Consider the following 72089-nt stretch of genomic DNA (forward strand, 5'->3'; position numbering starts at 1 on the left):
CATTGCCTGTTTGGGCTGCTGAAAATAACTGTTTCGCACTGAACTGAAAACAGTATTTTGGAGGTGTTCTAGGTCAGCACTTAACCATCCAGGTTAACCACAAAAACAGGAATGCATAAAAGAACATAAGAGCAGCCATACTGGGTCAGAACAATGGTCCATCTAGTCCAGTATCCTGGCCAATCCAGATCATAAGTACCTGGCAGAAGCCCAATTAGTAGCAACATTCCATGCTTCCAATCCCAGGGCAAGCAGTGGCTTCCTCATGTCCATCTCAATAACAGAATATAGACTTTTCCTCCAGAAACTTGTTCAAACCTTTTTTTTTTAAACCCAGATGTGCTAACCACCATTACCACATCCTCTGGCAATGAAGTTTTGCGCTTAATTATTCTTTATGTGAAAAAATATTTCCTCCTATTTGTTTTAAAAGTATTTCCATACAATTTCATCGAGTGTCCCTGGTCTTTGTTCTTTTTGAAAAAGTGAGAAATGAATTCACATAAGCACCGCCATACTGGGAAAAGACCAAGGGTCCATCAAGCCTAGCATCCTGTCTCCGACAGCAGCCAATCCAGGCTTCAAGAACCCGGCAACCCCCCACCCCTAAAAAAAATTAATTATGTTTAATGGACTTTTCCTTCAGAAATCTGTCCAAACCCCCCTTAAACTCCGTCAGGCCAGCTGCTGTCACTACATTCTCCAGCAACGAGTTCCAGAGTCCAACTACACGCTGAGTAAAGAAAAACTTTTTCCTATTTGTTTTAAATCTACCATAACCTAGCTTCATCTTGTGTCCCCTGGTTCTATTATTGTTTGAAAGAGTAAACAAATGCTTCACATCTGTCCACTCTACTCTGCTCATCATCTTGTAGATTTCTATCATATCACCCGTCAGCCGCCTTTTCTCCAAGCTGAAGAGCCCTAACCATCTTAGCCTTTCCTCATAGGGAAGTTGTTCCATCCCTTTTATCATTTTCGTCACCCTTCTCTGCAATTCCTTTATATCTTTTTTGAGATGCGGCGACCAGAATTGGACACAATATTTGAGGTGCGGTCGCACCATGGAGCGATACAACGGCATTATAACATCCTCGTGTTTGTTTTCCATCTCTTTCTTAATAATACTCAACATTCTGTGCACTTTCTTAGCCGCTGCAGCACACTGAGCAAACATTTTTCAACGTCTTATCAACGATGACTCCCAGATCCCTTTCTAGGTCCGTAACTCCTAACGCGGAACCTTGCATGACATAGCTGTAATTCGGGTTCCTGTTACCCACATGCATCACTTTGCACTTGTCAACATTGAACTTCATCTGCCACTTGGACGCCCAATCCCCCATTCTTGCGAGGTCCTCCTGTAATCTTTCACACTCCTCCTGCGACTTGACGACCCTGAATAACTTTGTGTCATCTGCGAATTTAATTACCTCACTAGTTACTCCCATCTCTAGGTCATTTATAAATATGTTAAAAAGCAGCGGTCCCAGCACAGACCCCTGAGGGACTGCACTAACTAACCTTCTCCATTGAGAATACTGACCATTCAGTCCTACTCTCTGCTTCCTATCCTTCAACCAGCTCTTAATCCATAGTAATACCCTACCTCCGATCCCATGACTCTCCAGTTTCCTCTGGAGTCTTTCATGAGGCACTTTGTCAAACGCCTTCTGAAAATCCAGATACACAATATCCACCGGCTCCCCATTGTCCACATGTTTGTTCACCCCCTCAAAAAAATGCAGTAGATTGGTGAGGCAAGACTTCCCTTCACTAAATCCGTGCTGACTTTGTCTCATCAGACCATGTTTTTGTATGTGCTCTGTAATTTTATTCCTAATAATAGCCTCTACCATTTTGCCCGGTACCGACGTCAAGACTCACCGGTCTATAATTTCCTGGATCTCCTCACTTCCACACACTCCACACCACTCAGGATTTTGTATACCTCAGTCATATCCTCCCACAGCCATTTCTTTTCCAAGCTGAAGAGCCCTAATCTCTTTAACTTTTCCATATATATGAGCAGTTCCATCTCCTGTACACTGCCTTGAGTGAATTCCTTCAAAATGGCGGTAAATAAATCCTAATAAATAAATAAATTGTGGTTGCTCTTCTTTGAACCTTTTCTAATTCTGCTATATCTTTTTTGAGATACAGTGACCAGAATTGAACACAGTACTCAAGATGAGGTCACACCATGGAGCGACAGAGGCATTATAATATTTTTGGTCATATCTTGTATCCCTTTCCTAATAATTCCTAGCATCCTGTTTGCTTTTTTTGGCTGCTGCTACACACTGAGCAGAAGATTTCAGTGTATTATCTACAATGACCCCTCTGTCTTTTTCTTGAGTGCTGATTCCTAAAGTGGACACTAGCATCAGTTAACTGGTTCGGATTATTTTTCCCAATGTGCATCATTTTTGCATTTCTCTACATTAAATTTCATCTGCCATTTAGATGCCCAGTCTTCCAGTTTCCTAAGGTCTTCCTTCAATTTTTTACAATCCACATGTGTTTTGACAACTTTGAATAGTTTCATGTCATCTGCAAAATTAATCACCTCACTCATCATTCCAATTTCCATATTATTTATGTTAAAATAGCATCAGTCCCAGTATAGATCCTTGCGGCACTCCACTGTTCACCCTCCTCCATTGAGAAAAATGGCCATTCAACTCTACCCTCTGTTTTCTGTCCAATAACTAATTCCTAATCCACAGAAGGACATTTCCCCCTGCTCAATGGCTCCTTGATTTTCTCAGGAGTCTCTCATAAGGTAATTTGTCAAAAGCTTTCTGAAAATTTAGATACACTACATCAACTGGCTCACCTTTATGCACATGTTTATTCATGCCTTCAAAGAAATTAAACAAATTGTTGAGACAAGACCTCCCTTTGCTGAATCCATGCTGACTCTGTTTCATTAAACCATGTTTGTTTACATGTTCTGTAGTTTTATTTTTTTATAATAGTTTTCACTATTTTGCCCAGTGCTAAAGTCAGGCTTACTGGTCTGTAATTTCCCAGATCACCCGTTGAACTCTTTTTAAAAGTTGGCATCACATTGGCCACCCTCCAGTGTTCAGGTACTATGGATGATTTTAATAACAGGTTACAGATCTCTAGCAGCATCCGGTCTAGATGATTTATCAGTCTTACCTATCAGTTTGGCTCAGTACATCTTCTTCGAGATTTCTTTCAGTTCCTCCGCAGTTTCACCCCTGAAAACCAATTCCGGCATATGTAGATCTCTTACATCTTCTTCTGTAAAGACCGAAGCGTATAACTCATTCAATTTCTCCATTATGGCCTTGTCCTCACTGAGTGCTCTTTTTGCTCCTTCCTGATCTAATGGTCCCACAGATTCCCTTGCAGGCTACCTGCTTAAGATATACCTTAAAAATGTGTTACTATGAGTTTTTGTCTCTACGGTAAGTTTTTCTTCATATTCTTTTTTCACCTTCTTTATCAATGCTTTGCATTTGGCTTGAAAGTCATATGTTGCTTCTTATTTTCTTCATTCGGATCCTTTTTCTATTTTTTGAAGGATCTTCTTTTAGCTCTAATAGCCTGTTTCACCTCACCTTTTCACCATTCTGGCTGTCATTTGCTCTTCTATCCACCTTTGTTAATACATTGAATTCATCTGGTCTGCGCTTCTATGATGGTATTTTTAAACAATGTTTCTGCCTGATTTAAAGTCCTAACCTTTGTGGCTGTTCATTTCAGCTTCTTTTTAACCATGTTCCTCATTTTGTCATAGTTGCCCTTTCAAAAATGAAAAGTTTCTATAGTAGATTTCCTTAGAGACTTCACTCCAGATATCAGCTCAAATTTGATGATGTTATAATCACTGTTTCTCAGTGGATCCAACAACATTACCTCTCCTACTATGGCCCGCAAAATGGTTCTTGGACTGGTTGCTTCAAGAAGCAGTCATTTATTACATCTAAAAAATATACCCCCCTAGCACTCCCTGATTTAACATTTATCCAATCAATATTAGGATAATTAAAATCACCCATTATTATAATGTTGCCCAATTTGCCAGCTTTCCTAATTTCTATAAACATATTTTCATCTGTTTGTTGTGTCCTGGTATATGGTAGTACAGCCCTACCAGTATACTCCTTCCCTTCACACCTGGAATTTCTATCCATAAGGATTCCACATTGCTCCCTGAAATGCCTATTATATCTACCTCTTCATTTAGTACTATATACTCTAATTCTTCTAACTTATTTTTAAGGCTTCTAGCATTTGTATATAGACACTTTAAATTATCTTTATTCATTGCATTTACAGGCTGCTTTGAAGTTTATGGGGATAGTTTGCATTCTTTACTCTGTTGTCCCACTGAAAAATCTGGGCTTTCTTTCACCATTATTGAAACCTCTCTACCAGGATTCCCTAAAGATCCTCTTTCTATAGTATCTTTCAAGGATACTCCACACGGAACCATGTACTACTGGGTGACTGTTGGCTTCCCCCCCCCCCCCCCCCCCCACCCCCAAATTTTAATTTAAAAACTACTCTCCTTTTTATGTTTAAAAGTGGAGGAGTGGCCTAGTGGTTAGTGCAGTGTCCCACTGCAGCTCCTTCTGACTCTGGGCAAGTCACTTAACCCTCCATTGCCCCTGGTATAATTAAGTACCTGAATATACTATGTAAACTGCTTTGAATGTAGTTCCAAAACCACAGAAAAGCGGTATATCAAGTCCCATTTCCCTTTCCCTAAATATATTTTATTCAGTCTTCAACAATCTTTTAAACATACAAAACTGAAAATAGTCATAAGGGAAAATTATGGACCTTCCAAATTAATTTTTTAAAAGGCTTGGTAGGTGTTTTTACGGCTTAATGCCTCCATAATGTTTTGGATTGAAGGTTGCTGTACTTCCTCTTAAAACATATAACAATGATTTCTATAAAGTGTGAGAATCTTGATTCTCTGCCTCCTGCAAAACTTCAAGGGCATTTTAGCTAGCTGCACTGTGGCATTCCTTCTCGGGCCACTGTTGACATAACCTAACCTGAAATAAAGAGAGTGCATGAAAGCTGAAATGAACATATTTGTCTCTATGTCCATCATTCCCTCACCCACATTCCTACCATTGGGGGTGGGGTAGCATTATCCTGGTTTCTGGATTCCCAGAGGACTCGCCTGTCCCTTTCATTTCATCTCTCCTATTTTTATTCCATTTTCTTCATAAATGTCAGATTTCAACATTGCTTACATAAATTCTCTATAAAAGTATATAACTCTAACCTAAGATCAGGGTTCTGAGGAGTGAACTCCAAGCTTAAAGGAGCAGAAGAAAACTACTGGGTCAACAATTATTCATGCCATGTTCCTAATAAGTTCCACTTTCAAGTTACTCCCTATAATTCTCTGAAACTCCCTCATCTTCTCCTGGAAGTAGCTGTGGTTACCTCTCACCTTTTGGAACAGTCTCCCCCTTCCCCAGAATGTTGCCCAGTTCGTAACCAATCTAATTCCCTCATCCTCCCCAACCTGGGCAATGACCTAGAGGATAGGGAAGCCGAGATTGGGCTGGGGTATGAGGCCCTGGTCCTCTGCACTTCACTGGGACGTAGAGAGGGGTGAGCAATTGGTCAGAGCGGTTGGTGACAGCCATGCATAAGAAGACAGGGAAGCTGATATTGAGCTAAGGTGCAAGGCCCAGGACCTCTGCAAGAAAACCCCTTACCTGTGGATAGTGGTATATCCTGGCCAGATAAATCACCTGTTCAGGGCTAACTAGTCATTTTCAGCAGCACTTAACCGGTTCGTTAAGCATCCAGTTTCTCCTATATAAGCATACAACTTTGGAACGCATTGCCAAAAGCTGTGAAAATGACCTACGACCACCTAAACTTCATGAAATCACTAAAAACCTACCTATTCAAAAAGGCATACCCCACCGACCCAACATAAATACCTATACTCTGCAACACAGCAAAACCAAAGCTATTAATGGACACTCTATAACCTTTCCTCTCCTCAACCCCCACTGTACCTGAAACACATGTTCCTTTATTCGACCACAATATCACCTTCTATTTGTTTCTCTACCGGACTTGGCGAATGCCTTTACGGTACTATGTAAGCCACATTGAGCCTGCAAATAGGTATGAAAATGTGGGATACAAATGTAACAAATAAAATAAATAATTAAACATAAGAATAACCATACTGGGTCAGACCAATGGTCCTTCTACCCCAGTATCCTGTTTTTGAAACAGTGGCCAAGCCATGTCACATGTACCTCGCAGAAACCCAAATCGTGGCAACATTCCAGAACCCAAAGAGTATCAAGATTCTAGAACCCTAAAGAGTAGCGACATTCCATGCTACAAATCCCAGGGCAAGAAGTTGCTTCCCATGTCAGTAGTGTGTTTTTAGCAAGCAGCAGGCCCACATTAGGCCTACTGCACCTTAGCAAAAAGGCCCCTAAATGTCCTCACCTTTTCAAAACAGAACTGGTGTTTGTATTTTGGCTGGTTTGTGACTAAAACAGATCAAAACAACTCCCCAAACCTATCCATAGAGTGCCTGCAATTTAAGTAAAAAAACAATAATAATCATAACAAGTATACGCTATGAGCCTCATTTTCCACACATTTATTTTTTTTTGCTAATGAACTTTAACAATGGCAAAAAAATACATTTAAGGAAAAATATCCAAAGACTAAACCTTAATTTAAACAATGCATTTATCTGGTCCCCTCACTGGTGTTTATGAACAGTTTTCTATGTTATATTATATGAAGAGCATTTCTTATATATATATATATATATATATATATATATATATATATATATATATATACTGTATATACACACACACACACTATTAAAGCACTTTATATTGAGTTTTAAAGCTATTTAGTACAACCATTTTAATCTTTATCAAATGCATAATGTATACAAGTCAAAAAATTTAATTAACCCCCCCAAAAAAAAAATTTATTGTGTTAAAATGTTTTTTTTTTTGTTTGTTTTTCTTTGCTTATCATCAAAATACTGTAGCTCTTGGATGTTATGTGTAGATGACAGTTTGATAATTGTCTTATATGTAATTCTTTTTTATTGTAGTTTTGATCTGTAATTAATAGGCATGTTTTATATCATATTGAGTTATCTTTCGTTCATGTGCAATTTGTTTGTCAGTTGGATTATGACAGTTTTATATTTTAACATAGACATCATTTTCCTATAATTAATTTGATATCACAACATTGTGACTGTGGTACTATGACAGGAAGCTTTATGTTTGTGTTTATTTTGGTGTTTATAAACCCCTGATGCAGGCATTCGCAGAAACACAGGCCATGTTGGGTCCTTAAATAAATTCTGCTTCCTCTGATCCTTGGCTCCATCTTGTTGTTCCATCTGTGCCCAACTATACTGTTGTTGTTCTATGCCATGATATGACATGGCAAAGGGCACTTAAACAACAAACCAAGTAGTAAGGTAAAAGTTGACACTTCCAAAAGCCACAGGGGAGATGTGTCAGTTCAATTCAAATGGTGCTTATTAGAAGCACATTGAAAGACTCAACACAGCAGCTGTGTTTTGGCACTCAAGGCACCCGCCTCAGGAGTCTTAAAGTAGATGTGTTGAAATATAATTCTACACAAACAGGTGCTTAAAATGTCCAAGGTGTACTTGTGATTTCGCTCACATGCAATCTCAAAAAGAGCATCCGACAAAGCCAACATGTAAAAGGGCATTTGAGCCACTGTGTAATTAAACTCTGAAATTTGTTGCCAAAGAATGTGGCAAAAGCAGTTAGCTTAGCAGGGTTTTAAAACGTTTTGGATAATTTCCTAAAACACAAGTCCATAAGCCATTATTATTAAGATGGCATTAGGAAAATCCACTGCTTATTTCTAGGATAAGCAGCATAAAATCTGTTTTACTGTTCAGGCACCCTACCAAGTATTTGTGACTTGGAATGGCCACTGTTGGAAACAGGATACTGGGCTTGATGGACCTTCAGTCTGTCCCAGCATGGCAATGATTATATTCTTATGTTCATATGTTCCCATGAGAGGTTAGCCTACATGTATACAGGATCAGGTTGGAGTAGACATGCACTGGATTGGATTTGAGGTGCACATGTGTTGTACCAGTGATGGTGGCGCAGTTACAGGTGCTTCCCTGGATCTTAGGGGCCCCTTAACTAAGGCTCATAGGTGCCTATGCATGTCCAACGTGCGCCAAATTGGAACTACTGCCCGCCTATCGCGTGCCCCGGGTGGTAATTCCATTTTTGACTCATGCATTTTCCTAGGGGCCAATATTTAGACCACAGGAGACAGATCAGCTAACTCCGACGGTCGGCATTGAACCTATAACTTAAATGCCGGGCCATATCCGGTAACCGGCGTTGAATTTCCAGGGATTTTTGGCCACTTTAAACTAGCCAATTAAACCAATATTCATCAACTGACCAGCTAAGTTATAGCAGCCAAAGATCGATCTGCTATTCATGCATGTCTATCTGGCCGCTGTGAGAAAGGGGGTGGCAAACCGGAGGGGTGGTGGAGGAAAGGGCTATCTGTGCCCGCCAGGGATCAAAAGAAGAAAGAGTGGGACTATAAGAACTACAAGTCCCAGAAGCCCGAGCTGAGCAGGAAGCAGGAGTGGGAGGAGAAGTCCTCTCAGAGGGGGAAGGGGGAGGAGGTTGATTGGGAGATGAAGTCAGAGGGAGGGGATGAGGAACACCTGTGGGAGAAGGGAGTGGTGGAACAGATGGATTGGCAAGGGGGGGAAGGGGGAGGGGAAACAGAAGAAATGGATATCTCAGCATTTGCTCAGGGCCATGAGGAGAGGAGAAAGAGGGCTGTGTGTACTGGATCACAAAAGGTATGAATTCTTTAACCCGGTGGGTGGTTGTCAGGAGTTAGTGCTGACAAATGAGGGAGGTGGGTCTCTAGGTGTAGCCAGTATGCAGTGCTAAACCTAGAGGAATTCATACCGTAGGGGAAACTTTGGAACTTTATAGTGTTGCTTGAGAAAAGCTGAACTGTGTGATAAGCATTCGATTCTGAATAGAGACTCTAAAGAAAGGGGCCTGTGCCAGGAACAGGTCCCGGTCCCGAGGCCTGGTCGGGGACTTAATAGCCGGACTGGAAAGAACCTAGGCGGCTAGTCTATGAGGAGTGGGACTTCACCAGGAAACAGATACTTGCCAGTAGCCGGTAGGGGTTGAACTAGGGGGTGGGCTACTGGTTGGAGAGAACACAACGGTGTAAGCCTGAGGGAGGTTTGCATAACTTGCAAGGATTGCAGACAGCACGGAGAGGTGCGGCTGGATGGTAGACAGCACGGAGAGGTGCAACTAGAGAGCAGACAGCCCGGAGAGGAGCAGGAGTCTGACAGTGGTGCGGCTGGAGTACAGACAGCACGGAGAGGTGCGGCTGGATTGTAGACAGCACGGAGAGGTGCAACTAGAGCGCAGACAGCCCGGAGAGGAGCAGGAGTCTGACACCGCTAAACCTAGCCTGTCAGCTGATGAATACTGGTTGCACAACATAGCCAGTGATTGAGCTAGCCATTAAGCACTGTTATTCAGCTGAGATAGCTGAATCTCTCGCACTATACATTAGTGCTTAGTCATCTTAAGGCTATTCATCTGGCCAGGAGCTGTTCTTGGCCAATTAAATGGCAGCAGATCGGGTGGCTTATTTTTGACTGTGTCGTTTACCATCCCAATCCTTGGTTTACAATAATTTCCTTTTTCGTTAATACTTATGTGTGAACAGATAGCACATGATGTGAATTCCATTTAGCCTTTCCTCAAGACTGGCACTAAACTTTCCAAGAAACATTTTTAGTTGGGAGAGGAGGAGAAGATCTCTTTAGGTATACTTCTGTGATGCTGGTAAAAGACATGTGCAAAGTGTAAGATACCATGTGCAGGGCTCTTTTCAAGGTTTTTGCAGCTAGAAAAGGACTTGCATATTGATAACTCTGTAATCCCTTTCCTGCTGCTAGTAGAGGTGAGGAATGGCCTCAGAAACTTTACTAAACCTTCTGTAACTGAATGTGACTTGCTTTGAGTGGCAAATGGAAAGATAGAGGGGTCTTCTCAAGAGAAGGAGCAAACTGCAGCTGATGGTCCACATCAATGGTTGAAGATGCATAAACATAGTTCAGGAGAGACCTGCAACTTAGTTATTAGTAATTTACCTATCTGAGAATGCTGATGTTGTGCTCAGAGCATGCTCCCATTGCAGGTAACCACCACCGCCTTTACATCTTCAGATCAATGCAGCCACGCCTGTCGTACACCGGATATATTCAATTTCACAAATAGTGTTTTTGTTCTAGATAACAAGTAGGATGTACAGCATAATTCAAAGTCTGCAACTTTATTGTACTCACACAACACACCCTGCTACTGTGCACAGGTGCTTATTTTAGAAACACAATTAGCACTTTGGATGTTGATAGATAGTCTTCAATACATAATAGACATCAAATTGCCTAAGTTCCAATTTTACAAAGCTAGAACATGGATGTCTAAAACTGAAGAACATCCAAATGGCAAGGGGGTTTCGGCATGTTTTGGATGTGACTAGGTAAGGCCCAAATAATAAATATTTATTCCCCCTTATAGAAGGGGAGTGAACATCTATGTCCAATAAGATGGATGTTGGAAATTAGACCTACTATCCTGACCATCCAGGTTTCCGAAAAGTGCTGCACTAGAGAGACTAGGGAAGGTTACTTCCTTCATCCCCTAGAGGTTGGTGTGTTATTGCCCCCCCCCCCCCAAAAAAAAAAAAAAAGCAAAACTGGCAAAGGGATACTGGGCTTAGTAACAGCTTCAGGATAAATAGATGCCTATATTTCTAAAATGGCTGACATAACCATTTATGTTCCAGCACACAGACCTGCCTGTTGCCATTTCATAACATAGATGTTTATATACTGTCATAGCAATGGATATGCTCCTGTTTTGACCCATTTATATTTTAGACATCTGTTTTTCTAAAATGGATGTTCATGATTTTTGTCATTGGCACATGAATGTCCTTTTCACCATATATTTTAGTATAGGCTCTATATCCTTAGATTCTGTTTTAAGATACTAGTGGAACTTCTCACTTCAGATTTGACTGTCCTTTGTAGGTAATCAGTAGAAATAAAACAAAATAAAACATGGAAAAGAAAATAAGGTGATAACTTTTTTATTGGATGTAACTTAATACATTTCTTGATAAGCAAATGTTGGTAGATGACAGTATATATGAGTGAAACACCAAAGCATTTCGGTGACAGTCTATATGCATGGAGAGAGAGGATGAGTGAAACATCAAAGCATCTCAGTGACAGTCTAACAGGATGGGGGGGTGGGTAGGTGAGACTCAGGGAGAAAGGAGAGCAATACAATTTACAAGGCAATACAATTTTATGCTTTGTAATCGGCTAGAAAACCCAGATCTTTGTAAAGTCCTGTCTGGTGGGTGTCAAAGTACTTAATCATTTTGACTTCAAAGGTCTTATGATCCTGTATTGTTTTAAAGTTCCCGGTCAGGATCCTTACCATGAAATCACTGGTACAGTGTTCTGGTTTTGTAAAGTGTTGTCCCACAGGCGTGACATCTTTGTTTGTGCTGGCATTTTTCATATGTCTATGTAAATTAAATCTCTTCTTTAGCATCTGACTTGTTTCTCCAATGTAGCAGCCTTCATCACACTTTTTACACTGAATGATATATACCACATTGGAAGATGAGCATGTGAAAGATTCCTTAATGTTGAATATTTTTCCTTTGTGAATGATCGTGGGGTCCTGTGAGATATTTTGGCATAGTTTGCATCTGAATATATTGCAAGGATGTGTGCCATTCTTTTCTTTTTGAGTCTGTGTTGGGAGCTTACTACTAATTAGCTTGTGTTTTAAGTTGGTGGCTGTCGGAAAGCCAGCACTGGTGGGGATGGGAATATCTGTTTCAGTAATTCATCCTCCTGGAGTAAAGGCTGCAGGTCTCTTACGATTTTTCTTAATTTTTCCAGCTCTGGGTTATATGTCGGGGATTCTGTCTGTGGCTTTTTTACTTTGTACTGTAGCAGATTTTCCCTGAGTGTTTTGAGGGAGGAGGCAATATTCTTGGAGATTATTTTGGGGTTGTAGCCTTTCTGTTCAAAGGATGCAGTCAGGGTTTCGAGGTTTCTGTCTCTGCCCCCTGGGTCAGAACAGATACGGTGGTATCTTGTGGCTTGGCTGTAAATAATGGATCTTTTTGCATGTGAAGGGTGGAAGCTGGAGATGTGGAGGTAGCTTCCTTTGTCTATGGATTTCTTATATATGGATGTTTGTATATAGCCATTGTTGATTGAGACTGGTGTCCAAAATATTGACTTTTTCTGTGGAGTAGTCAATTTTGAATCTCATTGTAGGATGGTATGTATTGAAGGAATTGTAAAATTATTTCAGAGTTTCTTCCCCCCAATCCATATCATAAAAGTGTAATCGATGTACCAGTAGTATTTTAGGGGTTTTGTCTGGTATGTGTTCAGAAATGTCTCTTCCAGCTCAGCCATAAAGAGGTTGGCATATTGGGGTGCTGTCCTGGTGCCCATCACAGTGCCCATTATTTGTAGATAGTGTGGATTATACTCAGACCTGGAAGAATTCTTTAGAAAAATGTGCCTGAAGGCACATTTCCACAACAAAGGGACACCCAACAGACCGGAATACAGTTTTAAACAAAAGAACACTTATTTTACCCCACAGGATAGAGAAAACTACAAACTGGACAACTACATAGAAAGCTTCAGGCATAGAGTAAAATCACAGCTTTCCAACAAACAAAAAGGGAATTCCTTCAATACATACCATCCTACAATCAGATTCAAAATTGACTACTCCACAGAAAAGATTAATGTTTTGGACACCACAGTCTCAATCAGCGATGGCTATATACAAACATCTATATACAAGAAACCCACATACAGATGCAGCTACCTCCACAACTCCAGTTTCCACCCTTCACATACAAAAAGATCCATTATTTACAGCCAAGCCACAAGATACCACCGTATCTGTTCTGACCCAGGGGACAGAGACAGACACCTCGAAACCCTGACTGCATCCTTCGAACAGAAAGGCTAGGCCAAGCCTCATCTCTAGCCATCTTCAAGTATAAGCAGGGCCATGCTAACCCCGTAAGCGAGGTAAGCATGGCAGGGGGGCGCTTCCCTCTGGGGGGCGCCACCGCACCATGCTCACCTCGCTCGCCCTCCCCAACATCCCTTTTCTTTTTTTTTCTTTTTAAATTTACCTCCGTGGTGGCAGTTCCGGCAGCGCAGCGTCAGGGAAGGAGGCGGCGCTCCCGACGTCTCTAGCCTTCCCTTCGCTGTGTTCCACCTTCTTCTGACGTCAAGGATGACATCAGAAGAAGGCGGAACACAGCGAAGGGAAGGCTAGATGTCGGGAGCGCCGCCTCCTTCCCTGATGCTGCGCTGCCGGAACCGCCGCCATGGAGGTAAATTTAAAAAAAAAAAAAAGAAAAGGGATGTTGGGGGAAGAGAAGAGGGTGGGCAGTTGAACAATGGGAGCGGGAGGGCAGGGGAGAAACAACAGCAAGGATGCGAGGGGGGGGCATGGATGCGAAGGGGGGAGAAGAGGGTGGGCCAGGCTGGGACATGGGAGAGAGAGGAGCATGGATGCGAGGGGGGGTCATGGAAGGGAGAGAGGGGAATTGCTGGAAAGGGATGAATGGAGGGGGCAGGGGACAGAGGAGCATGGATGGGCATGGATTGGGAGGGCAGGGCTCAGGGAGAGAGGGGAATTGCTGAAAAGGGATGAATGGAGGGGGCAGGGGACAGAGGAGCATGGATGAGCATGGATTGAGAGGGCAGGAAGAGGGGAATTGCTGGATAGGGATGAATGGAGGGGACAAATGGGCATGGATGGATATGGATTGCAGGGCAGGGCTCATGGAGAGAGGGGAATTGCTGGATAGGGATGAATGGAGGGGGCAGGTGACAGAGGAGCATGGATGGGCATGGATTGGGAGGGCAGGACTCAGGGAGAGAGGGGAATTGCTGGAAAGGGATGAATGGAGGGGGCAGGGGACAGAGGAGCATGGATGGGCATGGATTGGGAGGGCAGGACTCAGGGAGAGAGGGGAATTGCTGGAAAGGGATGAATGGAGGGGGCAGGGGACAGAGGAGCATGGATGGGCATGGATTGGGAGGGCAGGGCTCAGGGAGAGAGGGGAATTGCTGGATAGGGATGAATGGAGGGGACAGATGGGCATGGATGGATATGGATTGCAGGTCAGGGCTCAGGGAGAGAGGGGAATTGCTGGATAGGGATGAATGGAGGGGGCAGGTGACAGAGGAGCATGGATGGGCATGGATTGGGAGGGCAGGGCTCAGGGAGAGAGGGGAATTGCTGGATAGGGATGAATGGAGGGGACAGATGGGCATGGATGGATATGGATTGCAGGGCAGGGCTCAGGAGAGAGGGGAATTGCTGGATAGGGATGAATAGAGGGGACAGATGGGCATGGATGGATATGGATTGCAGGGCAGGGCTCAGGGAGAGAGGGGAATTGCTGGATAGGGATGAATGGAGGGGGCAGGTGACAGAGGAGCATGGATGGGCATGGATTGGGAGGGCAGGGCTCAGGGAGAGAGGGGAATTGCTGGAAAGGGATGAATGGAGGGGGCAGGGGACAGAGGAGCATGGATGGGCATGGATTGGGAGGGCAGGGCTCAGGGAGAGAGGAGAAATTGCTGGACATAGAGGGGAGGGAAGAGAGATGAAGGAGATGAAATGAGGGAAAAGGAAGAGAGGAGAAAAACTGCACATGGATGAAGAAAATAGGCAGAAGCTGAGGACCAGAAATGAAGAAGAAAGGAGGAAAGGAAAGAAATAAATGGAAAGGAAGCCCTGGAAACGGAGTTAAGAGGACAGATAGCAGCAGAATCAGATACTGGGCCAGCATGATCAGAAAAAGAAAGTCACCAGACAACAAAGGTAGAAAAAAAATCATTTTATTTTCATTTTAGTGTTTGGAATATGTCCACGTTGAGAATTTACATCTGCTATCTTATTTTGCAATGTATAGCAATTTGTTTCTAAGAATAATGCTGACAATTCCTGTCAGTGTGGCAAGTGGTGAGCGATCATTTTCACGGAGGGGGGGGGGGGCGCCGCCACCAACTGATAGGCTGCAGGGGGGCGCCAGAGACCCTAGGCACGGCCCTGAGTCTAAGCTAAAAACCCACCTCTTCGATGCTGCTTTTAACTCCTAAACCTAACCCTTCAACTGTCCCCTATCCCTGATATGTCCTGTCTGTCCTAACCCTTGTCACTTACTTGTCCTGTCTGTCTGTCATTGTAAGCTCTATCGAGCAGGGACCGTCTCTCCATGCTCAAGTGTGAAGCGCTGCGTATGTCCGGTAGCGCTATAGAAATGATAAGTAGTAGTAGTACAACCCCAAAATAATCTCCAAGAATATTGCCTCCTCCCTCAAAACACCCAGGGAAAATCTGCTACAGTACAAAGAAAAAAAGCCACAGACAGAATCCCCCTTATAGTGACATACAACCCAGAGCTGGAAAATTAAGAAAAATCGTAAGAGATCTGCAGCCTCTACACCAGGAGGATGAAGTACTGAAAGAGATATTCCCATCCCCACCAGTGATGGCTTTCCGATAGCCACCCAACTTAAAACACAAGCTAATTAGAAGTAAGCTCCCAACACAGACTCAAAAAGAAAATGGCACACATCCTTGCAATATATCCAGCTGCAAACTATGCCAAAATATCTCATAGGACCCCACAATCATTCACAAAGGAAAAATATTCAACATTAAGGAATCTTTCACATGCTCATCTTCCAATGTGGTATATATCATTCAGTGTAAAAAGTGTGATGAAGGCTGCTACATTGGAGAAACAAGTCAGATGCTAAAGAAGAGATTTAATTTACATAAAGATCATATGAAAAATGCCAGCACAAACAAAGATGTCACGCCTGTGGGACAACACTTTACAAAACCAGAACACTATACCAGTGATTTCGAGGTAAGGATCCTGAAAGGGAACTTTAAAACAATACAGGAATGTAAGACCTTTGAAGTCAAAATGATTAAATATTTTGACTCCCACCAGACAGGACTTTACAAAGATCTGGGTTTTCTAGCCCATTACAAAGCATAAAGTTGTATTGCCTTGTAAATTGTATTGTTCTCCTGACTCCCTGAGTCTCACCTACCCACCCCCATCCTGTTAGACTGTCACTGAAATGCTTTGATGTTTCACTCGTATATACTGTCATCTACCAACATTTGCTTATCAAGAAATGTACTAAATTATGTCCAATAAAAAGGTATCATCTTATTTTCTTTTCCATGTTTTATTTTGTTTTATTTCTATTGATTACCTTTAAAAGTGGACTAACATGGCTACCACACCTCTCTACTCAAGATGGAAGATGCTGTCCTTTGTAAAATGCCACTCAGAGTCACTTCACGCTGCATCAATATGATCCTTCAACAGCAAGCCTTTAGATTTCATAAGGGGTAACTAAAAATGTCCAGAAAATATATATAGACATATTGCAATTGTGCAGTAATGCTGAGATGACCCAGGACCCAGTCTTTCATTTCAGATGTGCCTAATAACTACTCAGGCAATGTGAAGATGAGCAGGAACAGAAGAATAGATGTCTTTGTGTCAAAAACACCAGCAGAGAACTCAATATACGAAAGCTGATGCTGCAGTCTGTATTTGACTCCACTCCATATTTACATATGTACTTTTCAGTTGATATGACAGTACCAGAGGGAATTCAGAACTATGAGTCCCTGCATGCAGTGGGGTCAGGTGAACATTGAAGCAAGATCAAGCTACCTGAATAAATGCCTACAGAACACAGTTGTAGATCTCAACTCTAGTGGGTAGAACACAAAACATGCCATTAAGGCTAAAATACAAAAATGTTAACCTTATGAGGGAGAAACCAATTAGGTATAAATGTTAAGAATGTAAGCTTCACAAAAAAAGGAAAGAAAACGATTCTCTGTAATCAAAACTAAGAGCAGTGGGAAAAATATAAACAAATTATAAACAAGGAAAAACCCTCAAGAAGCTCCCAGCTATAAGCTGCCAGAGGAGGACTTCATCATCAGCAAAAAATCCTCCTTGATAAATATAGTCACAAACTAACTTTACTGAACAGAATCAAACTTATCAAAAATACCAGCTATCAATATTTAGCTGTGGAGTCTCTTCCTTCTATTGCAGAGCAGACCGTGACCAACGATGGCCAGTGTTTCATAAAACTGCATCAGGGTCAATCAGTCAAAAAAATTTAAACTCTGTTCATCGACAGACGGAACAAGGGAGTGACCCTGATGCAGCTTTACGAAATGTTGGCCATCGTTGGTCGCAGTCTGCTCTGCTTTAGAAGGAAGAGACTCCACAGCTAAGTATTGATAGCTAGTATTTTTGACAAGTTCGGTTACTACTACTACTACTATTTAGCATTTCTATAGCGCTACAAGGCATACGCAGCGCTGCACAAACATAGAAGAAAGACAGTCCCTGCTCAAAGAGCTTAGTTCTGTTCAGTAAGGTTATTTTGTGACTATATTTATCAAGGAGATTTTTTTTTAAGCGATGGTGAAGAAGTCCTGCTCTAGCAGTTTGTAGCTGGGAGCTTCCTGAGGTTTTTTCCTCATTGCACTAATCTGAAAACTACCATGAGACAGTGCACCCCATGGTAGTGCCCTTATAGCAGCGGTAAGCCCGTGTTAAGCCTACCATGCCTTAGTAAAAAGACCCCATAGTGCATAATAGCAGGCCATGCATAGTGGTGCTATTTACAGCAGAAGAAGAGCTTTCTATACCTAACCCTTTAAGAAATATTTGCATTAATAATCAGCCCATGGTGGTCAATATATTTTTTTTTACACACTGGCCACCATGGGTTAATATCTATATATTCAGCTCTGGACTATACTGGGACACCAGTTGAATATCTGGTTTTAAATGGCCACTGGCAGTTATCTGAGTACCAATGATATAAAGTCCAATACCTAGGTCACTATTATCTGAATAAAATTAGGATGTTTTAGCTGGGCATAACTTAGTTAGTAGACTTGTGAATATCACCGCTAACCAGATAGCTCCATCCAAGCTCTACACCCGGATAGTGCCAAAGCAGTCTGACTGGAATTTCAGTGGCATTATCTGGATAAGTCCACTGGATAATGGGTACAGACTCAATTAGTGGGACATATCCTGGTAGCAGATGTTCCTGCTTAGATAAGTGCCACTGAATAAATCGATCTCATTGCACTCTACAGGATGCAAATGTTAATCATTCCGTTTTTTTGACAGATACTTCCTGCTGTTCCTGTCAGGCCTTAGCAGAATGATATAACATTTAGGGATAAAGATACAGCCTAGAAGTCCTGCACTGGAGGCCAGGATAGCAAATATCTCCACTACCACTGTATATTTTCCTCTGGTGCTCAGGTATGTTGGAATGAAAGACACCCAAACACTGCAGAACACCAACATACTGAAGGTGATATGTTTGGCCTCATTGAAACCTTCGGGTAAATTTCTTGCTAGGAACGCTATGAGAAAGCTGATGCTAGCCAGAAATCCCAGGTAACCCAGAACACAGTAAAATGCAATTATTGATCCTTCATTACATTCAATTATTATTGCTCCAATTTCTGACTGCATGTTAAGATAGGGGAATGGGGGAGCAGTGCCCAACCAGACAAAACACACAACACCTTGAAAGAAGGTACAGGAGGATACTATAGAGCTTGACATACGGGAACCCATCCATTTCTTGATCTTGCTTTTGGGTTTGGTGGCTTGGAAAGCTATGACCACAGTGATGGTTTTTGCCAATGTAGAAGAGAGAGAAACTGAGAAAGTCATTGCAAAGGCAGTCTGTCGGAGAACACAGGTGACATGATTAGGATGGCCAATGAATATTAAGGAACAGAGAAAGCAGAGCATGAGGGAAATGAGAAGAATATAGCTGAGAGACCTGTTGTTGGCTTTTACTACGGGAGTGTCTCTGTAATTAATGAAGATTCCCAAAATGACAATATTGGCGAGAAAGAAGAAAATGCTGATGAATGTCAAAGCTATCCCCAGTGGTTCTTCATATGACAGGAAGCGTATCACTTTTGGGATGCAAGCATCTCTCCTCTGATTGGACCATTGATCTTCTGGGCATTTTATACAGTTATCCATATCTGAGAAGAAAATATATTGTCTGAATATCTTACAAATGGGATCCATTTTAGGGCAGTGAATGAACACGATTTTTTTTAAATCTGTAGTTAGGACTATGCCAGGACAAAACAATTTATGTGGGCTTTGGCTGAATATTGGTTGGGGCCTGCATAAGGGGGATCTATCAAGCTGCTACTGACCCCCTCCCCTGCTCTAATCTCTACCCTAGTTACATTACCCCATGCTCCTCCCCTGTGGTTCCAATCCTGATTGTGATCCCCATTGGTTGACCTGTGTTTCTGATCATTCCCTATGGTTCTGATCCTTCTGATCCCTTCCCCCACTTCTTGTCCCCTAGCCCAGACCTCTAGGCACCCCCAAGATTTACACTGAGGTGATCACTGAAAGTCTAATGGGAAGGGGCAGGAACAATGTCCTTCTGCTCCTGCCCTATCTGGCTCAGGGTTCAATGAGGTGGTGCTGACCACAGTAGTAGCCTCATGGTACCACAGCTAGGTTATCAGCCTTCCATATAAGTTAAGTGCTGTTTAATTAGTAGGAGAATATCCTACCTGGTTTAACATAAGAACATAAGCATTGTCATACTGGGACAGACCAAAGGTCCATCAAGCCCAGTATCATGTTTCCAACAGTGGCCAAATCCACTGGCAAGATCCCAGAACAGTAAAACAGATTTTATGCTGCTTATCCTAGAAATAAGCAGTGGATTCGTCCAAGTCCATCTTAATAATGGCTTATGGACTTTTCTTTTAGGAAATTAATCAAATATTTTAAAAATCCTGTTAAGCTAACTGCTTTTATCACATTTTCTGGCAAAGAATTCCATAATTAATTACACATTGAATGAATAAATATTTTCTCTGGTTTGTTTAAAATGTACTACTTAGTAGCTTCATTGCGTGCTCCCTAGCCCTAATATTTTTGGAAAGCGTAAACAAGCAATTCACGTCTACCTATTCCACTCCACTCCTCTCAGTATTTTATAGACCTCTATCATATCTCCCCCCTCAGCTATCTCTTTCTCAAACTGAAGAACCCTAGCCGCTTTACTCTACTCATAAGGAAATCATCCCATCCTCTATCATTTTCTTCACTCCTCTCGGTACCTTTACTAATTCTGCTATATCTTTGTTTGAGATGCGGAGACCAGCATTGCTCACAGTATTCAAGGTGTGGTCGCACCACGGAGCGATACAAAGGTTTAGTAGTGCTGACAAGGTCATACCAAGATTATCAGCAACAAATAATTGATTAGTACCACTGAAAATCTGGACAGACCACTACAGCACTTCCTGGTTAGTGCCAGGATGGTCTGGAGACAGAGTCAGTGCAAAGCTGAGAGCTTCCCGGGGCACCGCCAATATTGAGTGGGGTGCCCAAAAAAACTATATAGTTAACACAGTACAGCAAAAAAATATGCTAAGTTAACTAGGTAGCTATCTTCATACATCCAATTGAATATCTATGTTACCTAGGTAATGCCTAGAGGCCACCCTGTGCCTGGGTATTCAGTTCCAATACTTGGATTCTGGGCATAATTTAGTTGAATAGTACCCTAAATATGCCACTCCTCTTACTCATCTTTACAAGCCATTCCTCTCAACCAAGGAGAAAATATATTACTACTACAATTTGATATGTCAAGTGCATTTGACCTAGTAGACCACACAACACTAATGGCCCTGCTCGACAACATGGGAATCAGTAGAGCAGAGGCAGCATGGTTCAATGGTTTGTTAAAGTCCAGATCATACATTGTTAAGATGTCTAACCAGACATCAGCCTCTTGGATCTCAGAGTGTGGGAAACCACAGGTCCCCCACCAGGGGCGTATCTGGACTCCGGCGGTAGGGGGGGCCAGAGCCAGAGGGAGGGGGCACATTTTAGCCCCCCCCCCCGCCGCCGCCGAGGCCCCACCGCCACCAATGACTCTCTCCACCCCCCTCCCGCCGCCAACCCTCCCCCGCTGCCGTTCTTACTTTTGCTGGCGGGGGACCTCAACCCCCGCCAGCCGAGGTCTGCTTCCACCTGCCGCTGCCGTAAAAACTTCTTCTTCAGCCGGCGGGGGACCCCAAACCCCCGCCAGCCGCCCCGCGGTGTTTAAAATTCATCTTCAGCCTCCGTGGCCGTGCTGCTGTGATAGGCGCTGTTGAAATCCACTTCGGAGTCTGACGTCGTTGTACGTTGTACGTGCTGCGACGTCAGACTCCGAAGTGGATTTCAACAGCGCCTATCACAGCAGCACGGCCACGGAGGCCGAAGATGAATTTTAAACACCGCGGGGCGGCTGGCGGGGGTTTGGGGTCCCCCGCCGGCTGAAGAAGAAGTTTTTACGGCAGCGGCAGGTGGAAGCAGACCTCGGCTGGTGGGGGTTGGGGTCCCCCGCCAGCAAAAGTAAGCAACGGCAGCGGGGGAGGGTTGATGGCGGTAGGGGGGTCCAGGGCAAAATCTGCGGGGGCCCAGGCCCCTGAGGCCCCACGCAGATACGCCCCTGTCCCCCACTATTACCAATACTATTTAACGTAATGATGGCAACACATCAAAAAACTAGAACTAATGGGTCTCAACCCATTCATTTATATACGCAGATGATGTTGCCATCAACATAACTTTCAAAAACAGTATCACAGAAATATTGGACAGAGTAAAAAATGGACAACCACTTTCAAACTCAAACTAAACAGAAAAACCCAAATTCCTGTTTTTTCCAGACTGCACAACCCTACATCTCACCAAAATTTCACAATCAACCATCAAACATATATAATTGAAAAAGCTACAAATATTGGGAATTATTCTCAACAAACATCTAACACTGGACAGTCAGATATCAGTGGTAACATCAAAATGCTTCAGAACCCTATGGAAACTAAGAAGGATAAGATACTATTTCCAATTAGTCAGGATAATGGTACAATCGACAATACTATCACAACTAGACTACTGCAATGCAACATGCATAGGGTGCAAGGAAAGCACACTAAAATCGCTGCAAACAGTCCAAGACTGATATACAAGAAGTCGAAATATGAAAGAGTTACCCCACTGCTTGCAACACTACACTGGTTGCCAAACAAGGCATGCCTACTCTTCAAATCTTGTATTTTCATTTTCAAGATACTATTTGGCATGGCGCCCAAATATATGGTAATTTGACTGAACTATCCCCAAGAAATGCAAGCCCAGAAACCAAGGAATACCTTCTTCTTCATCTACCCAAATGCAGAAAAATAGCCTACAAATCCATCTACACAGCAGGATTTTGCTACCTGGCTTCCAAATACTGGAGCTCAGTACCAAAAGCCACAGGAAGCATCACTATCTTCAGTTCAAAAAAGAACTGAAAACCTACCTCTTTAAAATAATTCTACAGTTAACTGCATAAGCTACAGATGTCTCTTCCATGAGCTAACTGTATAAAACTATTGTAACTTCACCAAACTGTAAATTGTAAGTCACTTTGAACCGAAACCTGTTTTTTTGGATAACAGTGAGATACAAGAATGCATACATAAATAGATAAATAAATAATAAATATTGGCAGTGAGTAATGCTTACTTGATCAGGGAGAGGTGGTGATCTAGAACCACACTGGGAGAGCAGGGACTGCTGAGTGGGGGATCTGATTTTTTTGTTTAAATTTTGTACTGTAACAGGCAGTGGTAAATACATCAGTAAGTGCAGATACATTTCCTGCACTCTAAGCCAATGCATTTATCATAAAATAGATGTCTGCCCCGTCAGTAGCTACACATTAAAGGCTGGCCACATTCCCGATAATTATCACACAGGCTTTCCATTTACAACATGTTAACTTTTGTTACTAAAATGAATTAAGTGCAAAAGCTAACCACACTTCAGTAAACAGGACCTCTCAGTCTTTGTATACCATCAAACACTTGAAGTTTGTAGGCTGTTAGCCTCAATTCTGCAAATTTCTCGAGCACCTAAAATAATATTTGAGGAACAGCTTGTAGACTGAAGAATGTAATCATTTGCTCATTTCTGAATTCCTGATCCGAAGAAGGGTCACCTTTAAAAGCTCATGAAAAATGTATTAAGTTAGTTCAATTAAAAAAAAAAGGTTTAAAAAAGGTTTGGACAAGTTCCAGGAGTAAAAACGTCCAAGGTCTGGTAATGAGATGGACAGAGAAGGGCGTGATGAAAATAATAAAGGGGATAGGACAATTTCCCTATGAGGAAAAGCTGAAGGGGCATTGGCCCTTCATCTTGGAGAAAAAATGGCTGAGGGGAGATATGATAGAGGTATATAAAATAAAGAGTGGAGTGGAACAGGTAGAAGTGAATCGCTTGTTTACACTTTTCAAAAATACTAGGACTAGGGGGCAAGCAATGAAGCTACAAAGTAGTAAATTTAAAACAAAACAGAGAAAATAATTAATTTAACTCTGGAATTCGTTGCCAAAGAATGTGGTAAAACCAGTTAGCTTAGCGGGGCTTAAAAGGTTCAACTATCTTACTAAAAGAGAAGTCCATAAGCCGTTGTTAAGATGGACTTGGGAAAATCCACTGCTTATTTCTAGAATAAGAGGCATAAAATGTATTGTACTTTTTTTGCAATCTTTCCAAGTACTTGTGACCTGGCTTGGCCCCTGTTGGAAACAGGATACTGGGCTTGATGGACCTTCGGTCTGTCCCAGTATGGCCAAGCTTATGTTCTTATGTTTGTTCTTATTTCTATTCACACTGAGGAAGAAAGCCCTAGGACAAAGAAAAGAAAAATATGCATTTTCCTCTTATTTCTTGCACATTTCTGAGTTTCATAGAGCAGACACCATCATGAGTTATCTGTAGCCCTCAAACTCTACATGTTACTCACCAGTTCCATTAGAGATCTCTCCCTCCGGACATGGAGTACAGTCATAACAGCAGGTGGGTTTTTCTTTGTTGGTTAGTTTCCTGTATCCAGGAAGGCAGCTCTGGGTGCATTTGGACTGTGGAGGTATCTAAATATTGAGGAAAAAAAATTCAAATGCAGAACTAATCTATCTGCTTATTGGTCAGTATAGATCATTTAGATTTATGAGACCTACCATAGCCTTCAAAATGAAGAAAAGATTTAACTTCTTACTTCTGTGTGATGGTGGGTTTTGGGGGGGGGGGGGGGGTAACTGCACAGAATTGTAGAGCTTCCAAGGTAAGGAGGATATTATAATCTATTCATGAAGGACAAGGTAAGAAAACAGGAGAATGAGCACCACTCTATAGAGCCTTGAGTTTAACTAACCATCTACTTATCCCAACTGACTCTGTACCACGCATCTTGTCCCCATTTATATATCTGCACTTGGTCCCTCAGCTATATGGTGAGTTGTAGAAAATCATTAGCATCATATCTACGTTAGCTGAAAGTTCTAATGCATGCTTACTAGGTATATCATTAGTATACCTAGTATTATAGCATTGTATTATATCTCTGATATTTGAAATAAGAAGTGGATTTTCCCCAAGTCCATTTTAATAATGGTCTATGGACTTTTCCTCTAGGAAGGCATCCAAACCTTTTTAAAACCCTGCTAAGCTAACTGCTTTTACTACTTTCTCTGGCAACGAATTCCAGTATTTAATTACATGTTGAGTGAAGAAATATTTCCTCCAATTCCTTTTACATTTACTACGTTATAGTTTCATTGCGTGCCCCCCTAGTCCTAGTATTTTTGGAAAGAGTAAGAAAGTGATTCATGTTTACCCATTCCACTTCACTCAGTATTTTATAGACCTTTCCTCATAGGGAAGTCGTCCCATCCCCTTTATCATTTCTGTCACCCTTCTCTGTACCTTTCTAACTCTTTTATAGAATACTTTTAGTTGATATCTCAGCATCTAAAACTATACGCAACCATTTACACCAATGAAAATGTGGCCTAAATCCTGGCATGTAGATTTATGCACACTGGGCCATATTCTATAACTAAACATGTGAATTTCAGAATGCCCAAAAAAATCCTATTTCCACACCCATACTAATGAGGAGTAGGCTAGTGGTTAGTGCAGTGGACTTTGATCCTGGGGAACTGGGTTTGATTCCCACTGTAGCTCCTTGTGACTCTGGGCAAGTCATTTAACCGTCCATTGCCCCAAGTACAAATAAGTACCTGTATATGCTATATAAACCGCGTTGAATGTAGTTGCAAAAACCATAGAAAGGCGGTATATCAAGTCCCATTCCCTTTCCTCCTTTTTGCCTGTGCATCTTAGAAGTTTGGTATACTTTATTACAGAATATGCTTAGCAAGTTGTGAGTGTAAATTTAAATCAGTACCAATTAGTGCTCATAAACCGTTTTTTCCTCAAGAGGTCTTCAGGAGCCTCATACAATTCCTCGTACTATGCCACCTGGACTACTGTAACGGAGTGTATGCCGGATGCAAACGGCAACTGCTTAAGGCGCTGCAGACTGCCCAAAACACAGCGGCAAGATTGGTTTGTGGTACTTCCAAGTTCGAGCCTGCCACGCCCCTTCGACCAAAGTTACATTGGCTCCCTGTCACAGAACATATCACCTTCAAACTTTGCTCTCTAGTACACCAAATCCTTTACGGCGAAGTACCTGGCTATATGATGGCTCTCATCTCCCTACCACTCCAGAATGCGTCCCGTCTTGCCCGCTTGTATCTTAACCTCCACTATCCAAACTGCACTGGAGTCAAGTACAAAACTGCATACGCCACCTCCTTCTCTTTCTTTGGGACTCAGTTTTGGAACTCTTTACCAAGGTCCATCAAAACCATTGCAGATCATCCGACATTCCGGAAATCACTGAAGACCATGTTATTCCGAAAAGCCTACCCTGCTGTCTCTCCCAGTGACTCCACTGCAGGAAGCCAAACAAACTGAAGACATTTGGACATATTCCCTTCCCTAACAGCTTGCCCTCTATCGCCCTGCCTACCTATTTATTTGGTTTAAGATTGTATTTATATTCCCTTCCTTTATCTCTCTGTTCCTTCTACCCTCTCAGTTCTCATTGCATTTATTTTAATGGTTCATTGTAAGCCGCTTTGAGGCTGCAAAACTGCGGCAAAAGACGGGGTATAAATGATAAAAATTAATAAATAAATAAATAAATTATTGCTGAAGAGCTGTTATCAATGCTGATAAACTTGTTGAGCCAATTGTGTTATGCAAGTTGTTATAGAATCTGCGCTGATTTCGGAGCAGATCTCTAGGCACGCTATATAGAATCCGGGGGATAGCGCTTACATTGGAATTAAATAATTATTTAAATCACGAAGGATGGGGTGACAGAGGAGAATAATGAGTGTTAAGGGTGGGTATTTATTGATGGTGAAATGAGGAATAAATGAATGGAAAATTACCGGTTTGAGAGTTGATGGGTTACAGACGGGATTTGCGAGTGGGGCTTAAGCAGCATGAGAATCACAATAATTTTGGCAGGCAGCAGGTTGAGAAATTTGGAGGGTGGGTAAGAGCTGAAGAGTTTGTGGGAGATTAGGAACCTTTAATTATTCCCACCTTGTCCCTCCCTAATTTTGGATTGTTGTGGGAAAAAATTGGGGGTTAGTTGTTTTAGTTTTGGGAGTGGGAATTAGTCAAGTTGTTAAAAGGTTTTTTTAGTCACAGTAGCAGGAATTTTGATATGCAATTAAGCGATCTTCACTTAAGGACAAAGGCTCAACTTGCTTGGTGGATTGAAGTGATGTAAATTACTTATGTGCGAAACTGCCATAAGCAAAAGTGAGGCCTTGAGGTCACGACAGGTAACACTTTACAAGTGGAGTTTTGAAAATTAATTCATTTGAAAAAATATATATGTGTAGCTAGGTCGGCACCGACTAGCTTTTAAGTGAATAAAATAAAGTGAAGTTCGTATTGAGTTGACAAATTATAGTTGACGTTATGTTTATAATAGTGATTTATTAATAAAGCTACGACCAAATTAATTTTCCAACAAAAAAAGTGGTCATTTTATTTATTCATGTGTGAAAGTATGAATGATTGCAGTGAAGTGCCAACGTTAAGAGGGAAAAGAACCTCCTATGGCTTTTGAAAGAAATAGCTGGAAAAAAGGTACCTTTTATAAATTATAACAGAAAAAGGAAGACAGATAATACCTGGCAAAGGAAAGAAAACTGGAAAAGTAGTCAGGAGAGTGAAGACACAAGTGGAAGAACCTATTCTCTATGTAACACCAATTGCAATGTCTACTCTGGAATGGCGAATGCCATAACGGAGCTTTGTAAGCCACATTGAGCCTGCAAATAGGTGGGAAAATGTGGGATACAAATGCAAAAAATAATAATAATAAGAAAAAATAGCTGAAAGGTAGAACAGGGAAATGAAACATTTTAAAAATATCTTAGTGATGGAATTTCGTTAAAAAGTGGCATTGCAAGATTCAAAGGTGACAAAGTACAGGGTGATGAGGAAAGAGCAGAATTGCTTAATAAATATATGTATGTTTAGTGTTTGCTGAGGAAGGACTGGCAGCAGGACTTCAGAAAACAGGTACTAATGGGAATGGAAGCGAGGTATACCTTGAGACAATTTTAGGGGCCCTTTTACTAAGCTGCATAGGCGTTTATGCGTGTCTTATGCGCATCAATTTTCAACTGCCACCTACCTACCACATGGTCCCGGGGGTAATTTCATTTTTTGTGCGCGTCCACTAAGCGCACCAGAAACTTTCCAGCATGCCGCGGTAACCGGGTTGTAATTGGCATGTGTGACCTTACCACTAGGTCAATAGGTGGCAGTAAGGTCTCAGGCCCAAAATGGACGCACGCCAAATTTTATTTTGCCGGCCAAAAAAAGGGCCATTTTTGCAGGTGCGCTAAAAAATGGACCTGTGCACATCCAATACACGCATCTATACCAGCACAGGCCATTTTTTGGCACACTTTACTAAAAGGACCCCTTAGAAAACAGTGTTCATAAGGAGCTAGCAAAACTAAAAGTAAAGAAAGAGTGGAGGAGTGGCCTAGTGGTTAGGGTGGTGGACTTTGGTCCTGAGGAACTGAGTTCGATTCCCAGCATAGGCAGCTCCTTGTGACTCTGGGCAAGTCACTTAACCCTCCATTGTTCCATGTAAGCCGCATTGAGCCTGCCATGAGTGGGAAAGTGCGGGGTACAAATGTAACAACAACAATAGGACCAAATTTAATAACAGCATTTATATCCTGCTTGACCACCAAGTGCTAAGTGTATAACAACAAAAAAGTTTCAACATAATGGGATATTTCCAAGAATATTAAATGGAAATAAAGGACATTTAGGTGGTTCAACTGTTTGACCTTTTCTATGCTACTGACTGGGTTAGAAACGGGATGAGAGGAAGATGATCAAGGGTAGTGGTGAATGGAGTTTACCCTGAGGAATGGGATGCCATCAGCGGTGACCTGCATTGATTGGTTCTTGAAATCATTCTTTTTAACATTTTTGTAAATGATGTTGCAAGAAGGGCTGTACGGTAAGGGTTGCTTCTTTGTGGATGATACGAAAATCTAGACACTGTACATAGTGTGGATAACATTAGGAGGGATCTTTGGGCTCTCATTTTTGAAAGAGAAAAATATCTGGCACAAAGTGGGGGGGGGGGGGGGTTGGCAAAATGTTCAAATTGCTATTTTTGACACCCATTTTTAAATACATTTTTCTATGCAGTTCAAATCATAAGGGGGCATGTCAGAGGCATGTTGGAGTGGGATTTGGGCATTCCCAAAACTTGGACGTTTTTCTGCCATAATTTTTCTGCCATAATGGAACAAAACAAAAACGTCAAGGGCTTAAATTTAGACGTTTTGGCCTAGACCTGTTTCAATCACGACTAAGTCACAAAAAGGTGCCCTAAATGACCACTGAGGGATTAAAGCATAACCCCCACTTATGCCTCCCTTCCCAGCCACCCCCCCAAAGATGTGAAAGAAACAGTAAATACCAACCTCTATGACTGCTACAGCTGTTATAGCTAGTCCTATTAGAGCAGCAAGCAAGTAGGTCTCTGGAGTAGCCTAGTGGTGAGTGCAGTGCACTGCAGAGAAGGGGACCCAGGCCCATATCCAACTCTAACTGTTACACTTGTGGTGGAAAGTGTGAATGATCCAAAATCCACATACAGGTGCACCTGTAGCCAAAGGGAAGGGAATTGGACTCGATATACTTGCCTTTCGCTGGTAGTTTACATATTTTGTGCCTGGGGCAAAGGAGAGTTAAGTGACTTGCCCAGAGTCACAAGGAGCTGCAGTGAGACTTGAGCCCAGTTCCCCAGGTTCTCAGTCCATTGCACTAACCACTAGGTTACTCCTCCACTCCTTATAGTGGTGTACAGTTGGGTACAATAGGTTTTTCGTAGGTTTGGTGGGGCTCACTCTATAAGGGGATAATGGTGAGATGTGTACCTGGGACCTTAATTGTGAAGTCCACTGCAATGCCCTTTATGGTGCCCCACTGATCTGCTAGCATGTCTGTGTGGCCAGTATACTAAGAGCTGTGTTTACTAAGCCGTGCTAGAGGTGCGTTAGAGTTTTTAGTGCATGCTAACTGTATAGATGCCTATAATATTCCTATGGGCACCTACACAGCATGCACTAAAAACATCAATGCATCTTCATAAACAGGGCCCTAAGAATGCTGCCCCCCCCCCCCCCCCCCCCCCCACACACACACACACACACACATATACATACATCTCAATGGCTTGTTTTTCCCTTGGCATTTCTTCTTTTTTTTTTTTAAATTGTCACAAAAGAAAAATACACCGAACATAAAATGTCTAGGAAATGGTCATTTTCGAAATAGAGTGATTTTCAAACCAGAAAAAAAATCTCTATCTTCACCACTTGATTTTTGGATGTTTACAGCAAATGTCAAGAATCAGATTTACTCCTAATAGTGATCAACCAGAGCTATAGGTAGTCTAAATTGGTATTTTTTTAATTCACAAAAAACAAGGGACTCCTTTCAATTGTATAGCGTCCTATAAGAAATATACTTTATTTTTCTTAAATATATATCTCTAGGGTTACTTAGCTTGCTGCCAAAAATGTCTTTTCTTAAGCAGTCTCTCACTCAAATACAGTCACGTAAACCCCAGCCACGGCCCGACTCAGCCCAAGTTTCGCTTCCTTCCTCAGGGTCCGAGGGATATTTTCGACTGTATCTGTAACAAAATGCATATCACTTACTGGCTGGGGTTTACGTGACTGTATTTGAGAGACTGCTTAAGTAAAGACATTTTCGGCAGCAAGCTAAGTAACCCTAGAGATATATATTTAAGAAAAATAATAGAAAACAATGAAAAGCAAGATTAACGAGTGAGGGTTACCTAGCAGAGGTTTTTGAGCCAGTGATGATCGAGCAGTGCTCCCTAACGTTGAATAATATAAGGAGTGCATGCCTGGATTGAGGCTTTTCCTCTATACTCAAAAGTATATTTCTTATAGGACGCTATACAATTGATAGAAGTCCCTTATTTTTTAAGAATCAGATTTAGACATCCTATCAAAAATGTCTCTCCTGGGAATTTGGTATGGTAAAACTGTAGATCATTCTTTACAATTAAATTCCGAAGCTCTACTATCTATAGTAGACTCTACTCTGGATAGATGGAATCCATTATATCTTTCATGGTGGGGTAGGGCTGAGGCAATAAAATTGGTTCTTACTCCAAAATTAAATTATGTCTTCAGCATGGTACCTTTTCCATTCCCTTCTTCGCTATATAAGAAAATAGAAAGTAAAATTTCTAGGTTTTTATGGCAGCATATACCCCCTAGAATTGCTCTTCAAAAACTTAAATTGGATAAGTCTAATGGTGGTATCAACTTTCCAGATTTTAAATTTTATCATCTGGCATTCAGATTGTCACAGGCTTTATATTGGTTTCATGAGGATAATCATCATAACCTCCTTAGATGGCTTGACTTTGAGAAGTATTTAAGTTCCCCTTTTCCTCTTCACCTTCTTCCTTCGATGGATGCATTTCCATATCCCACTGGTATGCGTTTAATTAAAGCTACTGCGAAGCTCATCAACACTATGAGAAAAATATTTAAAATGTATGTTCTTTTTTCTGATATTAGTATTTGGTTTAATTCATCCATTAAATTAAGTAATTCTACTTTAAACTGGCCACTGTGGCAGGAAAAAGGTATAAGGTCATTATCTCAAATTAATGTATGTAATGATGTGACTTCTGCTGAATCTGCTTGTCTTCAATGTAATTTAACTACACTTGATGCTGATTCTTGGCTTTCCCTCTCTAATGTCTATCAAATTTTGTTGCAAACCACGGGTGGTCAGTCAGATGCTGTTAACCTTGCTACCTTTGTCGTACAATTCTAATGGGTAATAGGAAAGCACTGAGAATATACAAATGTATACATGACTTTCACAAACTCCTGTCTTGAGCTCCAATATTCTTATTTATCAATTTCATTTTCTTTTTAGGAATAAATATATTTTGCTATTGGAAGGTTTACCGTCATGGTAATATTGAGCAAACTTCCTAGAAGCTAATCATGTAGCAGTATCCTTTTGATTTTTCTAAGAACATGCATTAAATCTTTATCGTTCAGAGGATGCCATCATCTGTAATGTCATTTAACTCTGACCTCTGTAAATGCACTGTTCCACACAATCATCTTCTCATTGATGGTGAAATCCTGCCCTGGACGGGCATAAGGTTTGTAACTTCCAACAATATCAGAACGCAATGTACCATTGGGGAGATAGACTATATTTATAATATTGTATCCAATGGAGAAGTCACGATTCTCATTAAAAAAGATCTCCTCACCCAAAATGTTCTTAAAGTGGATGTTCTTCAGATAACGATGAAGCTAAAAATGAAAAGTAAGTTTTAAGTATTGACCCTAACTGTATTGTATGAATGTAATTTCCAGTATACTGAAAGTATTTTCTTTTAATTTTTTTATTAGTAAATATAGGAAAACATATATGAAGGTTCCTGAAAATTTTATATGAGCCACATACAAACTGACTACTACTAATCATTTCTATAGCGCTACTAGACATTCGCAGCACTGTACACATTAGATGCAGGTACTTTGTCCCTAGAGGGCTCACAATCTAAGTTTTTGTACCTGGGGCAATGGGGGGTTAAGCAACTTGCCCAAGGTCACAAGGAGCTGCAGTAGCATGGTAACAGATTTAACGCTTAGCACAAACTAAAAGATAAGACGCCCATTATATTCCTTTGGGAATAAAAGGTATAATGCTGCGTGTGGCCATGCTATGCTAAAAAGGTGGGAAAATGTGGGGTACAAATGTAACAAATAATAATAATAATTCTTTAGAAAAGAACAAAGTCAGACAGAGACCAAAAGACAGAAGCACAGGAAGTAAGTTTGTATACAAGTACAGAGAAGCAATTTTTATTATACCCAGGCTCATCAGACTAAAAAGGCAAAGTTAGAGAATGAAAGGTTGTAGAAAGAATAAGAAACAATTCGGGTCCTATCAGGGAATAACTAAATAGTGTTTGGAAAATTATCATAGGCATTGCTGGTGGAGATCAGAAATATAAAAAGAAAGGAAAGAAAAAAAAAGGAAGATTCAAAGGAAAGAAAAAAAAAGGAAGAAAGATTCTTAGCTGCAAAGATTTAGTCCTCACTGAGGGAGGGGGAGGAAGTACACCCCCCCCCCCCCCTGGAAATAGGCCCTGGCAAGGAAATAATACTCTAACTTGTCCAGGAGGCGTATTTCAGGGCTCCTTAGATCAGCATTCACTTATATACCCTTCTCATCACAGAGGACCACCTCATATCACCCAATCAGAAATCCTGCACATACACAGGGCTCAGTGGCGTACCAAGGACGGGGCAGTCGGGGCGGTCCACCCTGGGTGCACGCTGCTGGAGGGGTGCAGAGAGCAGCCGTGCGCCTGTCAGCTCCGCTGGTTCCCTGCTCCCTCTGCCCCGGAACAGGTTACTTCCTCTTCCGGGGCAGAGGGAGGAGGGAGCCAGTGGAGCCGAGAGCCACGCAACTGCTCCCAGCGGCCAAGAATGCACCCGGGGGGGGGGGGGGGGTCGTGCGCATCAGTGATCCGCCCCGGGTGGCAGCTGACCTAGGATCGTCACTGACAGGGCTCCCTCCACCCATGTGTCTGGTCATTACCACATGTTTTACCTACAGTTATTCGTATATTCCCAGCTAAAACTGGTTTGTACTAGTTTGCAGATATGACCATTATGAGGCCTCTAGCTATGGTGAACAGGATGTGCTGAAGTCTGTTGTTAACAAACTACAAAACCAACAGTAAGTCACAGAGCACAAGGAGTATAGTTGCATGACAGATTCCATGACAAAGGGCTCCTTAGAGAGGGTAATTATATAACAGGGAACCTGGTTAAGAAGGTAAAGGGGCTCCTACTTAGGCTTTATTTTATAAAAACACAAAGATAAATGGGTCATGAATTTGATGTACCACCTTTCTGTGGTCCAACCAAAGCAGTTGTAATTTATTACATTCAGGTACTTTCTCTGTCTCTAGCAGGCTCAGAATCTTGGTTTTTGTATCTGGGGAAATTGAGGGTACAGTGGCTTGCACAAGATCACAAGCAGCCACAGTAGTAATCAAACCTAGTTCCCCAGGTTTGCAACGCACTGCACTAACCGTTAGGCTACTTTTCCTATGTGTCTATAAAATCCCATCTACCTTGCAGGCATGAACAGCTACACCTGCTCTTGAGCTGGAATAAATGTCCACACCTTGATTAGCATAGACTAGTGTATTTTATAATCAATCTGATCAATATTAAAAATTTCACTTAACTGGTTATTGTCACTGAAAATTAGTTAGTGCCTAAATGCAAACCGGCTATATCAGTGTGTCCAGGAGAGGAGACAGCACTTGACCAGTTAAGTACCAATGTTCAGCACTTAACCAGCCTGGGTAACCATATAAATGGAATCATATAAAACACAGTCCTATCTTTATATGGTAAGCCAGTTAAGTGTTGAATATTGATTTAGAAACATAGAAACATGATGGCAGATAAAGGCCATTTGACCCAGCCAGTCTGCCCATCCTCTGTAAGCCCTAATTCTTCCTGTTCCTAAGCGATCTCGCATGCTTATCCCATGCCTTTTAAAATTCTGGAAGTCCTCGATTCCACCACCTCCACCGGGAGGCCATTCCACGCCTCCACCACCCTTTCTGTGAAATAATACTTCCTTAGGTTATTCCTAAGCCTATTCCCTCTTAACTTTGTCATATGCCTTCTCATTCCAGAGCTCTCCTTCATTTGAAAAAGGCTCTCTTCCTGTACATAAATGCCCTTGAGATATTTAAACGTTTCATGTCTCCTCTCTCGTTCCTCTCTTCCAGCGTATACATGTTGAGGTTCATAAGCCTGTCCCTATAATTTTTGCATTCAAGACCGCTTACTAATTTTGTAGCCGCCCTCTGGACAGATTCCATCCTTTTTATATCTTTCCATAGGTGTGGTCTCCACAACTGCACGTAGTACTCCAAATGGGGCCTCACTAGAGACTTATACAACGGCACTAGCATATATGTTAGCCAGCTCCACATAAGCCAGATATTCAATGCCGAAGCCTAGACACAGCCTGACATTGAATATCTGGGAATAACGCCAGTGGCAGCCAGCAAAACGCTCACTGCTACTGGCCGAATATTGTCTACTATCCCCTAGATTCTATCCTGCTTACTTTCGAAAGGAGAAAAACGCCCATGTTCGGGAGATGGGCGTCCGTTTCCTGTGGGCAGCCAAATCGGTATAATCGAAAGCCGATTTTGGTCAGCTTCAACTGCACTCCGTCGCGGGAACGAATAAAGTTGTCGGGGCGTGTCGGAGGCGTGGTGAAGGCGGGACTGGGGCGTGGTTATCGGCCAAGCAGAGATGGGCGCGCTCGGCCGATAATGGAAAAAAAGGCGTTGTTAGCGAGAATTTAGGACACTTTTTTAAACCCTTTTTTCTCACGAACAGGTCCCAAAAAAGTGCCCTAAATGACCAGATGACCACCGGAGGGAATCGAGAATAACCTCCCCTGACTCCCCCAGTGGTTACTAACCCCCTCCCACCAAAAAAACCCCACTTGCAAAAACCTTATTTCCCAGCCTCTATGCCACCCTCAAATTCCGTACCCACCTCCATGACAGCAGAATGTGTTTGATCCTCTCACAGCCTTTCACTGGGTCAGATGTGGCTCTCGGGTGCACTGCAGGGTCACATCAGCATTGCATTGTGGTGGGTGTAGGGTATTGGGCTCCGTGATTTCACTAGCTTGTGTTGGTAGTTGGTAGGCTCTTCTCCCATGGTGCTTTTCCCTCTGCTTACTGGGTCAGAGTGTGCCCTGTTTTGTTTCCGGTAGTCCACAAGGTAGTGGCCATTTTTGTAAGTACGTTTTAGATCCCTTTCGTGTGTTAGCCACGTTACAGAACGTAGTTCTTACCTTGAATGTTGCTGAAAGAGGGCATTGTACACCATTCTGCCTGCTCTGAGCTACTGCTAATCTTAGTACCAGGGAGACTCGTTGCCAGTGGGGCACAACCTCTGATCTGCAGTTAACTGTGAGTAAACGCGGTTATTGAAATAAAGGACATTTTCAGCGAGATTAGTCTTATGGTGTGAACTGCTGTGCCAAGGTTATACAGCAGCAACAAGTCCTGTCCCTGGAGCACTTTTAGTGGGTAATGCAGTGCACTTCAGGCAGGCGGACCCAGGCCCATCCCCCCCCTACCTGTACCACTTGTGGTGGTAAATGGGAGCCCTCTAACCCCCCCCCCAAAACCCACTGTACCCACATGTAGGTGCCCCCCTTCACCATTGAGTGCTATGGTAATGGTGTAGAGTTGTGGGGAGTGGGTTTTGGGGGGATTTGGGGGTCTCATCACCCAAGGTAAAGGAGCTATGCACCTGGGAGGTAATTTAATGTTTTTTCCTATTTTTTAAAAGTGCCCCCTAGGGTGCCCGGTTGGTGTACTGGCATTTGAGGGGGACCAGTGCACTATGAATCCTGGACCATCCCATGACCCAAAGCCTTGGATTTGGTCGTTTTTGAGCTGGGACGCTTCGGTTTCGATTATCGCTGAAAAATGAAAACGCCCACATCTCAAAAACGCCCACATCCAATGCATTTGCCTGGCACAAACCGTATTTGCGAAACTAAAGATAAACGACCATCTTTTTCAAAAATACGATTCGGCCCACCCCTTCACGGACCCGTTCTCAAGATGGACATTCTTACACATGGGCGTTTGCGTTCGATTATGCCCCTCCACATAGTACACCTAGGGATCCGCTCCGAAATCCAAGCATATTCTATAAAAATGCACATAATTTAATTGGCTTAACAAGCAAATCAGCATTAAAAACAGCTCTTAAAAAGCAATAATGAGCACTAATTGGCAATAATTAGAATTTATGCACAAATAACTAAGCGTATTCTGTAACGCAGTGCACCTAAGTTCTAACATGTACAGGCAAAAAGGGGCATGATTATGGGCAGGGAAATGGGCATTTTGTGGGCATTTCAAAATGTATAGGTGTAGTTATAGAGTATGGCCTAGTGTGCCTAAATCAATGTGCCAGGATTTTCACCATGTTTTCATTGGCTTAAATGGATGCGTGTAGTTTTAGACGCTGGGATATCAACTAAGCATATTCTGTATACCGTACCTAAATCTAGGCACCACTTATAGAATATGCTTAGTTGGCACTGTTTTCCACGTGGAATTTTTAGGCTCCATATATATAGAATCTTCCCCTATGTGCATAATTGTGAAATCTGCTCGTTTGACCCAAACTCTGCTCCTGTCAGAGTTGTTGTTATGGGGTGACAAGCGCCACCCAAAATAATTGCCTTATCATTTTAACAGAGTAACATAGTAGATGACAGCAGAGAAAGACCTGCACGGTCCATCCAGTCTGCCCAACAAGATATATGTGTTACTTTTTTGTGTTACCTGACCTTGACTTGTATCTGCCATTTTCAGGGCACAGACCGTAGAAGTCTGCCCAGCACTAGCCCCGCCTCCCAACTACCAGCCCCGCCTCTCACCACCGGCCCCGCCACCCAATCTCCGCTAAGCTTCTGAGGATCTATTCTGCCACCCCAACCAGAACCAGTACCAGTAAGCTGCAGAAATACCAAGTCGCATGCTGTTATCTGGTATCTCCACTCTCTCTGACTTGGAAGAACTGAGATTTGCTGAATGAGTTGGGGGAAGAGATGGATCTCTGAACGAGTTGAATGAGTGTGGAAATGGGGTTAAAAGATGCTGAAAATAGGGAGTGGCTAAGATGGTGGCGTGAAGCTGTTGGCTGAAGTAGTTTTGTCTTTGCAAGTGAATTTATTCTTCTACCTATAACGTCGCATACAAAATGAAAGGGTACTGTTCTGGCTGGTTCCCTCATGTAATCCGTTGGGTTGGTCATGAGCCCTTGGGCCCTGGCCGAGGCCAGCAGAGCGCCGACCCAGGCTAAGGGGAGACCGACCCACCACCACACACTCCAGCTACACAATACCTCTAAGCTACCTTCCCCCGCAGCACCTCAGGAAGGGAAATAGGCATACAAGCGGGCCTCACGGCCGAATGGGAACCCAAGCACTCAGAGCCACTCGTGCAGGCCTCACGGCCGAATGGGAACCCAGACACACACAGGGAGTGGTGAAAGAACCCAGGGACCCCCCGGGAATCCAAGATGTCAGACACGCGCAAAATACCTGCCAAAGGGCAGAGGGAGTAACAAAAGAACCAGAGTGGGGCCACACCCTCCCAGGGGACTAGCACAGGATAGGGGAACTAATACAGCAAGCCCCGGGACTCCCGGAGGACAAGGGGAGGGCTCCCAGAGGACCAGGCTATTCTCCAAGACACCGCAGCCAGGCCCTCCCCAGGACAGAGGGGAAAAGAAAACCTAAAGGCCACAAAAGCCAGAGAAAGGTACAGCAAACCAAAAGGGTGAGATAGCCCCCCCCCCCCCAGCCAGAAGTCAGAGGCACCAGACACAAAAGGGAGGCAGTAAGCCCTTGCCTCAAACTCACAGAAGGCAGAGACACATTATACAAAGGGTTAAGCTGCTGAACCAGCAGGCAACCCAGGGAGAGAGAGAGCTCCTAAAGTAAACAAACACTCAGAGAGCAAGCTCCCCAGAGTACTTCGCGAGGTTGTCTGATCCTGGTGTATCTTTGCTGTTGGTTGTGACTGGTGTGATATCTAGTAGTTGATTCACGAGTTGGAAGAGTTTATGTGTGTCCTTGTAGTCTGGTCCAATTTTGGTTTTGTAATATAATCTTTTAGTTTGTCTTATGGTATACTTATATTTTCTTTGAAGTTGTTTCCAGGCGTTGAGTGTGAGGTCGTCTTTCTTTTTATTCTACACATGTACCTTCTAACTTGTGTTTTAAGTTTTTCCAGTTCTTCATTGAACCATGGTATTGAGTTCTTTCTGTGTGAGGTTCTGGTTTGAGTTGGGGCAATATTGTCTAATATTAATCTGCATCTATCGTCCCATTCTAGGAGAAATTGGTTTGTATCTGCCTTAATTGTCCATCCGTTGTGGTAGATCTGTTGCCAGAATGTTACCGGGTCTATTTTTTCCAATCGTGGTGTAGGTTTTTCGTTCTTGTTTGTTAAGTAAGTCTTTCGTTCGCCATTGGAGGGAGATGTTTGCTTTATAATGGTCTGACCACGGTGCGGGTGTCCATTTTGTATCTGTTAGTATAAGGTTTGAGTCTGGATCGAATTTGTATGTGGTAATGTCTAATGTGTGTCCTTTAGTGTGAGTTGGTTGCGTGTTTGGTCCGTGCAGATCCCATAGTTGGAGGAATTCTTTGCATTTTTGGGTGCTTGTTGAGGTGAGATCTTCAAAGTGCAGGTTGATGTCTCCTATTATGATAAGGTTTGAGGTAGAGATGCAAGTGTTTGAGATAAAGTCCATAAAGTGTGTTTGGGAGTCTTGCCAGTTGCCTGGCGGTCTGTAGAGTAGGACTGCGCTAAGGTGTTCCTACAAATTTGGGTGATTGATTCTTACTGAAGCAATTTCAAGTTGTGGCAGAATGGATTCAGCTGTGGTTGTGATGGTGAACTCGGATTTGTATATTATGGCTATTCCTCCTCCTCTTTTTCGTTTCTTGTCCAGTGGGTGATTTTGTATCCTGGTGGGTATAAATCTAAGATTATGGGGTCTTTAAGGTCGTGGATCCAGGTTTCAGTGATGAATAGGTCAAGGTTGTCTGTAGTGATCCAGTCTGTTATAGTCTCTGTTTTATTTACTATTGATCTGGCGTTTACGTATCCCATTTGGATTGAGTGGTAAGGTTCGGTTTGGGTCATTGATGTGTTAATTTTTATTAGTTGCCTGTTTTCTTGGTATCTGGTTTTGTTGTGTCCTTTCTTCCCTTTCTGTTGGTTATTTCCATATGTATTTGTTTTTCCTTTTAGTTGGTTGTTGTTCTTTTGGTCCGGTGGGCTGTGAATTGGTTGTCTGTATGGTTTGTGTGCTGTGGGTAGATTGTTGTTTATGTTGGGAGTAGTCCATGCGTGGTAGATTAGGGGAGGAAGTAGATTATCATGAACAACTTGTTGGTGTTCATATTGGCTATGGTTTGTGGTGTTTGGTTGTGCCTGAAGGTGTTAGTGAATGAAATTTTGTATGAGCATCAAGCATTAACAGCGTTAGGCAGTGTCAACATCAAGCAGTGTGAATATTAAGCAGTGAATAAATGTAGTTTCAATCAGTATCCATATAAATCAGTATAAAATCGCCCCATATTATATTTCTTCTAAACATGACACCCCACTGATATTCAGAAGCATTTAACCAGCCAGGATCAGATCTGGCCTGTTAAATGCCCGATAACCGTCTATCCATGAATTTTCAGCAAGACCCGCTGAAAATTCAAGGTTAATGGTTAGCAGATAGCTATCAGTCGATTTTCGGCACAATGCCGACTAACTTTGGCAGCCATGTTTGGCCACATCCATACCAGCCCTATCACTGGCAGGTCTGACTTTATCCTGTCAACGTTGAATATCAGCTTGGCCGGTTAAAGTCAAACTGGCCAAAAATTGACTAGATATTCAATGCTGGCACCAAAAGTGACTCGGCATTGAATATCTGTTCTCAGCGCCGACCGCAGGAATTAGCCCGGCTAACTCCAATGGTCTGAATATTGAATGACATTCCTATAACAAATGATGTTACCTTCCAATGCAAAGAACCCCAAAATCTGTGACTCAACATGGTGTTGTTTCCAGAGTCGGACACGAGCATATCATGCAGTGCATGTGCCAAAACATACACAGCATTGTATATGCCATAGCTACTCCCAAAATATTTGGTGTCACAGTGTAGACTGAAGGCTGGTGAATCATTAGTACTGCAGGGTCTTTTGATATTTGGGGGGCACTTGTTGTCACACAGAGTCTCCCACCAATACTGAATATGGAGATCAGTTGAAAGCAGGATTGGATCCACCTCACGGACAAATTTTGAAAAGCTTGGAATATTCTTCTTATCCAATGTGAATGCCAGGGTGCTGTTATTTACAATGGTGTTCAAAGAATAGGTTGATAAATAATCAAATTCAGTTGTGGTGATCCAAACCTTCCCAGTTATCTTAAGTAAGTTTAGGTAATATATATTAACTGCATATTCTTTCTTACAAAAGATAATGATCACATTAGGTGATGATACATGAACACTCTCATTAATTGCATTTATCTTCTGTGGTGTCATGTCAGTGTTGTGACTGAAAATTTCTATGAATTTAATGCATCCCCCACTCTTCTCAATCCCTTCCTTCAGAATCTGCACCGCTCTTATACTGCTGTCATCATCAAGCACAATGATACCGACCCAGGTCCATCCAAAATGCATCAGTAACCTGAAAATCCCAGCACAAAGGTGCAGCTCACTGGAGACAGTCCGATAGAAATAAGGAAACTTAACAGCATCATTCATAAAAAGATTCTGTGAGGTGTAGCTGATCTGTCAAGAAAAAAAATCAGTTCATCAACATCTCTTCCTTTTGCTGGAATACCATAAATAGTTTATAACAACGTCATAAGCTGATAATATAATTTACCATCTCTTGTGTTTTTTTGCTTATATTCTTTTTTACTGTGATTTGGAGAAAAATACCTCAAATGTCACAGCCAGACAGCGAGTTTGATATCTTCAATGTTGGCTTTTGTTGGGCTCCGTTCTTATCAGTGGTCATACAAGCCTCCAAATTAATTTTGTGTAATCATTACATTATGTTCACTTATATATATACCATCCAGCAATCACACTATAGTTGAAAAAAGAGACACTTAGCTTTGCTAATACCCAACGGGGCTCTCCATTTCACTTATCAAAAAGCATCTTCAAGGGGACTAACCTGTTCCAAATTATTTTTTTACTTTCATTCAGTGCTCAACATGGTGCCTACTGACTCGAGAATGCCAAGCTTTCCCTCTCCAAAACTGAGCTAAATGTTGATCATCAAAATGTTGGTTATGAAATAGAGTCAACAGGTCTTTTGATCAGCCCTCCTCTCATATCTGGTCCAAATTCAAAACAGAAGTGTGGGACATGCAACTCTCCTTCTTTGCATTCTCTTTCCTATCTAATCAAAATAAGATTTTTCCCCAGCGGAAACAGCCCCCTCCATCATGTAGAGGTGTATTTTCAAAGCACTTAGACTTACAAAGTTATATAGTAACCTATGGAACTTTGTAAGTCTAAGTGCTTTGAAAATGAGCCCCTATTATAGTGTCGAAAAAACTCCCCAAATGGAACCAGTAAGAGGACACAGTAGAACCGCTTCCTGGTTCAGCATTCAAAAGAATGCTGGACACCAGTAAATTACAGAGATGGAGGATGTAAATTTTTGGCCTCCAAACTTAGCTATGGATCTTTTGGGGAATAGGCATGAATTCAAAGCGATGAGCATCTGGAAAGAGAGAGCACATGAAGAAATTATGAAAGGGAGCATTAGATAACACTCTTTAATTTTTCTTTATGTGGTACAGGTGGCAAAAGGGTAGATAGTAAAGGGGGACGAGGGCTTGATTCCCCACCTAAAGTCTTACTAAAACTGAGTGGTTGAAAGGTAGCTCACAGATGTGCTCTCTGCTCCCTCTACAATATTCAGAAATGCAGAGAGCAGACGGAATTAGAGGAAGGGAGTCGGTTACCCCTGCTAAATGTTAAATTCACATGGCTTGAAGAATATAAGAATAAAATAATTGCCTTACTGAGTAAGACCAAAAGTCCATCAAGCTCAGTATCCTATTTCCAACAGTGACCAGTCTAGATCACCAAGTACCTGCCAGGATCCCCAAAATTATATAGGGATCAATATTCAGCTGATAGCATTCAATAATTTTTTTGGCCGCCAACGGCAGCATCCCTGGATATTTAATGCCAGGCCATGTCCAGACATGGCATTAAACTTGGTACACATGGCTGGATAACACTTACCCAGTTAAATGCAGAATATCAGTACTTAACCAGACTCCGTCCTCAGACAGGTTAAGTTCCATTAAATATATCTTGGTAACCCCAGACAAGCGATTTAAAAGGTCAGGAGTCTCTACTGGCTGTTTAAATAGCTTTGACTATCGACCTCATAGTTTCCATGCTACTTATCCCCAGGTATAAGCAATGGTTTTTCCCATCTCCCCCTTAATAACAGTTTACTGAAATTTGTCCAAACCTTTTTCAAACCTAGCTACATTAATGGATTTTACCTCATACTCTAGCAATGAGTTCCAGAGCCTAACTATATGGTTGATGAAAAAGATATTTTTTCATATTTACATAAGTAGATAAGTATTGCCATACCGGGACAGACCAAAGGTCTATCAAGCCCAGCATCCTGTTTCCAACAGTGGCCAATCCAGGTCACAAACTGGCAAGATCCACAAAAAAAGTACAAAACATTTTATGCTGCTTATCCCAGAAATAGTAGATTTTCCCCAAGTCCAATTTAATAATGGTCTATGGACTTTTCCTTTAGGAAGCTGTCCAAACCTTTTTTAAACTTTGCTAAGCTAACCGCCTTTACCACATTTTCTGGCAATGAATTCCAGAGTTGAATTACATGTTGATGTGAGCCCTCCAAAACCCACCAGATTTCCACTGTACCCACATCTAGGTGCCCCCCTTCACCTGTAAGGGCTATCTATGGTAGTGGTGTACAGTTGTGGGTAGTGGGTTTTGGGGGGCTCAGCACACATGGCAAGGGAGCAATGTACCTGGGAGCAATTTCTGAAATCCACTGCAATGCCCCCTAGGGTGCTTGGTTGCTGTCCTGGCATGTCAGGGGGACCAGTGCACTACAAATGCTGGCTCCTCCCACGACCAAAGGGCTTGCATTTGGTCGTTTCTGAGATGGGTGTCCTTAGTTTCCATTATTGCCGAAAATCAGAAACGACCAAGTCTAGGGATGACCTAAATGTCAAGATTTGGGCGTCCCCAACCATATTATCGAAAGGAAAGATGGACGCCTATCTTGTTTCGATAATAACGGGTTTCCCCGCCCCTTAACCAGGACGTTTTGCAAGGATGTCCTCATCAAAATTTGGACGTCCCTTTCAATTATGCCCCTTCACATCTTTTTTGATACCATGGAGAGATACAAAGGCATTTTTGTTTTCCATTCCTTTCCTAATAATACCTAACATTCTATTTGCTTTCTTAGCCACCGTAACACACTGAGCAGAAGGTTTCAATGTATCATCGACGACGACGACATCTAGATTCCTTTCTTGGTCGGTGACTCCTAATGTGGAACCTTGCATGACATAGCAATAATTCAGGTTCCTCTTGCCCACATGCATCACTTTGCACTTGCTCGCATTAAACGTCATCTGCCATTTAAACGCCCAGTCTCCCAGTCTCATAAGATCCTCTTGTAATTTTTCACAATCCTCCCACGATTTAACTACTTTGAATAACTGTATGTCGTCAGCAAATTTAATTACCTCACTAGTTACTCCTATCTCTAGGTCATTTATAAATATGTTAAAAAGCAGCAGTCCCAGCACAGACCCCTGGGGAACCCCACTAACTACCCTTCTCCATTGAGAATACTGACCATTTAACCCATAGGAGCCAACTTTTCAAAATTATTGGGAGTGGAGGGCAGAGAAGAGAAGAGAGTTGCTAGACATGGATGCAGAGGAGGGCAGGAGAAATGCTGGACATGGATGGAGGGGAGGGAAGATGGAGAAGGAGATGCACATGGATGGAGGGGAGAGAGAAGACAGAGGAGGAAATGCACATGGATGGAGGGGAGAGGGAAGAAATGCTGGACGTGGATGGAGGGGAGGGAAAACAGAGGAAGGAGATGCACATGGATGGAGGGGAGAGAGGAGAAATGCTGGATGTGGATGGAGGCTCGGAGAGAGAGAAAAAATGCTGGACATGGATGGAGAAGAGGGAAGAGAGAGGAAGGAGATGCATATGGATGGAGGGGAGTGAAGAAAGAGGAAGGAACAGGGCTTTTTTTGAGGGGGTACTCGGGGGTACTGAGTACCGGCACCTTTTCCAGTGTCTTCTAAAATTGAACCATGGACCACAAGTTTTAATGAAAGAGCTCAGGCTCAAGACACCAATTCTGCCTTGTCATAGATTCTGTGACTGGCTGCAGGGGGCCTGGCTATTGTGGAGTGAGTCCCTCAGTGATCACCCCACCCCTGAAGGGTGGCCTGGCATTTGAGTATCGGCACCTTTTTTGCTAGAAAAATTGCACTGGGAAGGAGATGCATACTGACGGAGATGAGCGAAAGGGAAATGAGAAAAACTGCATATGGATGGAGAAAATAGAAGCTGGATGGAAAGGGGGAAGAGAGGGGGCAGACGCTGGATGGAAGGGGGGGGGAGAGTTAAGATCAAGGAAAGAAGAAACAAGAGACTGGGACCAACACAATTAGAAACAGTAAACGGCCAGACCACAAAGGTAGGAAAAAATGAATTTTATTTTTAGTTTAGGACAAAGTAGTGTGGTAGCTGTGTTAATAAATACAGAAAATGGAAGTAAGGTGATTTCTTTATTGGACTAATTTTAACACAGTTTTGACTAATGTTTGGAGACCAAACCCTCCTTTCTCGTGTCAGAACAGAATACCATAACAGCAGTATACTGTTCTGACCTGAGGAAAGAGGTTTTGGCCTTTGAAAGCTAATTGAAAAATGTATTTAGTCCAATAAAATCATGTTTTCCATTTTTTGTTTTATTTGTATGTGTTAACCTATAGTATTGTGATTGAAATATGTCAGTTTTTGAACATTTACATCTCTTTATATTTGCACAGTACAGGGGACTAAGGGGCGGGACTATTCAGGGAAGAAGTCCTGGTGCAGGTTTCAGGTAGCCTATGAATGGCGCTGCCACTGCCCAGGTGAAGACTGCAGCAGACAGGATTCTATTTATTTTAGTTACATTTGTACCCTGTGCTTTCCCACTCATGGCAGGCTCAATGTGGCTTACATGGGGCAATGGAGGGTTAAGTGACTTGCCCAGAGTCACAAGGAGCTGCCTGTGCCTGAGGTGGGAATCAAACTCAGTTCCTCAGTTCCCCAGGACCAAAGTCCACCACCCCAGCCACTAGGCCACTCCCCCCCGTACCTTTTAAGATAGGGCGGGGGGAACGCACTGCCTGTAAAAATAAAAATAAAAAATTCAGTGCCCCCAATCATTTTGAAAAACTGGCTCCTATGAGGCCAAGTACAAATTCTGGGAGTTTTGCTAGATGATGGATTAACTTTTGATAACCATATTTCTCAGTTGGTATCTTCCTCATTTTACTATCTACACGAATTATGCAATAATCATACTTATTTTACAGAGTCTGATTTTGCTTAGTTGCTTTATGCTTATGTAATTTCATGCAATGCATTGTTTGTGGGGTTACCTGATGTCTGTTTGTTTTTTTAATTTATAAGATTTTTACATCTTCAGCCAACGATAATCAATCTTATACAGAAAATAAATACTACATGCATATTAAAATAGAGAAATTGTTAAAGAAAAATCAACATATCAGTTACTCAAGCCCCCAATTATTAGGATCCAAGATTTAAATTGGAGGAACTGTAACCAAACATATTAATATTGTAATGGTATCAGTTTATTACTGAAATATGTAGCATATTTGCTGGATTATATATACACCAATATATTTGTGTATCTTTTATATTTGACACGGCAGCAGAGAGAATAGTTTCATTTCAAGCCTCTCTCTCTTCATTCCTTTTTCTGGGAACTTCTGAGATAGTTAACTACACACACTTAACAAACACAAAAGAGCTTCCTCTGCCCTCCCACCTAACAAAAGATGGACTAAGGTGGACACCTGAATAAAACAAAGAACTCAGAGGAAGCATAAACAGGACATTTGCTTGTCAAAGGTATACCTGCCCCTCCCATCAGCTTCCAGACATGTGCAGAAAGGAAGGACTTGTAATGTGTATCTGCCCCAGAGACTGAACAGGACAACAAAAGACATTTGCCAGCAAAATCCAGACTGTAAGTCTCGTGATGTCATACCAGGACTCAGGGGTCGTGTGCAGACATGAGACCAAGATACCACAATGCTTTGCAAATGCTCAGGGGTCATGTGCAAAAAAACCAGGAAGCCAGCAAAGATCCACATGGCATATCCTCCTGCAGTTTGCAAGATATAAAAGGACAAGCTGTTTCCCCAAGAGTCAGATTCTCTCTTCACTGCAAGCAACTCAGATCCATATACTGCAGAAGCCCTCCTGTCCTCAACATGTGCTCATCAATCAGCTGGACCACAGCATGCTTGTAACAAGGACTTGTAAGTTAACCTACCTGCTACTTTGTTCTATTTTAAGCACAGATTACCTGTAAAGATCTCTTAAAACCTACCTCTCGTGTGCAATTGTATATTAAATCAATCTTTTTGAAGCTACTGAGTATATATATACTTAATCTATTTAATTTATTGCAATTATCACCTTTGGTGATTGGTGGAGAAATTAATATCCTAAAACTTATAAATACAGCACCTGCTCTTAAATTATAAACAGTGGCGAGTTGCTCTCGAGCTATTTTCCCCAAAATAAATCATTTCTTGTAACATATTAATTGGTGCAGAACGTGGGCAGGTATTCTGTGCAAATAGAATGAGGTAAATAGGTAAATTATATTTTTGTATTTTGCTACTTTATAGAGAACTGAGTATCAGGTTTCATTAATTAAATTTCCGATTGATAAACTGATAAGGTTTTCAGGTATTCAGAATGCTGTGCTGGATGGATGTTTGGTCTTGTTTAGGTACTTATGCACTCATGTACTTTATGTATCTCATAATCAAATCTTTAGGCATGCTCTGGCATAAAATAAAAAACAATTTTGCAGTTTCTTTTGAGGAGGACATAGATAACCCCACTTTGCCTAAGCAATACGTAGAATCCTCGGGCCCCAATCCATGGACCCCTAGTGTAGTGCAGGACATTAGTAGCATCTCTGATATGGAGAGCAAATTCGAAAAATATTGTAATTTATATTCAATTAAGAAAGGGAGCAAGAGAATTTCTGCATGCACTTGGTTAATGTGGGCCATGTGTGAGAAAGCCTTAAGGGAACATGCAGAATTGAATGAGAAATTACTAGCCAAAGAGAGAGAATGTATGCAGATAGAGAATGAAAAGGAGTTCTTAATCACAATGACTAGTTGCTTAAGTTATCAAGTAGATTCTCTTAAACAGCAAGTCCAACAGCAGGTAGCCCAAGAAAATCAGATGCAGACCCAAATTTCAGCCTTAGAAATACAAGCCAGCCAGGTCCCAGACTTGAAGCATTTAGTCAGAGAGTTATCACTGCAGACTCCCACTCTAGGTGAAGAGCATGCACATTGTCACAGGGAGATACAAACCTTAAAACAAAAGCTACAGGATTCTCGCTTGCAGGTTTCAGCCATTACGGATCTCCCATGTGCTCCTCCAGACCCAAATACAGCTACAGCCATGCCTGTTTCAGCTATGGTAACAGTATCACAGTCCACACCCGTAGCAGGAGGTTCAACTAGAACCATTAGTTCTCAGACCCCCTCACAGCATCCAAAACCTCAGCACATATATGCACAACCTGTTCTGCAGTCTAATTTAAATGCTCATGATTCAGCTCCTCAGCACACAGATGCACCACCTGGGCTGCATTCTGATCTAAGCTCCCATAGAAGGGAATCTCTAATAAAGGAATCAGCTCCTAAGTATGTAGCTACTGAAAACCACAAGCAAGCATGTGACATTTTAAAATCTCATGGAGCCTTGCAGATATTGCAGATAGCTAACAATAAAAAGAGAAATTTGCCGCCAGATAAACAGAAACCTATAACTGCAGGTCCTACTGGACCAGAAACTGACATTATTCTGTCAGCTCTTCCTGCAATTTAATTCCTAAAAAAAAAAAAAAAACATGAGGAGACGCATCCAGCCTGGACTGGACTTCTCCACAGCATGACCCACTCTGCAGATGGCAGGGAAATCCAGGTGCCAATTATTACTGATAAAATTTAAAATGTAGCTTTTATTGTTCTTTTGATTTAAAATGTAGCTTCTACTGTTCTTTGAATTAAAAATGTAGCTTCTATTGTTCTTTTGAACATTTAAGATTTAGTAATGTCTCTTTGCAATAAGTCAGATTTAAAATGTCTCTCTATGATAGCTTCTGTTGTAATTTGTTTTTGATATAATATTGTTTAAGGATTTAGAAATGCCTTTTTTCTGATGAGTGACTCCCACTGGAGTTGAAACTAAAATACTGGGTAAGAAGTTTTAAAAATGCCTCCTAATAATAGGTAACTCCCGCTGGAGCTGAAACTTAATATTGTGCTTTAATGTGAATTAACAAGATATGCTTACCTTTATAGAAAAGAAACTAAAGCTTAAGAAAATAAAGCCTGTCTGCACTGCACGCTGCTCGTATACAATGGTCTAAGATTATGGTAAGGAACTGTGAACAAGAGAGGGATCCCACACCAGAACCAGCCATGTGACCTGCTAAAATTAATGTGAAAGTGTCTTTCTGTCTTTTTCAGAGTTCGAGTTCTACTTATGAGATATTAATATTTTTATGGCGCTAGTAATTAATACATACATGGCTATCTCAGATACTTTTCTAAATAAATAGATCTGATTCTGTTCTACTTACGAGATTAATATTTTTATGGTGCTAGGAATTGATATATATATGGCTCTCTCAGATATATTTCTATATTTTAAAAATAAACAGATCTATGTTGTTCTACTTATGAGATAGTAAATGAAACTGCTGTGGTAATCCAAGATGGATGCCGCAGATGATGCTTTTGGTGCTCTTTGTGCTTTATTAATTTTGCTAATTGTTGCTTAGTTCTAAATGAATGAAAATGCTTTGGCAAATCCAAGATGGATGCCGCGTACGTTGCTTTTGTGTTCTACTTGCAGGTTAAGCTCAATCCTGGATCTGGAATGGACGATCGGAGACCTAAAGGCCTAATAGAGTTCTTTGTTTGTCATGTGGTCTCCATGTTACATGTTTGTTTTATGTTATGGGGTACCCAAGAAACTATAAGCAGACATTAATAGACCTTCCCTACTAACAGTCCCTCCATTAGTTCACATTGTCCAAGAAAGAAAAAAAAAAAAAAAAGAGAGACCATTTTCACTGGCAGGCGAGCTATAGAAAAGAAAAACATGTTCACTATTATTGAAGCTATGGCTACAGACATATATTAAGTTCTACCAATTGCTATCTAAGGATATATATTCACAGGTGTATATTTGAAAATATGAGCAAAGGTTTCTCTTTACATGATCTATCAGGTACAATCAGTACAGGGAATGTTTCTGACCTTTTTAGTTTATTCTGCATTACAGCCAGTACGCACAAAATGCTCTCTCTGGAATGAAATATTGGCTGTGTGCAAAGCAAAATTAACATATCTTTTCTAAATTCTTTACAACATTAAACACATGAGTATTGTTTATTAATTTGCTACATTAAACACTGCTAAAGCAGATAAATATGGTAACCTTTTACCACACTCATTACCCATAAAAGGTTTCTCTCTGAAAAATAAAAAGTTTCTCTCTGAAAGGTAGCTCATGGCACTATACCATGACTCTGTTTTTGTTTATTTGGTCAATGATTAAGTAAATATTATTGCATAGGATTGATAGGAATAATTGTTTTGTGTGTAATAGTAACCTAGGAAATTATTATTATAATTGCATACATATGTCTTTCTTGTTTCTAATGAAACAGTAGTATAATAGCTCCACATTTACACCCTTGCTTATGTATCACTGCTGTGAATACCTCAGTTAGCCTCTGAAATAAAGAATATAGGGAAACATTCACAGTGTTAGGAAACATTCATAGAATATTTTTCCTTGGAATGTCAAACGCTGAAAATATGACTGAATAGATTGGTCCATCCCATTGCGGTGGTAAATTGGTCAATTGCGCACTCTCATGCTATTGATCTGGCTAGCATACTGGGTAAGATATCCTGTGGCATAAACTTGGGAGCAGCCTATGCCCCTGAGCAGGTGACACAAAAAGAGGTGGTCTCTGGAAATAGAGCAAAATGACGCTTTTGTGGCTGAAGTCATATAAAGTGTACTTGCAATCCTATTTTAAACCAGAGCAAATCCATACTCTGCCACCTGACTGAACGGAAGCCTAATGAAACTGACCACAGAAAACTTAACCCTAGCTACCTAAATGTAAGTCATGAGCAAACAAAAGTAATAATGATGAGTCTTTTTGCTTATAACAGTCATATTCCAGCTAAGGACATATTCCAAGATTCATAGTGATGTGACATAGTAGATGATGGCAGGAAAATACCTGCACGGTCCAGTCTGTTCAATGTCCATTATTAAAAGATTCACCTCTCCCAATACACATGTCCATGTAAACAGTTCAGTACCTTTGCTATTGTTCTTTTGAAATTATGCTACTGTACGAGGTTAGAGTTGTTTTTTTAATTTTAGCTTTTATAGTTCATTTTATGGCTCCTCATTCCAATATATTAAAAAATTTATTTTCACTCGGAGCCAAGAGAGGGAATGTAATGGTATCAGTTTATTACTGAAATATGTAGCATATTTGCTGGATTATATATACACCAATATATTTGTGTATCTTTTATATTTGACACGACAGCAGAGAGAATAGTTTCATTTCAAGCCTCTCTCTCTCCATTCCTTTTTCTGGGAACTTCTGAGATAGTTAACTACACACACTTAACAAACACAAAAGAGCTTCCTCTGCCCTCCCACCTAACAAAAGATGGACTAAGGTGGACACCTGAATAAAACAAAGAACTCAGAGGAAGCATAAACAGGACATTTGCTTGTCAAAGGTATACCTGCCCCTCCCATCAGCTTCCAGACATGTGCAGAAAGGAAGGACTTGTAATGTGTATCTGCCCCAGAGACTGAACAGGACATCAAAAGACATTTGCCAGCAAAATCCAGACTGTAAGTCTCGTGATGTCATACCAGGACTCAGGGGTCGTGTGCAGACATGAGACCAAGATACCACAATGCTTTGCAAATGCTCAGGGGTCATGTGCAAAAAAACCAGGAAGCCAGCAAAGATCCACATGGCATATCCTCCTGCAGTTTGCAAGATATAAAAGGACAAGCTGTTTCCCCAAGAGTCAGATTCTCTCTTCACTGCAAGCAACTCAGATCCATATACTGCAGAAGCCCTCCTGTCCTCAACATGTGCTCATCAATCAGCTGGACCACAGCATGCTTGTAACAAGGACTTGTAAGTTAACCTACCTGCTACTTTGTTCTATTTTAAGCACAGATTACCTGTAAAGATCTCTTAAAACCTACCTCTCGTGTGCAATTGTATATTAAATCAATCTTTTTGAAGCTACTGAGTATATATATACTTAATCTATTTAATTTATTGCAATTATCACCTTTGGTGATTGGTGGAGAAATTAATATCCTAAAACTTATAAATACAGCACCTGCTCTTAAATTATAAACAGTGGCAAGTTGCTCTCGAGCTATTTTCCCCAAAATAAATCATTTCTTGTAACAATATAATCACATAAGAAAAAGACTTGCCTGTCTAAGGGATGTCCCCTGGCCTTTGTACTTTTGGAATGAGTAAAAAATCGATTTACTTCTACTCATTCTACACCACTCAAGATTTTGTAGACCTCAAGCTAAAGAGCCACAACCTCTTTAGCCTTTCCTCATATGAGAGGAGTTTCATCCCCTTTATCATTTTGGTCACTCTTGTTTGAACCTTTTCTAAATTTTGCTATATCTTTTTTTAAGATACAGCAACCAGAACTGAAAGCTTTCTGTTCAAACACTGGTGCAAAATCCAAGGTTACACTCACAGAATGTCCCTTATGTGAACAGGTGGATAATTATTGTTCCTATTGATTACCATCCTTTTCAATGTCCATCACTTTTTTGGTTTCATTTTTATGACGCTCATAGGGCAATTTCCATGGCCACCTCCAAAGGAAAATACCATCTACCCATAGAAATAGGGTCTCAGAAAACTGCTCACCATCTGTGTAGGTAAAATTATGTATCGGCTGCCACTCTGCATTTAGAGACCCTTTTACTAACCTGCATTAGGAAATTGGCTTACCGCATTTTGACATGCGGCTTTCCCATACACTAAGGGGTCCTTTTACTAAGGTGCGCTAATGGATTTAGCGCACACTAAATGGTAAGATACCCATTATTTTCCTATCAACATCTTATCATTTAGCATGCACTAATCGATAGCGTGCATTAAAATTTGTTAGTGCATCTTAGTAAAACAACTCTTAAGGCCATTCCCTACAAAAGGGTCTTTTTTCATTTTCTTTTTGCAAGTCGTGCTAATTGTTCTATAGCTCATGAGACCTAAAAAAAAAAATAGTAACGAAAGAGCACTTACTACCTCCTATTTACAGGGTCCTTTTACTAAGATATGCTAACAGATTTAGCATGTGCTAAATAATAAGAGGCCCATAGGAATATAATCTTATCATTTAGCACACACTAATCTATAGTGATCACTAAATCCAGTAGTGCACCTTGGTAAAAGGCTTGCATTATCCAGTTATTGTGCACAAATGCAAATATGCTAGTAATAACTCTTCCACACCCATTTCCTGCTCAAAACATGCTCCCTCCTGAAAAACAGAAATAACCAAACAAATTAATAGTGCACAATTAGCACACTCTGGTACACAAATGACCACAACACAACACAAGAGAAACAGCACCAAGGGTCTTCAAGGTTGATATATGCACTGGTCCATTGACCCAACAAGGGCTGTGGTTCAGCACAGAACACCTACATCAGAGGTCAAATGAGTGTGTAAATCTAATTTCTCAAAGCAAAAAAAACAAACAAAGGAGAATAGTTCCTACTCTCTCAACAATGGTCCAAAAGTAGATCTATCTTCTTTGTTGAATGCCATCATAAGAAAAGCGAGAAACTCCTGATACAGGTGTTCTGCGCTGAAACACGACAGTGTCAGATCAATGAATAAAGGACTAGTGTTTATCTCAACCTTGAAGGCCCTTGGTGCTGTTTCTCTTGTGTGATTTGGCCCTCTTTGTGTTGCTGTGAGATAAATTACTACAAAATGCTTTAACGTGTTTTGAGTAAGCCTTCCCCCCCCCCCCCCCCCCATGTTAAGTGCGTGTTAGCACTGAAAACAGTTTAGTTAAAGGGCTCCTTAATTTTTGTCCTCACAATGGAAAAGCATACTTGAGTTGGGGAAGTTTTGTGAGTAAGCACATTCTTTTGCATTTTCAAATGTAGGCACATTCTTTTGCCTGCAAAACATAAGCACACAGAAAGCAGGTAGACAATCTTCCAAAGTTAAACACTCACTTTGAAAGTTGATTCAAAGTCCATAAGTAGAAGTATCCATGGACTTCACACTTTTCTGGGAAATTAGGAAACTGGGTTTATAGGTTCTGTATGAGTGAAATAGGAAATAGAACAGACTAAAATCAAGACGCTCCCTTACCTGTGGGTAGTGGTAGATACTGAACACAGTGGCTAATTGACTTGATTCCTCATTTGGAAGACCTTCAATAATAGCAGCCAGTGTACCAGACCTTTTGCAGTTGTAATTAGTGACCCAGACATCCGTTCCTGAAAATATATTCATGGCAACCATAAACACAAAAAGCGGATTCGTGTAAGAGTCATAAATTTGGAACCCAAGTGTGAGATTAGGTAAGAGCACTGAGCTGTTGTTAATCTCCTCCACTGCAGAAACCAACGCCAGGAAGTTGTAGTAGTTTATATAAAAATATCTGAAATGAAAAGTTAAATATTAGAAATAAAGATTGATAAATGAAAACAAATGTATATAAGGTGATACCCTGTTATTGAACTAATTTAATACATTTCTGTATTAGCTTTCAGGAGCTAAGACCCCTTTCCGTTGGTCAGATCAGACTGATTGCTATGAGGCCATTTAGCGGAGAACTTTAACTGAATGGAAGGGGAGGGGGAGTGAAGCATGGAAAAGAGTAGATAGATAGTAACATAGTAACATAGTAGATGACAGCAGAAAAAGACCTGCACGGTCCATCTAGTCTGCCCAACAAGATAAACTCATATGTGCTACTTCTTGTGTATACCTTACCTTGATTTGTATCTGCCATTTTCAGGACACAGACCGTAGAACTCTTGCCCAGAACTAGCCCCACCACCCAAATGAGACTTTCCTTAGAATTGTCTAAGGATAACCCAAATGTTTGTCAGGAGCTGAAGATTTGGGAAAGAATCAGGAAAGTAGTATTACCTAGGAAAAAAGTATACTACGCAGTTACCCATATGCCGAACAATTTCTTTCCACCTGGCTGGGTATATAGGACGTGTGGACATTTATCTGCCGTCATCTACTATCTTATTATATTACTGTATAACGTGTGAACAAGAGACCAAAAAAGAACAGAAGGAGTCAAACCAATTAGCCAGGATGAAAAAAAAGCACAGTTTATTAACAATATATGCAAATGCAAAAGCAGTCTTACAAAGGAATATCCAAAACAAGTATTGAGTGGTATATGGAAGCACTTGAAAATGAACCAACACTGCAGTGTTTCGGCATACAATTGCCTTCTTTCATCAGGGGTTCTTGAATGAAACACTAAGACAAACTTGATGTGCTGCCAAATAACATAGAGAATATTTCACTAAAATAAGTGACCACTACCCACAGCTGAGCATTGACCGTGTCTACTGCACTCAAAAGGTGCAAAACATTTTGCGCCTTTTGAGTGCATTAGACACGGTCAGTGCTCAGCTGTTGGTGGCGGTCACTTGTTTTAGCGAAATATTCTCTGCGTTATTGCTGGTACTTCACTGGATTGTGCTGCTGGATATCTCTTCTATCCACCTATGTTGAAATCAGCTAGTATGTGGACAGTTGGTGCCAGAGTCAGCACATGCAATTTAAGTGTTGATACTCAGCACTTCACCACCAAAGTTAACTGGAATAAATGGGCCCACATAAATCACAGTCCTATTTTTATCCGGTCTAGCTTATGTGGTTAAGTGCTGAGTATTACACTTAACTGGATACATGCTAGACAGCCAAACATAATTATTCAATTCCGGAGCCTGAACATGGATCAGCTTTGAATATCAGGACATCATGCCAGCAGCAGCCAAAAAACCCACTGACTTTTGCTGGCTGACCATCTACTCCAATGAGACAAAATTTCAAACTGAAATAATAAATAAATGATACATAGGAAACAATTTTATCATTCAGTAAATATGGTGATGCAGAGCATATACAAATGGTTGAAGCCATAGAAGACAGGGGAAATGTATGATAAAATTAGTAATAGGCAGACTTTAAGAACATAACTTGAGGTCTATAGGGTTAAGATCAGCATTGTCCCTACAGGTCTCTAGCAAACCCGATCTTTGAATTCTGGAAGACACGTTATTAAAAAGACATTACTACTGTGGAGGCAATTCAGAGAAGGATCACCAGTATGGTGCATGAACTGCACAAGACAAAGACAGACGGACTGTCACTAACCTGGACCACTGGCTGGCCAGTCTGGAGGTCGAGGTCCTGAACAGTGGCTGATAAGTCACCAGGTCACTGAAGGTCGGAGCTAGAACTGGGCTGGTTAGGTAAAGCTGGGCTGGCTTGGTGTGGAACTGAGCTAGTTTGTCTAGCCTGAGCTGGCTTGGTGTGGAGCTGAACTGGCTTGGTTAAGCTCGGTTGGCTTGGTGTGGAGCTGAGCCGGCTTGGCTTAGGCTGAGCTGGCTTGGCTTGGAGCTGAGTTGGCTTGACTAGGCTTGGCTGGCATCCCGGACGGCGAGAAGAAGTGAAGGCATTAGCAACACTCAGCACCTGCATTTTTGAAGTGCCCTCCAGCCTTTCCCCTGGGTGTGTCTGATGTTACGTGCCGGTGCGGCGGCCATTTGCACGTGTAATGCAGCACCGGATCACTCCCATGCGCACTGCCACCAGACCCGCGGCCCTGCCAGGAACAGCCTCACCACCCGCAACCCGAAGGTAAGACAGACGGGGTCAGGACCCAAAAACAGCAAGGGAAAAGAGATGATGTGTCACTCAAACACACGCTTAGGCATAGAATTCTATGCTATCCATAGGATTCCATGGCTTAGGAAGGAGGGTTTGCCAGGTTTAGTGCTTGTGTGGAAGATTATTTCGAATACCTAATAAAGTGGAGATAGAAGATAGTATTTTGCCTGAATGAGGGACACGTTACCGGATGAAGCTGTAGGGAGGGAGGCTCAAAAGAAATGTGATAGAATGTGTTTTCTTTCAGAGTTTGGTACATACTAAGGTCTACCAAAAGTGACAAAATTCAAACATGCTTTGGACATACACATGGGGATCTTCATATCTTGGGAAATGAATGAGAAACCCTCAGAGCTTAAAAATACACTCACACAGAATATACAAACTCTCATAAGAACATAAGAATAGCCTTACTGGGTCAGACTAATGCTTTATCTAACCCAGTATCCTGCTTCCAACAATGGTCAATCCAGGTCACAAGTACCTGGTAGAGAATAGTAAATCCTCAGACCATTAACTGCATAGTGTTCATCAGAATAGTGGAAGGAAAATGCAAAATTCCAATAAGATCTAATAACATCTACAATTCATGTCAGGTACCACCCAAAATATAATTCTCAAGCAAGTCACTGGCAGAAATTAAGCCTTAATGGTACTCACTGGGTATGCCCTCCATATATAGGCCAGGTTGTGTAAGAAAATGGTTCAACTAGACGAAAACTTCTCACAGTTACAATTCCCCCAATTATGATATCTCCATCCTTGTGATATCCTGGTTCTGACTTCCAGTGATAATCCGGGGCACATCGGTACTCAGCGTTTCTCCCAAGGATGCCACAAAGCAGTGATAGGATCAGAAGTGGACGCGAACCCATCTTTCAGACTATGAAATAAATCATCCAATGAAGCACCTGCTCTTCCTACGGTGTGATGGTGCTATTGGTTTGATATGGTAAAGGCTACCAAATTGTACCTTTTATTAAAGTAGAAAAGACTAAAATGTTCAAACTTCCCACAAGTAGACCCCCGTATCTGCTACATAGGCTAAGATATGTTGAGGTAAATTCTGAGTTTCAGATTCAGCAGCTGTTGAGAAGCCCATGTAATCTTTATAGAAACTGGCTCCTCAAGGGTTCAGACACAAGGGATATCTGTTCCTGGTAGGTGCTGTTTATGGTAAAAATAGGTTTTGATTTTAAATATGACCTTAGAATAACTGAGTCTTCGTTAATTGAGACAAATATTAATTTGCCTGGTATGCTTTGTGCATTCGATCTATATTCAAGTAAGGGTTGAAAAAGATGTTTGTGAGATGAGAAGTGATTAGATTAATGACATGAGGAGCATAGCAGAAGTCAATAGGCACAGAAGCATTTCTTTGGTCTTCTTGAGTGATACATTTTCACTACTGTTAAAAGTGTTACTAGCTTGCATTCAGACTTGCTACTATTACTAATCATTTCTATAGCGCTATTAGACATATGCAGCACTGTACACATTATATGCAAGTACTTTTTCTCTGTCCCTAGAGGGTTCACAATCTAAGCTTTTGTACCTGGGGCAATGGAGGGTTAAGTGACATGCCCAGAGTCACAAGGAGCTGCAGTGGGAATGAAACCCAGTTCCCCAGAATCAAAGTCCACTGCACTAACCACTAGGCTACTCCTTCACTAGCAACATTCCATGTAGAATCTTAAGTAGAGGAGTGTGGTAGCCGTGTTAGTCCACTCTTAAGGTTATCAATAGAAATCAAACAAAATAAAACATGGAAAAGAAAATAAGATGATACATTTTTTATTGGACATAACTTAATACATTTCTTGATTAGCTTTCGAAGGTTGCCCTTCTTTGTCACGAAGAAGGGCAACCTTCGAAAGCTAATCAAGAAATGTATTAAGTTATGTCCAATAAAAAAGGTATCATCTTATTTTTTTTCCATGTTTTATTTTGTTTGATTTCTATTGATAACATGTAGAATCTCAAATAGTAGCAACATTCCATGTTCCATTGCACTAACCACTAGGCTACTTCTCCATTCCTTCATGGACTTGCCCTTTTTTTATTTATTTATTTTTTAACATCTCAAAGATTGATCAACATTGCAATACTGAGGCCACTGCAATCTACATCAAAAACAATAAAGTGACTGGTGCTGTAGATGTCACCAATTGAAGAAGCAGAAATGCCAAATGCAAATTGTGATTCATTTGTTTATTTTGACACAGTGACCTAAGTGTATCAGGGGTGAAAAATATCAGTACCAATATTTTGGACCACGATAAACTTGTTCACAATCCAAAGATAAACAAGTGAATCACAAGTTTAAAATCTTAAAAACTCTCTTGAACATCACGAACATACCTAAACCTTCACCACCCTAACTGCAAGGGACTCAAGTACAAATCAATTTACGGATCCAACTTCTCCTATATAAGCATGCAACTATGGAACGTATTACCGAAAGCCATAAAGACAACACAGGATCACCTCAACTTCCGGAAATCACTAAAGACCAATCTGTTCAAAAAGGCATACCCTGCTGATCCAACTTAAGTGCCTGAACTCAGCAACACAATGAAACCAAAACTTGCAATGAACAATATATTACTCTTCTTCTCTTGATTCTCTAATGTGACTATAACATCACTCTGTTTTTGTTTCATCACCGGAGGTGGCTAACACCTCACGGTACTATGTAAGCCACATTGAGCCTGCAAATAGGTGGGAAAATGTGGGGTACAAATGCAACAAATAAATAAATAAATTATCCATGTTTTCAGAGTCTTCATGGATTCTAAGTTATTTGGGGGTCCTTTTATTAAGGTGCACTGAAAAATAGTCTGTGCTAGTGTAGGAACATGCTTTAAACGCACACAGATCCATTTTTCAACTCGCTGTAAAAAATGGCTTTTTTGACCAAAAATAGATGTCTGGCAAAATAAAAATTGGCGCATGTCCATTTTGGGTCTGAAACCTTACCGTCACCCATTCACATAGCGGTAAGGTCTCATGTGTTAACCGTGCGGTAAATCATCTACACACATACAATGCCAATTACCACCTGGTTAGCGCTGCATGCCAGAAAATAAAATATATTTTCCGACGCACGTTGCGGACACGTGTAAAAAATGAAGTTACCACCTGGGCCACGCAGTAGCTGGGCGGTAGTTTCAAACTGACAAGGCGCCAACGCGGCTTAGTAAAAGGGCCCCTTGAAAAGACTGGATGACGCCCGTGGAGGAAGATGGACAATTTGTTTTAGGCCAAAACACGTTGAGTGCTGGTGGGTTGGCTGGAGCGGGAGTGAGAGGGGTGCTGTGAGTGGTTGAGTGACGTATTGTGCGGGGGGCGGGGCTGAGTGCGGCTGTGAGGTTACGAACACAACAGAGCTTCAAGGCTTCAGGGCTTCACTTGGACGGAGGCAGCTTCAGAACGTTGGAGTTGCGAATTATGTGTGGGTGGGGCGGGGCTGAATATTTTGAGCCTACGAACACTACAGGGCTTCATGGATTCATGGCTTCAGGGCTTCACTGCCACGGAGTGAGCTTCAGAATGTTGGAGGTGGGAATTATTTATATAGATCTTTAATTAGGACAAGTACATTGAAGCATTTGATAGTAGCGTATATGAATATTGAATAGTTAAATGCTGTAATAATGTCCAAGTGATTTATAATCACTTGAGACTTTGTAATTAAGCATAGGATTTGGGAATTATGAACTTTCTAAAGAAAAACATTTTAATAGAGTATAAAGTATTATTATTACACTAGTAAAAAAGGCCCGTTTCTGACAGAAATGAAACGGGCACTAGCAAGGTTTTCCTCGGCTCCCCTGCAGCCACCCATGTCCAGCGACCCTCCTCTCCCCCTGCAGCCACCCATGTCCAGCGACCCTCCTCTCCCCCTGCGCTCACTGCAGCCACCCATGTCCAGCGAACCGCCCCTGCCCCCCCTCCAGCCACCCATGTCCAGGAACCCTGCTCTCTCACCTGCCCCTCCTTCATCCACCCAGGTTGTGTTTAACGAAATCTTCGGGGCAGGCAGGAAAGATCCACGTTCCTGCCTGCCCGCTGCTGATGCTGCTGACGCTCCCCCGATGCCAGATCGCTGTTGAAAATGGCCACCAAGACTTCCAATGGCGGTTTCATGAGACTTCTTCTCAGTGCACCATCCCCATCTGACACTACTTTTCTCTCCCTCTGATGTCCCACCGTGCCAGAAACCTAAGCACACAACTGTGGAATGCACTACCAAAAGCCATGAAAACAACTTACGATCACCTAAACTTCCAGAAATTACTAAAAACCAACCTGTTCAAAAAGGCATACCCTACTGGCCCAACATAAATGCCTGAACCCTGCAACACAAGAAATCCAAAGCTCGTAATGTTCACTACCTAACTCTTCCTCTCTATAATTCCCTAATGTGCCTGTAACACTTGTACCTTATTCAACCTCAACATCATTTTGTAATTGTTTCTGTACCGGAGTTGGCGAGCGCCTTACAGTATCATGCAAGCCACATTGAGCCTGCAAATATGTGGGAAAATGTGTGATACAAATGTAACAAATAAATTAATAAATTATATGAGCTTTTATTTGAGTCAACTCCAGCCGTAGCTCTTATATAGCCGCTACCTGTCTCTCCTGGACATGTTTTAAGAGGGTCTGCAACTGAGCCACCTCCTGCCCCTTTTTACCTTACAGTCATGTTCTTCTTCAAGCTGAACCTTTAGGATGTCCATAGCATGAGCATGTTCTTCCCTTATCTGATGGACCTGGGACTCCTGCACTTTCCTTGTTTCACCCATGGCCTCTTCATATTGATCTACCTTAATTTCCAAACACTTCCGGAGCTCCTTCTCTTGGTCTAATTCCTGGCTCATTCCCGTGCCTACCCAGTAAGCCTCCTTTAACTGGAATTCCATTTTTTCCTCTCTCTGGGATATCTCCCCTACCCTATGGGTCAGTTCCTCTATTTGGGTTCCCTGCTTCTTGTTAAGTTTCCCCAGAGTCTCAATTTCTGTATGAGCTTGTGAAAGCTCCCTGGACAATTCAGCAGCTCAGTTATCTGAGCCTCATGTTGGATTTTTGAATCCCATAAGCTCATTCATTTGAGCTAGCTCCCTTTCTTGATCTAACCTGACCTTTTGTTCCTCTTTTAGCTGTGCATGGAGAGTTCTTAATAGACACCTGCTGACTTCCTCCAGTTTCTGAGTTGCATCTGCCTCTACTTTCTGACAGTGCTTCTCCGGGTTCATCCCAATTTGACCCATTACTAGAAGTTGGGCATCTTTCTGTTTAATATATTTACTGGCAGCTTCTAATGCCTGCCTATTCCCTATCAGGACTTGCCATAAATCCCTATTCTGCTCTAGAGCTTCTTGCAAGCATTGCTGTGCCTTACTAGGTTTCTTTCCAGATCCTCTTAAGGTCTGCAGTTCTGCATTCACCTGGGCAATATTTTCCCACAGTAACTCCTGTGCCTTGCCTATTCTACAATGCCTGGATTCCTTGGGCATCCCCTGGCTGCATGGTTCCAGCCCACACCCGGGTTCTGTTTCTCCCCCCCCCCCCCCCCCCCAGTGGAAACTCCAGTCTCTTCCTTGGGGCCCATCCCATAGGGCCATTCCTCTCCAGTGTGGCCCTTAAGCAAACATACCGTATAAACACCAGAGGACTGCTCTTCCCCTTCCACTTTATGTGACCCTCTTTTTATCTGGTCACCCATACAACACCCAGCAATCAAGTTGGTCAGCCCCACAACATGACCACCTATTTCCCATTCAGGTCCCCTAGGATCCTTTCCCCATGGACCCTTTAAGCCTTCAGATGCCCCTTCTGAGCTACCTAACTGACCACATTAATTCATTCTCCATGGATTTAAACTTCCATCCCAAGCATCCCTTCCTGGAGATATCTTGGGATTTTTCTACTTGCCTCCCCTGTTGGGAGGCTTTTCCAAAGGTTCTCCTTCCCAGCCTTTAAAAAAGGGCTTTCCTCCTGTCCTTCTATACATGGGGCCAATGTACCCCCTTCTTCATTTTGTGGCATCAGTACTTCTGGTTCTGTACCCTCACACAAACACCATTCCAATGCATTTGGCCGGCCCCAACCATATTATCGAAACTAAAGATGGCCGCCCATCTTTTTCAATAATACGGTTCAGGAACGCTCTTTACGGCCACCCATATAGATGGCCGGCGCCGTTCGATTATGCCCCTCTTGATTAACTAACACTGAATATCAACTCAGCGCCAGGGGAGTGACCACTCCCCCAAACGGAGTTCTGCCGGCGCGGGCGCCTATTTTTTTCTCAATGTGTTGCATTGAAAATGTGCGCCAGCACCGGCGGAAATCTGCTCTCGCGCTGCTCTCATGCCCCCAGCGCCGTCAACCTGGCTCTGCTTCTGTATCAACTCCTTTGAATATAAGCCTCCTAATGTATTCTCTGTAAAAATCACTTCTATTGACTGTAACTACCACCACCAACTCTTGAAGACTACTTCTCAAACCCACTTAAACCCAGCAAAGGACCAAGCAGCAGAGCCCGGACAAGTAAGACAGAAGCATATACACACGATTCCCTTGACAAAGCCAGGAGTTGTAACAGGCGAAACGGGAACCCGTTGGATGAATAATTAAGATAAGTGCTATATGCTTAAAGATATTGTTTTGAAAAACTGTTATGCATTAAGACATTTGGAAGTTACTTACAGAAAAATATAGAAAAAAGTATACAAACACACACAGAGATTTTTTAGCCGATGAAGAAATAGTCTGCGAGGCACATGAAAATTTGATTTTGACCACAGACGAGCAGAGGCTTTTTCCTCCTAAATAAAAAATACAAAAGTCACAACCAGACAAACCACAACAGTTTGATCACCACGAGTGGGTTCTCTGTAAAAATGCCAAAAAAAAGTATCTTCAAATGTCTCTTCTATACCATTTTCACTGTAACTTCAGATCATGATTTGTATGGAACCAGCCATGAACAGGGCCGCTGAGCATAGCCGCCAAGTGGGGGGGCAGGGGGGGACAAAATTCCCCGAGCCCGGGCCTCCAAGTGGGGCCCGGCGCCGCAGTCCCACCCACCCTCCGTCGACCATCTGGCATCTGTCCCCTGCATTGAAATCGCAGTCTCACCTCCGTGAAAGCAGCACTGCAGGCAGCAGACCGCCTCCCTTTGGCCCTCCTTTCCTCCGTGTCCCGCCCTTGTCTGATGTAACTTCCGAGAGGGTGGGACACAAGCAGGGAAGGAGGGCCGAAGGGCAGTGTTCTGCTGCCTGCAGCGCTGCTTTCACAGAGGTGAGACTGCGATTTCAATGCAGGGGGCCCGGCCCGGTGGCGGACGGAGGGGAGGAGAGGCGGCGGTGACCTCGGAGGAGGGAGGGAGGGAGCAGTGGCTGCGGTGACCTCGGGGGGGGGTGGTGGGGGGAGCAGTGGTGACCTCGGGGAGTAGAGGGGGGAGCAGCGGCGGCGACTTCGGGGGCGGGACGGCTAGGGCAGCAAGGGGCGGGGCCCCAGCCACTGCTTCCCCCGATCACTACTGCTGAAGCTCCCTCCTCCCTGATTGCTGCCGCTGCCTAAATAACTTGGCTGGCAGGGATCCCGAGGCCCTGCCAGCAGAAGACATCTTCCTCCAGCGCTGCCTGCCCCTGCGGCTGCTTTTCCTCTCAGGGAATGCTCGGTTTCAAAACCGACCATACGCACTGAGAGGAAAAGCAGCCGCTCAGCAATTGGGTAGAAGATCAGCGCTGGAGAAAGCTCCGGGTCCTCCCCAGCTGCCAAGGGGGGCCCGGCGCCAGAGTTTTCTCTCTCCTGCTCCTGTCAGGACACGATCACTCGGGTCCCATCAGGAGCAGGAGAGAGAGAAAGAGACTTTGGCGTCAGGCCCCCCTTGGAAGCCCCGGGAATTTTGCCCCCCTGCCCCCCCCTCTGCGGCCCTGGCCATGAGCCACATTATCTTCATTCTAGTAGAGGTTTTGAATAATGCTCCTCATAGAAGAGATGGCAAAGTATTAAACAATTAAAAGGTGCAGCCAAAACTGGCTTATTTTCTTTAAGCTATCAATAAATACACAGATAAGAATTAATGTAATTATACTTTTCAGCATTCTGCTCTTGTTGCTATTTGTATCTTTCGCAGGGGAAAAAAGTTCAGCTTTTGAAAAGATGCATTAATAAAATGCTAGCTTATAATTAATATTAAATATACAGTGAAGGAGCAGATAGCCCATGAGAAAACCCTTGTGAGGAGAAAGTGTCTATATAGATCACAGCTGAGGGAACTTAGCTGGGAAGAGAGAGTTCATAACATCTGCAGTATGTGTGTGTCTATTTGCATGCAGTCGTTAGAAACTTGGAAAAGAGAGAATATTTTCAGAACATATTTGAAAGCTATGACCAATCAGGGCTGCCAAAACAGTTAGAGCATGTCCTGCCATGCTCAGAAATTAGTGGTGATAAGTAAAATTAGCAGCTTCTCTGGACTCGGGCTTATGAGACCTGAAACATGGTTGGCCAGAAGATTCTGATACTGCTGCTGTTCAGTGACCTTATAAAGAAGACCACTGGGCACCAGTGTAAAAAGGTAAGATTACATTCATCAAGGAGAATGCACAGACCTGGAGACTTCATCATTGGAGGCACTATATTTAGTAGAAGCTTTCATCCAAAGACAGTCCCATCTTTAAACAAGCGTCCATATTTCACAGGAAAAATGAACAAACAGTAAGTGTCATCATCATGTAACTCTGAGAATCATTTGTAAATGTAATTGCACTATGATAGACCCCATTATGGCTTACACATTTTGGCCCCTGGGTTTCATCTGTCTTTTGTTTTCTCATGGCAGTATTCTTTGCAGAACAAAAATATATTATCAAGAACTGGCACTAATATTTTGCGATCCATCTAATACCCTGGATAGTGCATCACCAAAATTCAATTTTCTTTAAGCAACGTTAAATACGGGAACTTCTCTCCAAGGTGCAGTCAAGATTTGGCATCCTTCTTTATTCTTAACATAGAGAACTTAGTTCCAATAGATGTTCTTTCAGATAGACTTGCAAAATATTTGCATCACTCAAACAGTTTGTGCAGGTTGTGGAAAAGATTATTATAGAAGGGCAACCAGAAAATTGTTGTGTCATTTTTGTTTTGGAATTTTGTCTCAATTGCAATCAATGTTCTTAATAGTGCGCCCTCTTTCCTAGTAGCGTAGGCATGTGGGATAGTTTATTCCTATGCCCTAGGGGGATGAAAGTTTGCACTATGTACAAAGAAGGTGCACTTTCCCTGGATTTATGCTCCAAAATTTGGGCATGCTACCAGGATGCACAAACAAATTAAGGGCCCCTTTTACTAAATTGCAGTAAAAGGGGGCCTACACTGAGACCCCCTTTTACCGCAGTGGGTAAAAGGCTGTACTTTTTTCTGGACAGGAAATTGTCGTGCGGTAAGTGAACCACTTACTATACAGCCGTTTCAGGGGGAGCACTCACTGCCACCCCTTGTGGTGGCAGTAAGGAATCCTGTGATAACCCGGCAGTAACCAGGCAGCGCATGGCACTGACTGATTACCACCGGGTAAGCACCGGCACTACAAAACTAAAAAATATTTTTGTAGCGACGGAAATGGCATGTGCTGGGGGTGGGAGCTACCACAAGGCTCCTACAGTAGACCGGCGGTTGGGCTTAGCACCGCTTAGTAAAAGGGCCCCTTATTGAGTAACGAGCTCTGAACTATTAATAATTGGATGCTAACAACCAAATCTTGAAGTTAATTTGCACCCAATAGAATTTGCATGCACATCTGGCTGCATGCTTTTCTAGATGGTGGGGCATCTAGTTCCCATAGCGTGTAACTCAAAAGGGGGTGTGGTCATAGGAGAAGGATGGGCATGTCAGGAGCATTCCAAAATGTTGTGCGTATAGTTATAGAATACAGGGTCAGCACGGCAAACTTGGGCACCAGCATTTATCAGCAGGCATATGTCCAGCACCTAAAGTTATGGTACAAGAATTGATGCTTAGCACTGATCTTTGTTGACCCCCTTTTTGAGAATCCTCTGCAACTTTACAAATAGGTGTTCCCAAGGATAATTATGTCATACACATATCAATAGAAATCCTCTCCAAATGAGAATATATTAGTAATTTAATATATAATCTTTTATACTTTTATACTTTCTTACTAAGCTGCAGTAAGCACATATTAGTACTTACCACAGCTTAGTGAAAGGGCTCCTTAACCATTTAAGTGGTTGTATATCCAATAAAGCATAAGAGTTAACTTCAACAAGAGAGGATACCACTGAACATCTAGTTTGTTTATATTTACCTGTCAGGTGGTTTGATAAATGTTGCTGAAAGGCTACTGCTATCATCCTCCCTCCTTCTTCAAAGAAAGACGTCCATAAGGAACACCATTAGCAGTCCTACATGTAGTGTTGGTCTAACTATCATAAGCTTGTGTCATTCCAGCTTGACTACATAGGTTTTCTTATGTGCTGTTCATGGATGCAAGTAAAGGATGGATGGTATTCTTCCCCACTTTGCAGTTTGTAGGATTGTTTTTTCTTTACTGCAGAAAGGAGATGGGAAAAAATGAGGGTTGAAGGTTTCTCTCTGCTTAATGCTTTAGCATCTTGTAGACAGGATAAAACATCTGCCCTGAACCATTTTTGCTGATTTCATTTAGCTGGCTTTCATCTTCCATAGCTAACTATTTCCATTCAAAAATTGCCCTGCCCCTTGTCTCTGGAGTTTTTGCACTTAGATGCTAACTTGATTTTCATTTTGGATACCATTGCAGACAATCAACAAATTACTATAATTACTTGGCATTTATTTCTGCTGTGGAGGAGGTCAACGACAATTCTGAACTCTTGCCCAACATCACCCTGGGATTCAACCTCGATGAAACTAGCAACCACCCATTTTTAATATCTTTAGATGCAATTGATGTATCTTATGGGAATGGCTTCCCTAATTACATGTGTGGAACAACTGGCCTACTGACCGCTGTTATTGAAGGTCTTCCATCTGAGTTATCATTACAGATGTCCAATGTGTTCAGTTTATACTACTTTCCACAGGTACAAGCTTCAACACTTCAATATCCACTTTTAGAGCAGGGCTTCTCAACCCAGTCCTCAGGGCATGAGATAGATTTGCATCTATCATGTTTTACCATTATAATGTTACCCAAGATTCTTCGGCAATACTAAATGTCTATTTTCTTATATATTTCCACTATTCATGATGTATTGTAAGCCACATTGAGCCTGCAAAGAGATGGGGAAAATGTGGGATACAAATGCAATAAATAAATAAATATCAAGGAGGAAGTGCATGCAAATCTATCTTATGCATATTCATTGTGGATATCCTGAAAACCTGATAGCACTAGGTGTGCTCTGAAGACTGGGTTGAAAAGCTCTGTTTTAGAGTATGTTACTGCTCTATAAGACAAATATAACTGATTTTCTAAATGAACATAATTATGGAATAATTAGAAAAGGAAATAAATGTAAACTGGTACAAATTTACAAAAAGGTAGCCTTTCTATGTTTTTTTCCAAGATACGAACACCTTGCAGACCTCAAAGCTTGAGTCATAGATTTTATTGTCTGTATTCAACCAAAAATGACCCAGCATTCTGTTAAGAGATGCTTTGACATTTTCAATTACTGTCAACTAGAGTTACCAATGTGTGCTACTGAATCAGTGCATGTTAATATCATTAACGTATGTTATTGTACTGCAGTTATAAATAAAACATGTTATCACTAGCATGTGGTAATGTGATAGTATACTTGGGTTACTCTAGTTAATAATTTCAAAAGTGTTTTAGTCATAAGGAATGGAATCAGAGTCAAAAAGAATAAAGGAGGGCTTAGATATGGTTAATGGTTGAGGATGAGAGAGCTGATCTACAAAAGAGCAGGAGAAAGTAGAAAGAAATATGGGAAAGACAAAGAGGGGGAAAGGACACATGGAAGAGGAGATAATGATGACAGCCAAGAAAGTTTAGAAACAAGAGAAACAGATAATTGACAGAAGAAGGAAAAGCAAAAGTTCAAAGATTACCTTTTAGAAGGAGGCTAGCTAATGGGACACTGTGAAATCAGTTCAAAAATTATTTCATAATGATAGGTAGATCAAATTGATGGAGGGGTAGTGCTATACATTAAAAATGACTTAGAGTTGAAGTATGGCTAAGAAACATCATACCCAAAAGCTGCTGCTTTCCTTAGAGCTTCTGCTTCTGTCCAGACTGAATGCCAGCCAAGGCGAGAGACTGGTTTCATGTGCTAAATGTATGCACATTGTAAACCTCATAAAAGAAATACAAGAACTAAGAGAGGAGGTAGCAAGACTAAGAAGCATATGTGACAATCAGAAATCATCCCAGAAATGCATCTCAAGCCACTGAGAATCTCCAACAAAGGGATAGGAGATGTTGTATAGAAAGAAGACAGCTGGACACAGACCACCAGATCCTGCAAACTCAACCCCCCAACTCCATCTTCTCGTGAACTGAAGAACTATTTTTTATGTAATGTTCTAACATAAAGATTTGTCACCTTTAAAATAGCTCCTTTCAGTTTTGCCCAGTGCTGTTCTACTTCCTTCAGCTATCCCCATCCAACTAACTCTTCTTTGAGAAATTCCATCGCAGCAAAAATAGTTCTTTTGAAATCTAGGACCTTCAATCTTGAATAAGCCCTCTCCTCCTTTGTCTTAATATTGAACTACCCCTTTCGGTAATCACTAGATGCCAAATGATCTCCCACCATAACATCAGAAACATTCTCTCCATTTGTATGCACCAAGTCTAGAATAACTCTATCCACAATTTTGTTCACCCCTTAAAAGAAATGTAATAGATTGGTGAGGCAAGATCTCTCTTCACTAAATCTGTGTTGGCTTTGTCTCATTAATACATACTTTTGATTATGCTCTGTAATTTTGTTCTTTATAATAATCTCTACAATTTTGCCCGGCACCAACTTCAGGCTTACTGGTCCATAATTTCCCGGATCTCCTCTGGAACCTTTTAAAAAAATCAGCGTTACATTGGCCACCCTCCAATCTTCCAGTACCACTCTCGATTTTAAAGATAAATTACATATTACTAACAACAGTTCATCAAGTTCATTTTTCAATTCTATCAGTACTCTAGGATGAATACCATCTGGTCCAGGAGATTTGCTACTCTTCAATTTGTCAAATTGCCCCATTACATCCTCCAGGTTTATAGAGATTCCATTCAGTTTCTCTGACTTGTCAGCTTTGAATACCATTTCTGGTACCTTTATCTCTCCCAAATCTTCTTCGGTGAAGACCGAAGCAAATAATTCATTTAGTCTCTCGGCTATGGCTTTGTCTTCCCTGATCGCCCCTTTTACCCCTTGGTCATCTAGCGGTCCAACCAATTCTTTTGCTGGCTTCTTGCTTTTAAGATACCTAAAAAAAATTTTACTATATGTTTCTGCCTCCAACACAATCTTTTTTTCAAAATCCCTCTTTGCTTGTCACTTTAATATTATTCTTAATAAATAATGCCATTCCTCCACCCTTTTTTTCTACACTGTCCTTCCTGAATAGATTATAGCCAGGTATAACTATATCCCAGTCATGGTTGTGAGCCACGTCTTTGTGACTTACACTAAATTCAAGCTGGCTTCTATCATTGCAGCCTCTAGATCTAGAAATTTGTTTCCCATACTACGGGCATTGGTATACAAGGCTCTTCAGATGTTATTCTTTTTTCCCTTTTCTATAAGGTTATTTGATGTCTTATCTTCCTGAGGGTTATTAATGACTTTGGGGCTATTCTCACCCATCCCCAGTAAATTTAGTTTAAGCCCTCTTTAGTACTTTAGCCAGTCTGTTATTGAAGATACTGCATCCCTTCCTTGAAAGATGAACAACATCACTGCTCATTAGCTCTTGGAAAATCATCCCATGGTCCAGGAAACCAAAAATCTTGCAATGGTACCATTCATGCAGCCACACACTTAGCTCTAGGATACAAGTTTCCCTCATTTGGCCTTTATCCTCAACAGAAGGGATCGATGTGAATACCACCTGTGTGCCTAGGTACTTCACCTTCTGACCCAGAGCCATGAAGTCACGTTTGATATGTTCAGCAGTATCATTTGTGCCAACATGGATGAGCAGCATAGGATAGTGGTCAGTAGGCTTGATGAGTCTAGGTAATCTTTCTGTTACATCTCAAATCTTGTCAACAGGCAAATAGCACACCTCCCTGGAAATCATGTATGGTCAACAGATGGGTGCCTCAGTACCCCTCGGAAAAGAATCACCAACTACCACTAATTTTCACTTCTTATTGGCCACTGATCTAGTGGCCTTTAGATTTTTGATTGTTGTTTCCTTCTGTTCTCGAAGTGATCTCAAGGTGGCAAAACAGGTAGAAAAAGTGACATTCAAAGCCAGCAGGATATTTGGGTGCATAGGGAGAGGAAGAAAGATATGATAGTTCCCTTGTACAAATCTCTGATGAGGGCCCATTTAGAATACTGTGTGCAATTCTGGAAACCACACCTACAATAAAATATAAACAAGATGGATTCGGTCCAGAGGACTGCTATAAAATTGGTCAGTGGTCTCTGTCATAAGCCTTAAGGACATTTATATGTATACTTTGGAAGAAAAGCAAGAGAGAGAGGATGTGATGGCATTTATGTACAGGAGAAGAGCCTCTTTCAAATGAAGTAAAACTCTGGAATGAAAGGGCATAGGATAAAGTTAAGAGGTTATAGGCTCAGGAGTAATCTAAGGAAATACTTTTTCAAGGAAAGGGTGGTGGACCCATGGAATTGCCTCCTTGTGGAGGTGATGGAGATGAGGACTGTATTTGAATTTAAGAAAGTGTGGGACAGGCACATGGGATCTCTTAGGGAAAGGAGAGCCATCTGGCTCTTATCTGTCATCATGTTTCTATGGTTCTAAAGATAAATAAGATAAAAATTCTGCAAGAATTTTTGTGACTAGAAATGATAGGAAATAGTATAGATTTGAAGGTATTATACCATCCAACAGGTCAGAATAAACAGATTGAAGAAATATTAACAGGAATTTATGGATGTTAACAAATTTGGCAGCACATTTTAATTACTCCAATACCGACTGGGTAAATTTCATATCAGAGCATGCTAGGAAGGAAAAGAGTGCAAATTAAAACCTATTGGCAAATTTTTCTGTACCCTGAAAATTTACCAGTTTCTGATAGAAT

At 41.8% G+C, this 72089-nt stretch overlaps 1 protein-coding gene across 1 annotated transcript; it reads right to left on the minus strand.

The window, feature by feature from the left end:
* Window positions 1-18366: 18366 nt before the first annotated feature.
* LOC115464421 (vomeronasal type-2 receptor 26-like) lies at window positions 18367-54421 on the minus strand. The gene is made up of 5 exons (XM_030194804.1): window positions 54263-54421; window positions 40449-41234; window positions 31866-32093; window positions 24113-24239; window positions 18367-19271 (listed from the first exon to the last, which is right to left on the minus strand). The coding sequence occupies exons 1-5, from the start codon at window positions 54413-54415 to the stop codon at window positions 18367-18369; spliced, it is 2199 nt and encodes a 732-aa protein (XP_030050664.1). The 5' UTR covers window positions 54416-54421.
* Between the last annotated feature and the right edge of the window lie 17668 nt (window positions 54422-72089).

This window comes from Microcaecilia unicolor, chromosome 3, assembly GCF_901765095.1.
Source record: "Microcaecilia unicolor chromosome 3, aMicUni1.1, whole genome shotgun sequence".
Classification (NCBI taxonomy): Eukaryota; Metazoa; Chordata; class Amphibia; order Gymnophiona; family Siphonopidae; genus Microcaecilia; species Microcaecilia unicolor.

Coding starts and splice junctions, on each gene's coding strand:
- LOC115464421 (XM_030194804.1), bottom strand. CDS start 54,415: ATGGTTGCCATGAATATATTTTCAGGAACGGATGTCTGGGTCACTAAT. Junction 32,094..40,448: donor GGGGTTCTTTGCATTGGAAG/GTAACATCATTT, acceptor TTTCATTTTTAG/CTTCATCGTTATCTGAAGAA. Junction 24,240..31,865: donor GGAACAGTGCATTTACAGAG/GTCAGAGTTAAA, acceptor CTCAATATTTAG/ATACCTCCACAGTCCAAATG.